Source organism: Bufo bufo, chromosome 5 (assembly GCF_905171765.1).
Source record: "Bufo bufo chromosome 5, aBufBuf1.1, whole genome shotgun sequence".
In the NCBI taxonomy this organism is placed as follows: domain Eukaryota; kingdom Metazoa; phylum Chordata; class Amphibia; order Anura; family Bufonidae; genus Bufo; species Bufo bufo.
This window is the reverse complement of record NC_053393.1, coordinates 159,239,067-159,311,155: the sequence shown is the minus strand read 5'-3', so window position 1 is coordinate 159,311,155 and position 72,089 is coordinate 159,239,067. Positions and strand designations below refer to the sequence as shown.

Below are 72,089 nucleotides of genomic sequence, written 5' to 3'. Positions count from 1 at the left end.
TACAGCAGCAAGGCCACAGTGGGTCCGGGGCAAGTAAGAAAAAGCTGTATCTTTTCCGGGACCAACTTATGTTCCTCCATCCATTAATAGATCTGCGTCTGTAAGTTCATTATAAACAATGACGACTACAGGTCTATCAATACACACTATGTTGACTATGTGACTATGTGGCTAATGTAATTTGTACCAATGTGTAAATTAGAAATGTCATAGTTGACGATAGCAACCAATCCGATTCCTGCTTGTATTTGCATAAGTAGTTGAAAAACATTACAAGTGGAATAGGATTATTTGTAAAGGCCAGCTATGCCACTTCTAATTTCCCTAATGTAGTTATATGAGCACATATGTAATATGTATCTTCTTTAAACAGGACCTTTCACCACTCCTGACATGGCTTTTTTAATAGCTTCATGTATTCCCCATGTAATAACAATTCAGGAGCATCTATTCTTACTCTTTGTAGTGGCATTCCTATATTATTCCTGCCAGAAGTTATAATTGATTTGCTATTAGCCTTCAATGAGGGTACAGAGGGGTGGTAACAAGTTTGGGGTGTGTACCTGCACAGACACACTCTATCCAATCAGTGCTGTCACGTTTAGATATGCATGTACACACCCCCAACTTTTTACCACCCCTCTGTACCCTTATTGACGGCTAATAGCAATTAAATTATCACTTCTAGCAGGGATAATAAAGGAACGCCACTACATAGAGTTATAATAATCAATGCTCCTGAATTGTTACTACATGGGGAATGTATGAAATAATTAAAGAAGACATGTCAGAAGTGGTGAAAGGTCCTCTTTAATGTAGTACTATGTGCTAAATCTATTTTGATGTAATATGTGACTTGACTATTTTTAATTTACAATTTTTTTATTGTGAAGAACAGAGGACAACCTTGAGAAGGAAGCTGACGAGTCCGCTCCCCAGCACTCAAGTACATGTGAGGAGGAGACTTCCTCTGGGCCACCTACAGATAGTGCTGTGAGACCCTCCACCTCAGCAGCCACGCAACCCGCTGCCTCGGGAGCTGATTCCCCCCCTCCCCCTTTGCCCATAGCCAGCCAGGCAAGAGGACGCCCCATGCCTCCTGCCGAGACTCTAGTCAATAGCCAGGTCCTAGACTACTTGGCTAGAGCCCGGCAGAAGGACCACTTCGACCATTTTGCCCGAAGTCTGGCGCATCATTTGAGGAGTGTGCCGCCAGAACGAATGCTGAGAACTAAAGTGTCTCTCGGCATAATTGTGGATGCTGCCACTCCTCCAAATGATTCGTCAGACATTTTTATGACCCTGGAAAATTGGTGCACCTATGGGCACATGTCTTGCCCCCGCCAAATTCCCCAGGTTCCACACGGGCCGCCACAATATCATAGTAGTAGGGAACATCATGGGCCAGCCTGACCCCTCCTCCTCACAAGCTGGTCCCTCTCAGCATTCTGTCCCCCCTTCCCAAACATCCTACCATGGGCCGCAGTTTCAAGATCCACCAGTTTCTCCAAGCCGTTTTTTTATTTTCCTTTATATTATTTGTGTAAAAAAAAACATTCCTACTGTGTGTACTCTGTGGCGAAATGAACAGAGTTTTTTTTCATCCATTTTATTGTTTGATGTCTTTATTATACACATTAAATAATTATATTTATGTAGCACAAACACATGGAACACATTAATAATTGTACACGTTTACTATTAATTAATATAACCTAAATACACATAACTATAAAAACATGATTTATAAATCATTTACAGACATAAATATTAATTTAGTTAAAAACAATATAAACCAATTGAAAAACTTTATTCAACATTTTGTTTTTTATAATACATATCTTCCAAAAAAAAACAACACAATGTAATGTCCATTACGCACACGATACTATAGACAATACACATGGAGTTTAGTGACATGACACATGTCATGATAGTTGTTAGTAATTTATAATGAAGCCAACTACTACTTTATTAATTATGATGGTGATACTGGCATACATTTAATAGTGCTTACATTTAAGCTTTATAGTAATGAGGTATTGGAACATATTTCACATACCGTTTAAAAAAATAAAAAATTTGTCCTGCAAAATAAAAAACAATAACTCAACAAACAAACCAGCCACACAACCAATTTTCCACCCAAAAAAAGGAGATTTCCTTAAAAATAATGTATGCTGGGGGTTTTGATATCTGTTGGCAGTAAAGGGTGAATCAAGAGAATGGTTCAGTTTTTTTCCAAGTGTGTTAAAAACGCATGCAATCTGCATATCACCTGCATGGAAAAAAAACGCAATAACGCAATGCAATCGCATACAAAACAGACAGCACTTGCAAGCAAAATCGTGCGAGTTTCCCTGAACCCACCCGCAACGCATCTGAACCAAATCCGTCACGCTCATGTGAAAGAGGACTTACGGTACGGCCACACAGTCAGCTTTCCTGATGCTATTTTGGAAGTTGAAATCGGGAGTGAATTCAAAAAAAGAGGAGATGTCGTATTTGTAAAAATAAGTGGAATAACTGAACAGAAGAAGAACTGTATGGTAGGTTCAGATCTATCTCATGGCAAAAACCGCTACAATGTGCTGCGGGTTCTGCCATGGGATCTGCTCTAGGTTTAGCTCCATTGAATGCAGCTAAACCACAAGAAGGCCCTCACTGCGTCTTTGTGAAGAGTCCTTGGAGAAACTGTACAAAGAGTGGACCTATACATTCGTGTTGCAGTCTTGAAAGCACAGATTTCTGTGCAGAGCTCTGCGCATTTCTGCACCAAATCTGCACCACAAACCGCATGTGTGACTTGCAGCTTTTGCTGGGGATTTTTTTTTTTTAAACTCGTTTTATTAAAAGAGAATGACACAAGTATGGCATACATGTTGCAATGTGATGGCCCACGCAGGGGCGCCTCAAAAATACCAAGAAAACAGTGATACATTAAGACATTGGCATTTATCAGGACTCTAGCATGTAAAAGGACATGATCTTAACCCTGACGGCATACATTATTCACAGACTAGACAAATCACACACATAAATGCTCCAACATTAACATCAGTGATAACAGTACTGTAAAGTATCTAAATATTGGTTCAAAGATCAATGTGACCCGTCAGCCGTCGAGTGCAGACGCGGTGTATGTAAGGTGAGAGGAGAGGCACACCAGTCGCCCCAGACTTTATCAAATTTTTGTGGACAGCCCCTATGCTTATACACGATGTTCTCCATGGAGACTGCATGATTCACAAGAGTGAGCCATTGTCCCTTCGAGGGGGGGGGGGGAATCTCCCATCCATCTTATGGCAATTGCCTTTCTAGCTAGAAATAGTGTTTCCGCTAAGAAGATTCTGTGGTAGTGTGACCACGACTCTTCATCAATGACTCCCAGAATGCACATCTTGGGGCACAACGGCAGTGTCACAGGAACCATAGTTGCGAGGACCTCCAGAACTGAAATCCAGAACTGACGGATGAACTCACAATCCCACATCATATGCCAAAAATTGGCTCCAACGGCATCGCATCTATGGCACCTGGAGTGGTTAATCCTGCCCATCTTTTAAAGTCTGGTGGGCGTGAGATAACTACAATGAAGGATAAAAAGCTGGATCATCCTATTATTTATAGAGGGTGATACCTTAGTCGGAGCCATTAATGCCTCCTCCCAATCCTCAGAAGACAAAGAGGGTATTAGCTTGCTGGGGATTTAATGCAATTTTGCCTCAGATCTCACCCTTGCTCGCATGCTAAGGTTTTCAAACTCCATACGCCAAGTCAATTTCTGCCTGGAAGAAAAAAACTAAGTGTACATGAGAAAATACTTTTCCTATACTATATTACGCTGCAGTTTGTCCGCATCACAATCCACATGGAAAAACTGTGCATAGATTGATAGATTGTAGATTGATCTTAAATCTACCATTTAACCCTGACACTTTTTTGTTAAAGGGAACCTGTCACCGGGATTTTGTGTATAGAGCTGAGGACATGGGCTGCTAGATGGCCGCTAGCACATCCGCAATACCCAGTCCCCATAGCTCTGTGTGCTTTTATTGTGTATAATTTTTTTTTTATATATACATATGCAAATGAACCTGAGATGAGTCCTGTATGTGCGATGAGTCAGGGACAGGACTCATCTCAGGTTAATTTGCATATGTATCAAATCGGGTTTTTTACACAATAAAAGCACACAGAGCTATGGGGACTGGGTATTGCGGAGGTGCTAGCGGCCATCTAGCAACCCATGTCCTCAGCTCTATACACAAAATCCCGGTGACAGGTTCCCTTTAAGACTTGATATCAATAGGTACTCAGTCCCCCAAAGGACTGTTCTCTGTCATATTTTAACAGATTCTCTCCAATGTATAGCGCAAATTTGGAAATCCTCATCAACTTCTCACGTCTTAAATAATAAGGAAGGTAAATGTCAATTGTAGCTTTGAAAAAATGATTGCCAGAAGCAACAATACACTTAATAAATACAGAAAATATTGGACACCATGGTCTACATCGAGGTACTTCACATTCCTTTGCATAAGGGACATAAATAGGTTCTCTCTTGTTATCTATCTTTTTGTTTATTTCATCTCTATCCTCATCTTCCAGTTTCTTTTTTCTTCTACACTATACATACAGTATACAATACCTTTTTAGCCACACGAAGCAGGCTCCAAGCACCAAATAGAAGGTTTCTTCATTGAAGCACAATAAAGAATAGGATGATGCTTTACATAAAATAAGGAATGTTATCTGAATAATTTTATTATTTTGGAACTTATATTCTCTTTTGATTACCTGATTATAATGGTATTCTGCCTGACACTGTAACAAATCAAACTGTAATGTACTTTCTTTAACCGTTTGAAATGAAAAACTCAATAAAAACTGTGCGTAATCCTCAACGTGTACAGGTAGCCTTAGGGTACGGCCACACAGTCAGGATTCTGGATGCAGTTTCAGAAGCCAAAACCAGGAGTGAATTCAAATAAGAGGAGAAGTTGTATCTGTCCCTTATACGTTCTCTCCTTTTATGATCCATTTCTGAATTTGGCTTCCAAAACTGCGTCAGGAAACCTGACTGTGTGGCCATATGTAACGCCCCTGAGTGGCGTTTCCACTTCTGCACCCAGGTATTGTATTTATTGGTTAACCTCATGTCATTATATGTATTTATTCCAAGTCCTATTTCTTGTTACTGCTATGTTATCATGTAATCTACCTGGTTCACCAGTAGGTGGCAGCAAGCATGGCAGTGCTATATTTACAGAGAATGGAACCCTTTTTCCCATTCTAACGCCCCCTGCTGTGGTGTGGTGGGCGTGTCCCACTTGCTGCAGGAAGGGTGGAGTTCTAGTAAGAGTCAGTTCGAGTTTACCCCTTGCCAAGGGAGGGTGTGCAGCAGGTGCACGTCCCTGCTGGACCTGCCCAGCCAAGCAAATCAAGTGAGCTAGAGCACCCTAAGCTCTGCTGGATATAGAGGCCACGGCTTGGAGCCTCAGGAGCCAGGAGGAAAAGTTCCCTGGACTAAGCTAGAGTCAGACTACAAAGAGAGAAGTTGCAGCATACAGCTAAAACAAAGTTATTCAGTCAGCCTGTCAGCACAGCAGGCCAGAGGGCAACCGATGTACCAGAGTTGAGTTGGTTTGCCTGCGAGAGTTGATGCTAAAGCCTGCTGGAAACCAAGACAAAGTCTGTAAATCTTTTTGAGAAACGTTTATTGAAAATAAAGCTACTTTTCAACTTCATCACAATGTCTGGACTCAATTTATTCTTCATCCCAAAATTCAACTACCCCCTTTTTCTGCTTCAGAGCCAACGTCTGAGGTTGCAGAGTATCCATGTAGGAGCACCGTGACATGTGCACAAAACATTAAGGGACATTATAGGCCACCCTATACCACTCGGCCATTCCTACACCTGGGTACCAACACCATTTCTTAAAGGGACTCTGGCAACTGGCATCACAAAACACTTATGTCATCTTAAAGGGACCCCTTGTTGACACCGCCTCTGTTGCACGTACCTTTAGCATATTTTTGTAGACTACTACAAAGCAAAATTTGCTAGCAGTTCTAGGTTTACAGACAGCTATGCAGTCTGGTAATTTGCTGTTATCAATATACTGACACATGTCTGGTGGGATTAGAAGAGATGGACATTACTGAACAGAAAGCAATACTGCTGACCTTGGTGACTCTCTAGTGATATGGACATGGCTAATTGGGGTGGTGGGACACACCTCAGACAGCAGTATAATAAATAACTCCACAAGTCCTCCAGATACCAGAGTGTGTATTACAAGGAAGTCATGCAGATGACCACAAGGGTGATGACATGGGAAATGCAGACTGGGATAATTCTCTTGTGGGACAATGCACCTTATCCTCCCTCCAATGTCTCACTTGTTTGACATTCTCTGAGTGATTAATTTAATATTTTTAGTGACTTAGTGATAAAGGTGCTCCATGATCTTCAGCTTGAAGCGTTACCTGCACTTTGAAAAACCTTTCATATGCCATTGGCCCTTGCAAATTCACTAATATGTACGCCTGGAAACAGGCGTAAATAATGTCAGAAAGTAGATTTCACTCTAAGCGCATGCACTGCAGGAGGACGCACCTAATTTATGCCTGGTCCTGAATCAGGGAGAGTTCACATCACTATTATTTTTCCATTCTTCTGATCCATCGAAAAAAAAAAAAAAAGCATCCTGTAAAAAAAACGGCGAATACGCCTCTTTGATAGCCTCTACGCTGCCAGAGGAAGCGCCTAAGGGAGAGTTTATATCACCGTTATTTTTGCGTTCTACCGATCCGTCAGAAGCACAGGAAAAAACGGATTTTAAAAAAAATAAATAAAGATCCTGTGCATAAATTATGCACATTTGGCATCCATTTGAGCCATTTCCGACTGAGATCCGTTTTTTTTAGACGGAAAAAAAACTACTGCATCCAGTACTTTTTTCCCCTTCTAAAAAACGGACCTCAGATGGAAATGGCTCAAACGGATGCTAAATGCGCATAATTTATGCACAGGATCTTTTTTTTTTTTTTTACAGAATCCATTTTTATCTGTGCTTCTGATGGATCGGTAGAACGGAAAAATAGCAGTGATATGAACTCTCCCTTAGGCGCTTCCTCTGGCAGTGTAGAGGCTATCAAAGAGGCGTATTCGCCAGTCTTTAATAAATAACCCACATAGATTTCTTTTATATTGAAAAAAGACAACGTTCTATGTGAGAGCTTCTTTCTCCTCATTTTAGCAATCGATGGGGGTTTTATGAGTTGATAGAAGAAGAGGGTCTCCTGTTGAGACAAACATCTTAACCCAGAGTTAGAAAGTGTAACATTGGAGAATACAGCACATGCGCGTAGCCCATCGATAGTAACTGTGCAATGCTTTATTTGCTTGCTACAGGGAAAATGAACACTTGCTCTCAGGTTCCAAACCCTGAATTATCCCATCTGCTGTAGAGGAGGAGGTTCTAGAACTTTACTAAACCACTTTTATGTGGTCAGAATTTTCCCTAGTGTGTTTAGTGAGTGGGTCCAAGACACCGAATAGGCACAATTATTTCCATGAGGCTTCCTTCACACACAAAATTGTTGTGATGTTATTTTACTGTAAAAAGCTGTAAAAACGGCTTGTGTTTTTTCTATACCACATGCGCTTTTGATGTATTTTTTCAAAAACAAATGTGGGGATGACATTTTTTGTCAGCCATTTTATCTCATTAGAGAAGAGAATAAAAAACACCTGAAAAAGTAATATTGCTTTAACATGTCTTTGTATAAAAAACAAAAAAACACCAGAGACACAAGAACCGCCTACCTGCAAAAACACCACTACGAAAAAAACACTTCTATGTCCTGAATTTCATTATTCCCTTAGGCTTTGAGCTAACATCTGAAGCTGGCAAATTATTTTTTTTTAGCAGAAACCCCACTAAAAATGACATGCAAAAAATGTCACAAAAGCTGCTAAGATGCTAAAAAATTACCCTAGGGTGGTTCACACATAAGTTTTTAGTTGAGTTTTTGTGCACTTTTGTGGTTTTTGGTGTGCTTTTTGCTATAATAAGCCAGCTCCAGATGGGTCTTTGGGAATTTTGAAAAGCGTGCCATTTTTTAGAATCAGGTGGCTTTTTGGGGGTTTCTGGCATTTTTTTAAACCCAGAGTGTTGAAGCTTTTACAGTTTTTTCTGCCTTTTTGACATTGCCTTCTCTAAAGGGAAAAAACCCCCAGAAAAATGTGGTTCACACAGTTGTTTAGAAATGGAATGCCACAAAAAAAAAAAGCCAAAATAACCTACATGCGCTATGGATAATAGCCTGAGCTGTGTGCAGGGGCGTAGCTATAGGGGGTGCAGAGGTAGCAGTCGCTACAGGGCCCAGGAGCCTGAGGGGGCCCAAAGACCCTTGTGCCATATAAGAGGACACTGGAATTATAGAAAGTACATGCTGGTGAAGTTACACCTCTGGCTGAAGGGAAGGGGTTAGGTCAAAAATTTGGATTGAGGGGGGGGGGCGTTTAAATTTTTGCAACAGGTGGCATAAAGGCTATGTGTTTCCCTGTCCCTTGCCACAAAGCACTGAGGGAAGGGGGGCCCAAGCTGAACTCTTGCACCAGGGCCCATAAGCCTTTAGCTACCCCCCTGGCTGTGTGTATGGCATTTTTTACTGAGCAAGAAACACCAGAACAAATTTGTGTGGGTCTAATGTTTTTTCCTGTAGGTCCCACTTCCGTTTTTGCCTTCAAGTACTTGCAGACCCACTCCTGGGTTCACAAGTATTAAGTATGGAGCTCTGGTGTATGGGATGAAGTAAACACTGACGAGGCTGCAGCACTGGCATGACCACCACGGCCCCTTCAAACAACTGATGTCCAAGGATGCCAAGAGTTGGTCCCCCACCATCTGAAATTGATGGCCTAAGACGAGGTCTTTAATATCATGATTAGTTGAAGTAAATGACATGCTGTATTCTTAAAGATTGCAAAATTCATTTGAAAAAGACCATAATAAGAGGTCTTAGAACTGACTATGTCTTTGTCACCATTAGTCCATATTAATATAGTGCTTAAAGGCCCCCATACACATTAGAGTATTGTCAGCTGAATCCATTTTTTTTGGATGGGCCGGCCAACAATATAACGTGTAAGGGGAGCTCTTTGCTCTCCCCCAGGGAAGAGAAGGATTGAGTGCATTGAATTTCAGTGCCCGGTTCTTTTGTCCTCTTGGGAGGTGTCTGGCAGCGGCTTTCTCCTCTCTCTTTATTAAAAAATATAACACCCTCAGCTGAACAGTATAGGGAAGTTAGGAGAGACAGCTGTCAGGTGAACTAATGTTTGTTCAACAGATACTGAATGTGTATGGGCAGCTTAAAGGGGTATTCCCATCTCAGACATTGACCCCTTTATATCTCTAGAACAGGCCCCCCCCCCAAAGTGAAGGAGAGTGCGCCGTGCAAGCGTGGCCACCTACATTCACTGCTGTGGGAGTTCCGAAAATAGCTAAGCACTGGATTAGCTATTTCCAGAAGTCCTTTTGTGGTGACTGGAGAGGTAGCCGTGCACGCATTGTGCACTCTTTATTTGCTACCATAGTTCTTCCGAAAATAGCGCTATTTTCGGAACTCCAATAATAGTGAATGGAGAGCATTTCATTGGGCCCCATTCTAGAGAAAGGACTAGGGCCCAGAGGAGTGACCCGCACCTGTCTGACATTGATGGCATAGCTCAGCAATATTCCATCAATGTCTGAGATCGGCCAACCCCTTTAGGGTTTTGATAGTTGATATCATTATATATCAACCTGAGGAAGCGAGACGGCGAAACGCGCGTCGAAGAGCTAGCGGCCACTCCACCAACCACTGCAAAGGTATGATGTGCCTTATTATGTCATTATTTATTATTTGTTACTGAAGGTGGCGCTAGATATTAGATATTTCTACTAATGTTAAAATGGAATATGTACTTATTGTCTAAAAATACTATGTGATTTTATCGGCATTATTTAGTAAACAGTACTTTTATGGGAAATCAGTTTACTCTATTCTTTTGTGGTGTATAGATATGAATTCTTGAGTATCCCAGTCACCACAGTTTAAGTTAATTTAGGAACATAGGAAGACAGGCACTCTATATGAGGTCACCAGCAGATATCAATAAAGGACAAGGGATAGTGTCTATATGATAAAAACTATATTTATTTGGGTAGTAATAGAAACGTTATCATTATAGGTCACTCCCAATGTACAGGGAGAGGAGTGGGTGGTGTAAAATAGAAAAATGGATAAATGAATAAAGAAAAATAATGTGAAAAAGTGATGATAAAACACCCTGTATAGGGCTATAAGTCCAGAACCATGGTATGTAGAACTTTAAATATTAGACAAATATGGTCAATAGTCTGAGATGGATTCAGTTGATTAAAATAAGTAAAAAGTTAGTACAAAGATCTAAATTGTGACAGGTTTAAAAGGATATATCAGCGGCATTCCAGATCCGATGTATGTGTATACACAGCTATGCGAAAGTTATTTTCAGCGAACCAGTGCCTGGTGGCGTCCCACCTAAAATCCGTTTTTGTTTCCGTGTGTCTTCCTTTATTTTTGGAGGATCACCAGACATGAAGGAAAGTAAAAAAAAGTCTAAGTCAAGTTTGCCATGCAAATGATAAGAAAAAAACGGACGCGGACGTGCGGACGCGGATGAAAATCTTGTGTGACTTGAATGGGTCCGCGAACCGTTTTCCGTGAAAAAAATAGGACAGGTTATATTTTTTTGACGGACTGGAACTACGGATCACGGACGCGGATGACAAACGGTGCATTAGCCGAATTTTCAACGAACCCATTGAAAGTCAAAAATCGCAAAAAACGGAACAACGGACACGGAATAAAACAACGGTCATGTGCATGAGGCCTAATATTAACTTTTAAGAAAAAGCCCTAAATCTTCATCAATCATGCTTGCCTGGTCGCTGTTGATCTGGTCCTACGCATGGCTTCCGTTCCTCCATCTTCTGGCCTATGAGTGTTTTCTTCCAACTGGAGCACGTACATGGCCACGCGCACTACTACAGCCAATGACTGGCTTTAGCAGTGATGTGTCCCCAAGTGAGGTAAGTATGAATGTTTTGAAAGTCGGTGCGGACTGGGGATGTAATGACCGACGTCACGCACAGGGAGGAAAACAGGGAAAGCCCTGCCCAAGGGAGAGGGAAAGGTGGTGACCCCTAACTCACCTTGCGGCTGGCACCTGACTGCCCTGACGTCCCTAGACGGGTTCCTCACCCGTGCGGCGATCACGTGCCTAAACCCTGGCTTTCCCTAATATGAGCCCTGGATAGTGAACAGGCCGGTGGGATCGCTAGTCCACACCACTATCACTAAGAGGGAAACACCAGGGAGAGGACAGACAAAACATACAAACACATACACCCAGGTGGGCGACCACAATAAACCAAAAAGGTCCAACAGGGATCTGGAGGGTAGCGTACAGGACCAACTACCAGCGAACGCAGCAACACAGCTCCAGAAGGTCAGAATAGATGTCCAGGCAGGAAGCTCTATCTCTGGCAACCAGAGAAGTGTGAGAGAGAAATATAAGGAGGTCTGGGAGTGCTGGACAAGGAACAGCTGAGGAGAAGGAGCTACGGATCCCTGAGTGAGCCAAAAGGGTTTGCTAAGCAAACCCAGAAAGCTACCATAAGGAAAACAGCCCTATCTTAAATAGAGCGTGCAGCCAACCGCTGCGACTTCCTGACCCCGGGTATAACGGAGTCAGGCGTGGTCCTCGACACCCTCGTGACAGGGGGGTCTTCCCTTAAAAGTTAATATTTCTTGTAAGCCTCTTTAATTAAGGTCATTAGCATTTTCTTTCAGCTTTGTCAACAATGTGATGTCTATAACACCTAGCCAATGATCTTTGGACTCTTCCCATTAGGGTAAGCAAGGATCCAACAGATTGTTTTCCAGGATACTCAAAACTTTTGTTTTCTCAGGATAAACTGAGGATTAAGTTACTAAACTCTGATTTGTACATTCCCCAACATTGAAATTGCAACACCAAAAAGGAAAAGCTGTGGAATTATGGAACTCACAGGATCGATAGAAATGTAGATTATATGCAAATGAAAACGAAATATTTAAAACATTTCAATTTATTCAGTATGGAGTATGAGCGCAACATGCAAAAATACACACACTGACACACCTTGGCATACTATAATGAGATTATTAATGGTTTTCTAAGGAATGTTATTACACTCTGAATGCACTTGGGCATGCAAATCATCAAGATCCACTTCTGGCACCTCCCTTTGCAATTAACGACCATTGACACCCCTGATGTGCTCGCGGTGGGAGACAATTCTGGAGATGCCATGCAGACTACTCACAGTAGAACAAGCAACATACAGCCTCTTGTTGTCCCGTTGAAAAATGGCTCCTGGAACACTTCTCCACTGGAAAAAATGACCGTACCGCTAGTTCCACAACCAAATCAATATAACGCTGTTAGTGTACCTTAAAATTAAGCCTAGAAGGGTCCGGCTATCATATATTATGCCACCCCACACCATAATCCTGGTAGTGGGACCAGTAGGAACACCTCCATACACATTCAATGGTTGTCTAGATGAATGAATGGTGTGTGGGTCACTTCATTATGCGATCACTTCACTGGCATGGAGGGAAGGGGTGCATGCTGTAGAAGGTGGACCAGAATTTCCACCACAGGAGAAACAACAGGGGCCCTACCAGATAAGAAAATGTACATAGAAAGCCTTACAATATTTTTATTGCATGTGTATTACAATAATACTTAATTGAAAATGCCCTGTTCATTGCATAGTGATACTTTTGGCGGCATAACCTTTTTTATTATTACCATTATTATTAGAGAATTATCAACCAGAACTAATATCTGCCAACAGTTGAGTTTTGTCAAGTGCTTTCATCTTGACTCCTAAACATTCTTTTGAAATTCAGATTTGCCTTTTTGGTTATTTTGTGCCCAAAATCAGGTTGCTATATTCTTATTTTCATTAATTGCCCTGCCTTTAGGAAACGATTGGAGGTACCTATAATGGGCAAAAGTGCAGATACACAATGTGTCATACATTTGATAGCAGTGTCTATGGCCACCTTAAACGTATACTGCCCTAGATGTTGAAAGAAGTGGCATGAAGATCTGGCACTGCTTCAGATGTCACGTTGGGACTTCTACTTTGAATAAATGGTTGTTCATTTGTCCATAAAAGTATACAACCCAACAAGGCTCAGGGATGTTCTAGGCACAATGGGGAAAGAGCTCTTTTTAGTTACACAGCGACTGGCTAAGTGATATGCTAGTCTGCATTATCGGGTTGTGAGGGCTATATTACCTAATACTGCATATAAACGTTGGTGAATACAATCATCACTACTGAAGCGAGTTTCACCACTGCTTTTCTAAGAAGAAGAGAATAAATTCCAAAAATCAGCCTGGATGGACACAAATAGGTTGTGTTGGCAAAAGCTGTGGCAATACTTATACACGACATTCATGCTAAACAAGGGTAAAATAAACGACATTTACAAACCAAGTAACTGATATATCTGCATGTGAGATGTGAGAGTCTATAAGTATATTGGCTGTTATCATGGTAAAACAAAAAGTAGTAAAGGAATAGCAATAGAATTTTGCTTCACACCAAATCACTGACTCCCTCCCCCCTGACTACACCACTGAAGGGTTAATTGATAATGTGACTACCACGCTCTGATAACTGGGAAGAATGGGATCATAGCAAGAAATAGCAGGGTTGTCAATCCGATTATTTCTTTTTCTGCAGACAGCTAATATTTTACGAACAAATTAGAAAAGCACAATAAATCCTAAAGATCCTAATCCTAAGTGATATGTGTGTCTATAGCTCAGGATACTGATATGAACATCCGCTACACAAACTACTCCAGCTTTAAAAAATCACAAACGCAACAACACTGGAAAAAAGTTCGCGATTTTTAGGGGGTGGTTGTGCCCCAGGTCTTGTATTTCTTCACATGCTGTCCACCAAGAATAAACTAAAAATATACTAGAAGTATTACTTACCTAACTTGACTTATTTAAAGGGGTTTTATATTAATGACTTATCCCCGGCATCCCTACCGATCAGCTGCTTGAAGAGGTGGCGCTCCAAAACGCCTTCCTCCAGAATCCCTAACCGCCCACAGCGTCTCATCCCTCTCCTCCCCCTCCCTGACGGCCGAGCGATGTCTCGCGCAGACGCAGTACCCACTGAGGGCTGCGCCAGTGCGATTTGCTGGAGACTGAGGGCAGGAGCTTCATCGTCGTCACTGGGCATGCGCCGAGCCCAGTGACGTCCGATGCTCGCGCGAGACTTCGCTCGGCCGTCAGGGAGGGGGAGGAGAGGGATGAGACGCTGTGGGCGGTTAGGAATTCTGGAGGAAGGCGTTTTGGGCACTGTAAGAGGGGCGTTACTGGGCACACAAAGGGGAACATAACGCCCCTCTGGGCACCTTCAGGGTTTTATAAAAGTCGGATTACAATAAAAAAAACAGCACAGCCGATTCAAGGTAAGCTGTGGAGCATGACTGGTTTCAAATCTGAATTTGTGTTATACGAGGTGACAGAATCCCTTTAAGCCTATATTTCAATTAAGATATATTTGGAAAAGTATAAAAAATGGACACACAGACAGACATCTTCACGTATCACTGACCACCTTTTTGCAGATTTGAGCACGCACATGAATGAGGCTTAAATGCTTCTTTTTTATAGGGCTATTTATGAAACACAAAAATGTGCCAAACTTTAAGAAACTGTTGGAAATGGGGTTTTCTGGAACTTAGATATTGATAACATATCCTCCGGCACCCCCACCAATCAGCAGTTTTAGGCAGCTGCTAGCTCCAGGAACTAGACAGTAGACGGAGCTGGAAGCAGAAGATCCATCCACAGGCTTATTTATGAAGCACAAAAATGTATCAAACTTTATGAAACTGTTGGAAATGTGTAACCGAACGGGGTTTTATGGAACTTAGATATTTGTGACATATCCTCCGCCATCGCCACCAATCAGCTGTTTCAGCCAGCTGCCAGCTCCAGGAATTAGAAAGTAGACAGAGCTGGAAGCAGAAGATCCATCCAGTGGATAGTGGCCATGCCAGGTTACTGCAGCTCAGTGGAGTCTTTTGTCCACTGCACAGTTACTGGTGATGAGTGCTGACGACTGCCCAAAACAGCTGATCGGTGGGGTTGTTGGCTGTCAGAATCCCACCAATCTGAGAATAACTCATCAACATCCAAATCCTGGAAAACCCCTTTAAGCCTCTTGCACACGAATGCTGTGCATTTGTTCCGTGCATTGGGGACCGCAAATTGCGGTCCCTAATGCACGGGCACCGTCCGTGCGGGGCGGCCGGCATGGATCGAGACCCATTTAACTTGAATGGGTCTGTGATCCGTCCGCAACGCAAAAAAATAGAACAAGTTAAAAAAAAATTGCGATGCGGAGGCACGGACAGAAACACCAAGGAAGCACTCCGTAGTCCTTCCGTGGGGTTCTGATCCGTGCTTCCGTTCCGCATCTCCGTGATTGCGGACCCATTCAAGGGAATGGGTCCACATCCGTGATGCGGAGTGCACACGGGCCGGTGCCCGTGTATTGCGGACCCACCGCATGCGGGCCGCAATACGGCCACGGGCACACAACGTTCGTGTGCAAGAGGCCTTAACAAGAGACCGTCTATTGGGCAATGCTTTACCTATGCTGGCAAAAGTTGCAAGATTTAGGCTTGTTTCATGGTCCCCTATCTTTTACCCCTATTTGGGATGGTGCACTTTTTCTAGAAATTCTGAAGATTTAAGATGATCACTTGTAGGTAAAGTTTTGATTATATAGAGTAAGTCATTTTTTTTCAAAGAGGGTAACATAAAATAATTTGTTCCAGGGAAGAGTTTGAGAACAAGGAAATTTTTGTACAGATCTACTGTAGTAAAAACCACTGAAAATGATGCAAATACATTTATGGTGCACAATTTTGAATCATTTAACAATTGTATTCTCTTACTGTGAGGGGTTAAGGTTATACTACACATATTTATTTGGTTTTTAGGAATTTAGGTAACAGAATTGGCTTTTGTGGTAAAGTTAAATAGGAACAGGTCTTAGGGCCTAAATCTCAACTACAGTGGAGGTCAGTAATAAAATCTCTGAAGCTCAAGTCTTCCAACAGTTCAGTTTTTTACATAAATAAAAGACATGCACTTCAGGAAATCTTAATAAAATGTTCCTTGTTAAGAAATGTAGATGTAAAAGATGTGGGGACATTATACATATGTTTTGGGCTCGTGCCTTACTAGTGGATTACTAAAATAAATTGCTAAATTGTCTGGATAATGCATATAAAATATTCCAATGAGTCTTTGAATTAGCGTATAAATGTTTATAAGAGATATTTGTGCTAATTAAACAATAAGGATAATAATAATAGCTATAATAAAAAAATATATACATGCATAAAAAAACACGACACTGATACTTCAATTTTTTCCCTGGAAAAAAGTTGCATATTTTTACTGAAAGCCCGGGTTCCGCAGCCCTACTTAAATGGTGAATTGTGTCATTTCTACAACACCTGTGATGCCTGCAAGTTGACAATATGAACATGACATGAGGACTATGTATAAGGCTACTTTCACACTACAGTTTCTATTTTCCGGTATTGAGATCCGTCATAGGGTCTCAAAACCGGAAAAAAACGCTTCCGGTTTGTCCACATTCATTGACAATGGGGACAAAACTGAACTGAACAGAACGGAGTGCTCCAAAATGCATTCTGTTCCGTTTAGTTGGTTCCCATACTGGAGAGCAAACCGCAACATGTTGTAGTTTGCCTTCCGTCCTGGGATGCGGAGCAAGATGGATCTGTCATGACCCCCAATGCAAGTCAATGGGGACAGATCCGTTCTCTCTGCCACAATAGAAAACTGATCCGTCCTTCACTGACTTTCAATGGAGTTCATGCCGGATCCGTCTTGGCTATGTTAAAGATAATACAACCGGATCCGTTTATAACGGATGCAGATGGTTGTATTATCAAGAACGGAAGCGTTTTTGCTGAACCCTGCCGGATCCAGTAAAAACACTAGTGTGAAAGTAGCCTAAGAACTGTGTATAAGGACTTACTTACAGTATTTTTTTTATTTATTTTTTTGCTCTGTGCTAAATGCTAATAAATAAACTGATCAGTTGAACAAACTAAACAGATGCATCAGTTTGACATACGGTAGTTTGATTCCCATTTGAATGAATACAATATGTGAAATTACCAATCGTGATAATTGGAAAATATAGTAAACTTTGTATGACAATTCTAGAACTGGTTTGATTTTTTTTTTTTTTTGGGGGGGGGGGGGGGTTGCATTTTTTACCAACTGAGGGGCACATATATGGTGGGGGATCCATTTCCCTTGCCTGTAAAATAGCCTTCTATATGTTTATAGCAGACCCATATGTTTTTTGCTACCCAGCAGGACAATAGCTGTACAGTCCTGCCTAAGAACTTTATGACACAATGTTTCCTCAGGCAGGACTGCTAGCATTGGGACACTTTTTTGGGGGAAAAATCATGAAACTCTATCAGTTTGTATTACTTTTTCAATATTATTATGTAATCACATTTCCAAAAGACACCACATTTGATTTTGGCATCCTAGCAGACCTGCTCAAAAAAATAATGTACACGAATATCAATTATCAGCCAGAAGAACTGCATGAACTCCACCAAAGGATTGTTTGCCCAATCTATACTCCGGTCACCTGAAATTCACAAAATGAAGGTCTATATAAAAAAAAAAGCATGCTTTTCCTATTTTTTATTTTTTTTTACTGTTATGAAAGTTGTTCTCCATCTTGTTCACATATTTACTCCATTCCTTTGCTGTAGAACTCTAAATACCAAACCTCTAAGGTTAGATTCCTCTACTATATATCAGTTGTGTCCAGCCATTTATTTTATGCCTAAGCCTTCCCTAACTGAATACATTTTTATGAGCTGGATAGAAAAGGGGTAGCACAGGGAGTCATTCTGCATTGCTACTGATGCCCTGGATGCCAGAAAGTATCTCAATGGGATCAATTCTGTTATCAGTTTGCATTTGCCATTTCACTACCAATAGATAACAGACCTCTGGATAAATAGGAACAAGCCCTAAAAGGGGGGCCAACTGGGGCTCGGGAGCATGGGAGCTGTGTTCTATACCGGACCATTGTACACCCCTAAATAGCTCACAAGCAATGGACAAATACAGCTCCTGTAGTTTTTATTTTCATTTTACGCTGTATTAAAACCATCTAAATGAATGATATCATTTATCATTATATAAGATTATTATTATTATTGTTGTTGTTATTATTATTATTATTGTTATTAATATTATTGTTGTTGTTATTATTATTATTGTTGTTATTATTGTTGTTGTTATTATTATTAAAATAATAGCCATATTATATTTTATCCAAGCAATAATAATACACAAAAGAGGTATAAATAATTGTCTATTATGAACTATGTAGTTATTATTACACCTCTGATTTGTGATATCCAGCCTAAGACATGTTAGCATTGTTGCTGCTATTATACATTGTATTAGCAGCAGCAATAGTAGTAATAATAGTAGTAGTAGTAGTGGTGGCCTTTAAAAGGATATCTATCTTCTCCAGGCTGACAATCACCCTACATTAGATGTCCTATCACATGGCAGTATGTGCTCATCAGCCAGGGAACCATGTATTGCTGGGATGGTAACCACAGCATGGCATGTCACTATCTACATCACAGTAACAAGGTCTGCCTAACTGTTACACTGCCACCATTACAGCCAAGCTACTTTTATTACATACATGTTACATACAGCTCATTTATTACCTATGCCTCTGTTACCAGATAGCAAAGTCATTGCTCATTCTGCATACAATCCCAGTGAAAAATGATAAAAAAATAAAAAAAAAAGGAGCAGGAGGAAAAAGAAGAAAAATGTGTGGAGGAGGGGGAGACAGTGTGTGGAGTCAGCTCTTATCAGCCTGGCCGCAGTGTATAAAGTACATGGAGTTACATAAACACAGCATGGAGGGAATGCCATGTACCCCAGTCTCCTGACAGCTCTCCTCATCTCTGCCATTAGTAGCCTCAATCATTTCATACGACTGATGTCATTGGACCGATTTGCACACAGGCAAAACTAGACCTAGATCATATGCAAAAATATATGTGTACCTCCAATAGCCCAGGGCATGTGTGGGCATTACCATTTAGTCAGGTGCATAGTACTACAAATAATAATAATAATAATAATAATAATAATAATAATAATAATAATCTTTATGCAGCTCCAATATATTCAGCAGCGCTTTATAAATCACATTGTGCCAGTGCCTACAAAATCAGACAATAGGAGTGAAGGCCCTGCTCCCAAGAGCTTGCAATCTATGGGGAAATAACCATTCTTTTATTGCCTCAGTATCTGAATGATGATGATGGGATAATAATAATAATAATAATAATAATATATTTCCCATAGGTAAGGATTACATGGATCATTTACCCCTGCTACTGGCTATGCTCATCCATCCCTTAGTGAATAGAGGACACAACACATGATACAAAGAAATCGGACATATATTTATACCTTCTTCTGAATAGTTAAATAATTGTGAGTCCACTGTAGCAATAGGGAACATGTTGAGGGCAGTAGTCCTGTGTGGAGAGGTTTGGCCAGTGTAGCTGATAGATGTGTGTGTGTATTGTGGCATGTGTCAGATGATGGGCAGTGGGGGAGGGGTGCCAGACCTGTATATGGGGGGGTCTGTGATCACAGATAAAGTCCCAGTCCCATCAGGTAGAGACTCCAGCGCCAGGGTGACAATTGCATTAGTCAGGGCTCCTGCTGAGCTCTGGAGAGGGGCAGGCTGGTGACATTGCAGTGACATTTGCCTTTAAACCTGGTATATGGTAATTTCTGGTAAACAGACTGCTAATCAGCCCTGACTGTCCGTGTATGGATGGAGGTGTCTGCAGATAACAGGGGGGTCAGCAGCCAGTCAGACCCTATAGAGCAGGATTTATCACCGGCCTGGAGACACCCAGACGACAGCAACGGGACAATAGTATTTACTTCACATCGTAGCAGATTCCTGACTGTACCGCAAATGAATCAGCCTCAATAATGTAATAATAACTGTATAGATCTGCACACAAAATATGTGTAATATAATAATTATTATTGTTATTATTAATATTATTAAATATGTGTGTGTGTATAATAATAATTACATATATGTGTGTGTATAATAATTACATATGTGTGTGTGTATAATAATAATTATTATTATATGTGTTTCTGTGTGTATATATATTTATTTATTCTTTTAATAGTAAATTCTGAATGACTGAAGCGGCCGTAACTGTAACTTATGGATCTAAATTAAAACTGGAGTAAAATATCCTCCCCTCATTATTCTTGTCACCCGATGCCTGACTATTTCTATCACAATGTATCCTTTTATTATTATTGTTAGTATGATCATTGTTTTTCCCCTGTGCCCCTGTCTGACAAGGTTACAATTACTTCGCCCACGTCTACTACTATCAGCCCGGCATAGATTGTAAGCTCATGTGGACAAGACTATCCTTCCCAATATAACCAGTTTACAATCTTTGCCCTGTTTAACTATGGATGGTGTGTATCATTACTAAAGCACTTGAAATCTGAAAGAATTACAGTTTATTTAAACTACTACTACTACGAAAATAAAAATAAAAAAAGTAATAATAATAATAATAATAATAATAGTAAAACTAATAATCATCATTATAATGATAACATTATTATTATTATTATTATTATTATTAATAATTATTATTATTATAACAGTTTTTTGCATTGTCTTTACCCCATTCTGTGAAATTTTGCAAAGTTGTACAGAAGATATGTCCACAAAGATCATCTAATCTCTGTAATAAAATGGTATTCTAATATTACAGGTTGTGTACATTTCATTGTTTCTTAGTAGAAGGGCCAAGTGTTTTATAAGACGTTATTTCAGCTCCATGAACACAGGAGATCCTGCTCTGCTGATCTCTCAGAAAAGCTCAATAATAAAGGTAAAACCTGCAGCTTGTAGTCTTGTATGGGCAGTGCCTGCTGGAATAACCCTGTCCAATAAATAGGGGGAAGCAAAGGGGTTAAAGCGCCCAGAGCTTCTGCCATATGCCAGATTACCGATTCTCTATGATGTGACAGGTAGTGTACTCTTCCAAAAGCACAGACAGCACTATTACTATTATTAGTAGCAGTAGTAATAGAAGTAGTATTAGTAGTAATAGAAGTAGTCCTATCATTACCATTACTATTAGTAGTCGTATTATTACTAGTATTAGTAGCAATAGAAGTAGTAGTATTATTACTATTATCATTAGTATTATTACTATTATTAATAGTAGTAGTAATAGAAGTATTAGTAGAAGTAGTAGTAGTTTTAGTACTATTTTAATTATTATTATTAGTAGTACTATTAGTACTATTACTATTCTCCTCTATATCACTGTATTTAAAATGTTAGGGCTGAAAGAAGCCTGCCTTGTCTGCCTCACCTTCTATGAGGCTTGTAGTTTTAGGTTACTTCTAGAAATGACAACTGCAGTAATCCAATTGTTTAGCAGTCGGTGTCACAATGCCATTAGTGTATTATTCCCCATGTGAGTGAATTAGCTGCCTATCTCCAGTCTAGATACAAATGGCTAATTCCATGTGGACAGTCTGCAAATCAACAATACAAGTGATTAATGAAATTATAGGATCGGCCATCGACTAGACACATCCACATATCATATATATATATAGAGAGAGAGAGAGAGAGAATTTGAATTCAGAAATTATTATGGACAAACGAATCATACTGTAATCCGTATATGCAAATGAGAGGTTTACCTATTTGTGTATTGTCCTTCCCATTGTACTAATTTTATAGCATATAAAAATATCACACTGACTCTCCGATTTCATATCTCTCCTGTCACCTTGGTAACCATGAAACAAACCATATTAGTAATCAATTAATAGGGGTATCACAATAGCATTATGGACATTTGTGGATTAAATTGCTGCTTTCCTTCAACTTTTCTTTTTATTTCACAGAATGACAACTGTTTATTCATTTATTTTATTCATTTAAGTTTTTATTTTGTTTATTCATTTTTTTTATTTATATATTTTATTTAGTCATTCCTTTATTTTATTCAATCATTTTTATTTTCTTTTATGGAATTATGTTATTTATTTATTTTATTTTTGTTTTATTGATTTATTTTCCTTTGCTGCCTCAACAAACCCTGAATCCACATGAAATGAGCTTCACAATAATTAGATCGAACCTTCAAAAATACAAAAGGTACAATACACATAAACAAGACAAATGCCAAACATCAAAAGATCAAAAAGTGTCAGCGATATTTGCATTAATCCCATAGGAAGAAATGTAAAGCAATTTACGGTGAGATACTACACATGAATTACAAATACAGCAGACATGAACGATGACATTTATATTAGAAGGTGTGTACAGAGGTGTGCTGTATACTGCATATACCTGCCTGTGATCTTGTGCTCCTTATACTCACCCCTCATTTATGTATCATCGTAATATCAGCCTGTGATTTATGTAGAGACCATGTCCTAACAGACCTATCCTCCTGTGCTAGTGACAGATCTACTATGATAACCTCAGTCACTTTATATGCAACCACTTTCCTGGTGTGCATGGTATCAGTGTCCACATGAGAGATAACTAGTAGCTCCTCCAGGTGTCAGGGGAGCAGCAGTCTATAATGGTGACCTCCCTGTGACTTACCTGTACACAGTCACTGGGAGGAGCTCATATTCCACTGCACACCACTTGTAATAGGAACCATTTTTCCCCAAATTTTCCTCTAAAAATAAGTTTGCAGTTCTGGTGGTATAGAATTTATGAATGTCTGCAGCTATAGTAGTGTGCCACATGTGTATTTGTAGGTATATAAATATTTAGAACAGCAGTAAGTGGGCAGTAAAGCTATTATAATAGCTTTGATCATTAGTCATTAATGTGTTTGAGGAGAGGCTGGTGTTTGTGTAGCCCCTTGTTGGTTTAGATACACACAGTGTCCAGCAGTCAGTCTGCATGTGGCATGTGAAGAGCTCAGACTGGCACCCTGGGGAGAGCAGTGTTTGCTCAGAGCTGCAGGAGTCCAGCCCTGAGTGGCTGCAGTGCTCAGGCAGATCTGGGAGAGGCGCCTCCTCCTCACATTGGAGCTCAGATAGCTCTATCCAGACACATCTCCTCTGTCACACTGAAGCTCTGGCTGCACTCACAAGACCCATGGACACAGCTCTGCTTTAGGTTTGCCGTTTTCCTTGCATTGTCTCCTGCGGGGTGGATATTTACGTTGAGGACTACAGGTTATTACAATGAGAGAGGTGCCAATGACTCAGGCGTCCTGGTTTGTCTATATAGATGCATGGGATCTGGGTTCTGGTTGGTGTAAAGACCAGGTGACTGCTGTGTTGGAGGTTAGGGGTTAAAGTATAGTGAGATAAAGCTGCCTGTGACTTGCACACTTATCTCACTTCCTTCTTCTGCTTGTTCCTTTCTCTCAGGTGAGACCTCACCTCACACCAGAGCCCTAACCCATGGGTGATCTAGGAGAGCTGCCCTCTCATTGAGACTCATACTGTTGACAGTGGAGAGCTGCCATCCGTAAGGTGTGTTGGAACATGTAACCAAATGTAAACGTTGGGAGGCCCTAAGTAAATGGTGCTGACTGGCACGGACCTTCTCCTGAAGATTGGCTTTCCCTGCCTCCCTCCTCCCATAGGACTGAGTCAGTGTGTGGATGAAAGCTGAGCACCCAGCTTCTCTCCTACACAAGGGGAGAAGAGCCAAGCTGTCTACAGGGACTACATATGGTAAAGACTGTGGTGGGAAGATGTGGTGGCCCCTGGATGGGTTCTAGGTTATTGTAGAATTGACAATGATCATTCAGGACTTCGCGTGTTAACATAATCATTTCACTTCCAGAAGTTCCTCATTGTTCATGGTTAATGAGTCTTATCCTGTTATTTAACCCTTCTTTTGCATAGTACACGTCTGACTTTTGTCTAGAAGCAGCCTGATTAATTTAATTAAAGGGATTTAATTGTCCTTTTTTTCTTTTTTTGTTCTCTAACCTTGTGCTTATGTTTCCCTTTTTATATATCCTCCTTACGGGCTGTGCTTAAAGGACTCCAGGTTCCAAGTCCCCATTTCTTACCAGATTCCGACCTGGATGGACCTTCCTGAGGACACCTGGTCCGATGTCAAGAGACTCAGTGTGGGGAGCTCTTTCTATCCCATCAAAGTCGAAGGAACTGACAGCTCGTCTTCATCTCCATCTTCCAGCTCTCAAGCTGGAGAACTGAGTTCCAACAAACCCCACCACCAGCCTCACACGGAAAGGAACCAACCTGTACAGGAGGGCAGGTCGTCCACCTCTGCCCACCACTTTGGGGTCACTCATCTTTCCAGCTTGCCCGGTCCGGAAGATATTATACTTTTTAGGGATTTAGATCACATCAACAAACTGATCCTACCCAACAGAGACTCCAGGTTTAGCGTTTTGCCTGAACCACAAGGGGATATGTACCAAACTTTGGCCATCACTGCGGCTCAGGGACCGGTCAGCTACGATGGATCTCCAGGAAGTTTCATGCACTCCGCTGCCAGTTCTCCAGTTTATGTGCCCACCACCAGAGTTGGACCCATGCTTACAAGCATCTCCTATATTCAAGGGAGCGGACACTCCCAGGCCTCCCACTCTGTGAACAGTCACCCAGTGTGGTCCCAGGCAGCCTCGGAGAACTCATCATACAGCAGCAACAGTCCACACACGTCCAGCAGATACCACTACTCTCCTAGTCCTCCCATGGCCAATGGAAGCAATAGGGACTCTGGCTACAACAATGCTATCAACGTGAATGGCAGAGATCAATACGCACCTCTTGCTAGATCGCTCAGTGGATCTTACCCTAACCCCTACACATCTTACATGACACCACCTCTGACTACAGCCTGGCCTGCTGGACCTTTTGACAACTCCATGCTCCACAGTCTTCAAGGCAGAACAACACCTCTCCAGATGAGAGGACATCCTGGAGGTAAGGCCACATTGCCCTTCTACTAAAATATTTTGCTCCTATGATCATATCATGAACCTTATCTTCAAATATAATCAGTGTGGCTAAACAGACTATGGCTGTCTAATGTTGATTTGTATAGAGCATTTGCAACATGGCCTGTTAAAGTGTTTTATGTTAATAGTTAAGCCAGTTGCATAATGGGCACCTAGCTGCTTAGGCAAATTATACTGCACAATGGTCAAAGGAAATTGCCCAATGTTATAACTGTAAAAAGGGGAGGATGCAAAGTTTTAGAGATGAAAGTGAACTGAGATGTGTTGTAGGGGATTACCAGTGGATTCCATGACCTGCACATATATTTTATCAGCTGCAGTACAAAGTTATTATTTTTAATAATAAATTTCAATTCATTTAAATGTTATTGAACTGCAAATTGCAAAACAGTAGGTTGGTTCCTGTAGGTTCTTGACAGCCCTGAAATCACATGTTGCCTACAAAAGTATTAAATATATTGAAAATAGAGTGAAATGTGTACCCAGGGTTGTAAAGTAAGTGGAGCCAGGAGCAATATAAACTTCCAGTGACAGTCAGGGCATTCTTCATCTGCTCTGTTATCATGTGGTGTTGTCTAATCAGACTGATAAGACCACTCTGCTAGAAGATCCTATAGAATAACAGAAGGGATAAAGACTTGCATCACCACCTAGTGATGTTACTTCTCCAGGACCTGGGTATGCTGCTTCTCCAATGTGCCATGTGTCACATGGCTGAGTGCACTCAGTTCCAGCTGTCACCTGTTAACAGACCATGGTATCACTGTGGAATAGTAAAAGACATACAAAGTTGTAATAGGTAATATTCATCTTAACAACACAATCACTATTTAAAAATAATTGTTCATATTACTATTCTTCTAATTGCCATTAGAAGTAATATTACTGGTAGTATTGGAAAAACCATGCCACATTAGGAAAGCCCAGACTTTGCTTTGCTCTGGGCAGCAATTTATCTAAAAGCGAAATAGTAACTCAATTTAACTAGGTGAAAGTCTAAAACCAGCATAGACAATTTATTATCCCCCTCTTACCCAGTAATACGTTTGGCCGAACTGAACCTGCATGTTATTTCAATGGGGCAAAAGAAAGAAGCGGCATCGCAGACACCGCTTATCTCAAAGGAGAAAATTAAATTGTACAAGTTAAAAAAAAAAAAAAAACTCTCCCCCTTTCCCATCAACAGTAGTCACCAGTGACCTGTCCACTAAGGCCACAAAATCATTTATCGAGCAAGGTTGAATTCGATGGACCTGTGCCTTTTTTCAGCCTATGTAACTATATAGTTATTATACCACCTGAATCTGTGGATTCCACCAGAGATCGGCTGTCTATGGCCACCTTTGGACAAGAGAATTATTTTGCATTACAGATAACTGACCAATATCTGTCAATTTAAAATGGTTTGTATAAAACTGATCTTGCATCTGTGAAGTGTCTGTTTCTCATTCCTCCAGGTCATGGTATATCAGTAGTAATAAGTCAGAAAAACTCAACTTGCTGTATTTTCTTTTCTTGAAGACTTTTCGCCAGTTATCCCACTGGCTTTCTTCTCAGTTAAAGTAATATCAGATCCATAATACTTGTCTGACAACCATAATGATTATATTGTAGCGTGCAATACAAATTGCACTGTAGTGTGTAATAGAAAGATCTTATTTTAGGAAATCGTAATGGGTGAGAGTGGTAGCTGTGCGTGTGTACATGGACCGCTCAGGCCAATTTCATGATTGGTCAGAAATCTGTAGGTTAATACCTTACTCCATTATATAGCGCTACTATATTCCGCAGACATTAGCATCACGCTGTCCCCAATAGGGCTCACAATCTAAGGTCCCTATCAGTATGTCTTTGGAGTGTGAGAAGAAACCCGCGCAAACACGGGGAGATCATACAAACTCCCTGCAGATGTTGTCCTTGGTCAGAATTGAACCTAGGACCCCAGCGCTGCAAGGTATCAGATAACCACTGAACCACCGTGCTCTCCGGTGGTTGATTGTTACAGGTAACATCTAAGTACGGCCAAGAAATGCAAAGTGAAAATAACGCCATTGATTCCTAACATATGTCATAGGGTAACAATGTCATACAACAATTTTCCTCTATTTCTTAGAGGGCAAATTGTTCCTAATATGTTGACATTCATTCCCCCCAGCATGACAGTAGTATACCAAATGCATGCAAATACAGCAAACTTCACCTGTGCCATAGACTATACCATAGTGAATGATGCAACAGATTTCTGACGTGGCATGCAGACATTTTGCTGAATCAAGGGGACTGCCATATAAAAAAAAAGAGTGGAGCACAAATGTCACTGTGATATATTCAGCCCCTTCAATGTACATAACAAAAGGTTCTTGATGGGATATATTTTTTACTGAAACGCATTAGTTGGCTGATTTATGACTGTTCCCTGAAAGGCAATGTTTAGGGAAACAAGGACTGGGCATGTTGGATTTCAAAGCGTCTGGAAGTGGCTTGTCTTCCTTTTCCCTATTGAAATAAACCTGCATTCTAGTCTCAATCAAGTGTGTCGTTTATAGGGAGGTCAATGGAGATAGCCGTCTCATGCCTATGGCTGGATGACTGTACATATGTCTTTGTGTTCCGGCCTGTGAATTCGCGAGGTAACTAATACACCTCTAAGTGCATTGTTTATGTGCCCAACAGTAAATGATTATTTTAAAAACACTAATTTAGCATTTTTATATCAATTCGAAAGATTCCAGTTGATTCTATAGTTATAGGTTATTATCAGGCTCGGACTGGCCCACAGGGGTACAGGTGAATCCCCTGGTGGGCCCCTGAGCTAGGTGAGCCCCTAGTCTCCCACCCCCCCTGCACAAGTGGCACATAACACATTAGATTTACTGCACTACATACGTATATTAAATGTACAGCACCTCCACCGGTCTATGTTCATATAAAAAGCCTGTTCAATTATTTATTATATTTGAATGTATCCATACGGAGGGCCCCCAAAATACATTTTACAGGTGGGCCCTAGGTACCCCAGTCTGACACTGGTTATTATGATATATCCTATTTATTCTTAAAGGGCAAAATGCCGCCTTCCCTTTGCAATTCTCATAAGACATACTGCAATAAAGTGCTAGTGCAGACATGTCCTAACCGTCGCATAAAATAGTCCAGCATCTCGGAATCCATAAATCAGGGCTTTATTAAAAAAAAATCTATACATAACATGTGACTGGAAAAAGATCTAAACAAAGCCTACACGGTTCGGACAACTTCCGCGGCCTTACTCATGGCATTGCCTTTAAGGACACAGAAGTTGTCCGAAACGCGTAAGAATTGTTTGGATCTTTTTGCAACCATGTGTCATGTATGAATTTTCTTGAATAAAGCCCCGTTTTATTGATAATAATAATAATAAAAAAATATATATTTCTATAACGCCACCATATTCCGCAGCGCTTTACAAATTCATAGGGTTCATGTACAAAACAAAAGTAACTGGCTAATATGCGACTGAAACACTAGGAGTCAGGGCCCTGCCCGCAAGAGCTTACAATCTATAAATTGTATTGTGTACCTTTTGATTCAGAGATGCTGGACTATTTTATACTTTAGTTTTCCACGTTTACAAGTGGAGTCAGAAAACATGTGGCCCCTTCATAAAACCATATTTTTGTAACACGTTTGTAGATTAAGGGGGCTTCACAATAAAGGTTTCCATCCATTGCCATGTACTTTAATGGAGGGTGACTACACATGAACAGCCAGCCTGTGCTAGGAAATGGGACCTGGCGCCTTGGTTAGCAAAGTTGGCAAATTCTGGATTCACGCACATCGTTTGGTAGCTTTTTTGTTATAATTTTTAACAACATTTTTGGTCTGTGGCTTTTTTGCCACCTGTCCTGGGGACAGTATTATTTTCTTCAATTATCCCCATGGGAGCATTTCACAAAAAATAAAAAAATATAAAATCACATAAAATGCTTGAAAAAAAAAAAACACACGCTATGAAAAATGCAATTTTTTGCCAAGCATTTGCAAAATACTGAAAGTAAATATAATGTAAAAAAAAAAAAAGGCCTAAAGTCTATATAATCCTCTGGACTGATATTTAACCACATATCTGTTCCACTGAACGGTAGGGGAAGTATCCAGTATTACAGTGACTTTAGGCATGTAGAAGCATTTGCTGCAGTATTTTTTAGGGTTTAGGATTTTCAACAAATCTTAATTTCAACTCCTAAAAAAGAGCCTACAAAAAAAAACTATTATTTAAAAAATGTAACAGAACACAATAAAAATGCCAGAAAAAAATGTGCTAGAAAATGCAGGTGTTTTTTTAAGCCCTTAACCCAGTCTTAAAGGCATATTTTTTCAGAGCCGTTTGGCTATATAATAAATATATAACTGTAATATAACAGTTTTCCCAACTGTGTAGCATTTTCTTTCCAGTTCAGTAAAATATGTTGGCAATGTAAAAAAAACTTTTTTTATCCCAGTTGTCATGATTCCATCCAGGGTCATATAGTATCACCACTAATTATATCTGTGTATGTATATTTTATAGTAAAAAACTGAATTAAGGTATATTCACACACTGCAGATTTGTTCCAAAGAATCCTACAATGTAATCCTTTTTAAATATGTGATGGGTAGTGGTGATCGCGAATATTCTAATCGTGAATTTTTATCATGAATATTGGCACTTTGGGAATTCGCGAATATCTAGAATATATCTTCGTAATCACGAATATTCTAGAATTTTTTTTTCATCAGTGCCCATGATCCCTGCTTCTTGCTTGTGGGCCAATTTTAAGGCTGCAATATCTTTGACTTTAGGAGTAGTGTTGATTGCTAATTTTTATCGCTAATTTTCCGATTGCCGATTTTCACAATCAAGAAAATAATGACTGGAGATCATGAATTCTCAAATTTGTGAATATATGACGAATAATCGCCCAAATATTCGCAAAATATTGCAAATTCGAATATTGCCCCTGCCGCTCATCACTAGTGAAGGGTTAGTTTTTGCAGCGTGCACCTGGATTTCTTAAAGCCCGGTTTAGATGTAGAGGTTTCTGCGGTCACAAGTCAGTTCTGTCACCTGTGAACTTACCCTCATATGCGTACATAGTCCATAGACATAACCATGGCAATTGGATTAAATACACCAATATCTTACATGGCTTGCTACATAAAACAGCTTTATATAATAGCGGGGCTTATTTCTTAGCAGCTTAAAATAAATGTTTTACAAGCTTTATCAACAGATGGGTCACAAGGCTCTTTTTCTATTGTCTTTGTATGCAGAGCATTAATCAATCTGACTGAATCACCCATGTAGGTATGAACACTGGGAATTATCCTTCCATTCAGTAGAGCTGGAGAAGTCACCAGGTTGTCTGAGGATACCCTTGACTGTATGATTATAACACTCCGCCATCACAATAAGAATGATGAATGATATATGATATCTTATCTATGAAGGGATATGTGTGTGTGTGTGTATATACATATATATATATATATATATATATATATATAGTCCAGAGAATGAACGGCACTCCAATAGATCATGGACAAATAACTCCTTTATTCACCCGTGCGGTGCAACGTTTCGGCTCAATACCAGAGCCTTGGGCTTGAAAAAGGCTCTTGTATTGAGCCAAAACGTTGCACCGCATGGGTGAATAAAGGAGTTATTTGTCCATGATCTATTGGAGTGCCGTTCATTCTCTGGACTACTATTGGGGTAAGAAGCCTAATCCCTCAAGGACGTGCACCCAGATTTATCCAAATTGCCATTGCCGCCATTTTTCATTGATTATATATATATATATATATATATATAAAACAAATCTCTATAAACACACACCTATTGATACCTTCTATATGATTTCAAAATTCTTTGGACAGTCTACCAAGAGGGATTGGATAGGTTGGCTTTATGTTCTCTGAACCTTTGTTTCACCTTGCACTAGTAATCATTGTGAAGAACTTACCTCCCTCATTCCAAAAAATGATATCCCCATTTGGCCTAGGTGTCTGGGCATGCCTATGGGGACGTGGAAATGATAGCTGACTCATCATATAACAAGGGCCCTGTACTAGAGGTTGCCACCTACTGGTAGCTTTTATATACCCCAATGTTAAAGTAAAAAATAATATATTTCTACTGTGTTAGCCAGTAAATATAAGATGAAAACAGATTGAGATTCTTCAATGTTTGAGATTTTCTTTTTATCCAAGTGCAAGAAAGAGAATTTAATTCCCTAAAGGACTCAGACTTCTAATCACCTTCAATACTCGCTATTAGGGATGATCCAAGATCCGAGTCTCTTTACTCCAAAACTCATTTTAATGCTTTATAGAGATCCGTCTCCGTATAGCATTAAATTGTATGCGAGGCGAAGTCAGTTTCATCAAAGTCTCGCGGGACTTCTGTGAATAACTTTGGGATTTTTGAACTTGGAAACCATTTTAAAACTTGGTTCTGAAGTCGTCTTCAGTACCGAGGTACCAGTTGGTGCCGAAGCCGCCTTCGGATACCTGTTTCAAAATAGTTTTCAAGTTTAATAAAATGAAATATTGAAGATATTCAACTTACAAGACTTCGATGATAACTCATACATTTTATGGCACACAAATGTTTTTTTTTCTTTTTACGTTTCTTTTTTTGCGTTTCGTATACGGACCTTATACAGAACCATTCATATCAATGGATCCGCAAAAAAATTAAGGTACTCTGTATGCCTTCCATTTCCGTATTTTTCTGTTTTTCAGTTCCGTTCAAAGATAGAACATGTCCTATTATTGTCCGCATAACGGACAAGGATAGTACTGTTCTATCAGGGGCCAGCTGTTCCGTTCCGCAAAAAACGGAATGCACACTGAAAAAGCCGTACGGTCGATTGCAAGAGGCTTAATTCTCTACGGAGACTGATCCCCATATAGTATTATTTATTTATTTCATGCACTTATATAGCGCTACTATATTCCGCAGCACTTTACAGACATTAGCACCCAACTGTCCCCAGTGGGGCTCACAATCTAAGGTCCCTATCAGTATGTAGGTCTTTGGAGTGTGGGAGGAAACCGGAGTACCCGGAGGAAACCCACACAAACACATACAAACTCCATGCAGTTGTTGTCCTTGATCAGATTTGAACTTAGGACCCCAGCGCTGCAAGGCACCAGTCCTAACCACTGAGCCACCCCAAACAGAGAAAAGGGACTTTGGATCTTGGCTTCGCTCATCCCCATTCGCTATGCACAGAGCCTGTACTACAGGACATCACTTGCCTCATCTACCTCATTATTCCTATGTACTTTGGTTTATAAATGTGTGAATCTTCAGATACTATTTTAAGAGACTCCCAAGTGCCAAGTAGCCTCCAAAGATTGCAATGTAGTCATCTTTTCAGTCATTAAAAGGGATCGACCAGTGAGGAATCTCAGTCTTTTTTCATCTTCTACCCTCCTGTACTTTTGGGACTTCACCACAATGTGCTAGGAAGGAGGGTGCCCAGTGATAGAGTCTACAGGATGAAGGAGCACACTGCAGAGTCTAGTGCCACTTCCAGAGATTTATTAATGTGGAGCACACTGACAGCATGTTTATCATAAAATTCCTCCGAGATTCTCCTTACAGTCAGGCAGGATCAAGGGAGCAGACAATTTAAAAGAAAACATTTTCCTTCTGTTACAGATTAGAGATTAAGATCACAGGAAATCTTGTATTCCCTTTAGTTCAGATAATATTATTTTAAATAACTCACCTGTAGTTCTCAAGCACTGGACATACAGCCCTCATCTACACAGCTCAGTCACACCATGATATCCCATTTCATTTCATTTTATTTTTTATTGCATTTAACATAATAGTTTCTAATAAAATAATAACTACAGATTATAAAATTCATATTTTGCTTTACTAATAAGTGTATTGCTCTTAAAATGTTCTGTGTGATTTATATCACAATATTGTGTTTTGAGCATGATTATTTGGAATAGTATAATATAACAAATACTTATAGTTAAAATGAATAATAATAAATAAATAAATAATAATGACATACTGGTAATTTATTACTAATATGAGGTAGATGAATAGAGGTAGATAGCATTAGATAGATGAATAGATAGATGTTTAAGTATGAATTACATGAATTTTGAAGAATAAACTATGGAGAACGGTGTGAAGTCATATTTTGGATTATGTTTCATTGAACAATGAATATAACTTTTTCTTTACTGCTCAAAAGGTCAACTTCTTGTAGCTCCTCGGAGGTTAATTAACCCCAACTGGTTCTATGTTATTACTTGGTCTTTGCATTGTGCAACACAGCAGGGATTCACCCAGACCGCGGCAGTTAACTGGTTAATCCCAGTGTCCTTGGAGTCTGCCATGTTCTAGATAGTAAAAGCTCAAACGAAGTTGTATTATTTGATGAAAAACAAAAACTATTTCCTTCCCCCCTTAGGATATAGTAAATGGCTGGAATCATAAGAGCGAACCTATATGATCTAAATCCTCAGGATACTGTGTTACCAGAATATAATGTCCCATAATAACAGAAATAACCAGAGAGAAGTAAAAAAATAGAAAGAAACCAGGAAAGGAAAGATAGAAAGAAAGAAAAAGAGAAAGGAAAGAGAAGAGAGATATAAAGAAAAACAAATAAAGATTGAAAGAAAGAACTAAGAATAAGAACCCTAATTGTAGGACCCTGTAGAGCGGTTTCTTCCTATGGTTTATGTTGTACTGATCCCGCCTAATAGAAGGGGATAAATATTATTTCACAGAATTATTAGACATGTTTTATGCGGGAAATACTGTAACATCCCAATGTATGTCCTGAATGTCACCAGGACTAGAAGGACGCTCCTAGAGTGAATTGTAGATCGGTTTCTTCACTGATTGCGGCTGTTTTCTGTGGTGTGAACTGTGCCATCTGCCTGCCTGCTGATGGCTGTGAGGAGCGCTGTGCATACTGACGTCTTCCCTCCCCGCAGACGTGCTGGACGAGCTGCCGGAAAGCCGCGAGTGTGTGAACTGCGGCTCAGTGCAGACCCCGCTGTGGAGACGGGACGGGACCGGCCACTACCTGTGTAATGCCTGCGGCCTGTACAGCAAGATGAACGGCCTGAGCCGGCCCCTCATCAAACCGCAGAAGAGAGTGGTAAGTCCTCATACTGTGCTGCCATATCTGTGTCAGGGGGCACTTACTGTACTGCCATATCTATGTCAGGGGGCACTTACTGTACTGTCATATCTATGTCAGGGGGCACTTACTGTACTGTCATATTTATACCAGGGGGCACTTACTGTGCTGCCATATTTATACCAGGGGGCACTTACTGTGCTGCCATATCTATATCAAGGGGCACTTACTATACTGCCATATCTATACCAGGCGGCACTTACTATACTGCCATATCTATGCCAGAGGGTACTTACTGTACTGCCATATCTATACCAGAGGGCACTTACTATACTGTCATATCTATATCAAGGTGCACTTACTGTACTGCCTTATCTATGCCAGAGGGCACTTACTGTACTGCCATATCTATACCAGAGGGCACTTACTATACTGTCATATCTATATCAAGGTGCACTTACTGTACTGCCTTATCTATGCCAGAGGGCACTTACTGTACCGCCATATCTATACCAGGCGGCACTTACTATACTGCCATATGGCCCATATCTATGCCAGAGGGTACTTACTGTACTGCCATATCTATACCAGAGGGCACTTACTATACTGTCATATCTATATCAAGGTGCACTTACTGTACTGCCTTATCTATGCCAGAGGGCACTTACTGTACCGCCATATCTATACCAGGCGGCACTTACTATACTGCCATATGGCCCATATCTATGCCAGAGGGTACTTACTGTACTGCCATATCTATACCAGAGGGCACTTACTATACTGTCATATCTATATCAAGGTGCACTTACTGTACTGCCTTATCTATGCCAGAGGGCACTTACTGTACCGTCATATCGATGCCAGAGGGCACTTACTGTACTGCCTTATCTATATCAAGGTGCACTTACTGTACTGTCATATCTAATATCAGCCATGCACTTCCCATATTCCTGCCTCCTCTTCTCTATGAAGGATACAGGTATGCTCTTTCATGCAGGTTTATATATTCTGTCCTTTTTGCTTATATTTTTCTGATAGGCGGCAGTCATTTTTCTGGGACCCTTTTCATTTTGCGCTCATTATATACATTGGATAAACAGCAGTTACACAGAGATAGAAATGACTGTATTTCTGATACAAAGTATCTCCTTAGGGCTCATGCACACAACTGTGTTTTTTGTCTGCATTTTTTGCAGGTTGGATGCGGACCCATTGACTTTAATGGGGCTGCAAAAGATGTGGACAACAGTCCATGTGCTGTCCTCATCCGTATGTCCGTTCCATGGCCCAACAAAAAATAGAACATGTCCTATTCTTGTCTGCATTACGGACAAGGATAGGACCCTTCTATAGAGGGCAGGACGTTCTGTTTATGCAAAATGCGGAACGCACACGGTCGGTATCCATGTTTTGTGGGTCCACAATTTGCAGACTGCTAAACAGGCTACGGTGGGGTGCATGAGCCCCTAGGGTACGACCACACCAGCAGGGAACGAAAAAAAAAATTAATATCTGTCCCTTAGGATACATGCACACGACTGTATGTGTTTTGCGGTCCGCACAGATGACGTTCCGTATTTTTTTTGCGGATCCATTGTAATAATGCCTATCCTTGTCCGCAAACTAGAAAAAAATAGGACATGCACTATTTTATTTGCGGAGCAACGGAACGGACATACTCATGCGGACAGCACACGGTGTGCTGTCCGCGTTTTTTGCGGACCCATTGAAATGAATGGGTCCGCATCCTATCCGCAAAAAAAACGGATCGGACACGGAAACAAAATATGGTCGTGTGCATGAGGCCTTATACTTTTTCTATTTTATGCTTCCAAAACTGCGTGAGGAATCCTTACGGTGTGGTCCTACCTCCGTTGTCATGTATCAGTAGCCATTGTGCTTTGTCCCGCTAATGGGAATATTGTCTCCAGGTCATCGTGCCCCACAGTGTATGAACAGTGGCCGGTCGCCTCCTCTCCTGACAGCTGGACTAGACCTGTCCCTGTGTTCGGATGAGGATGAATACTGGAGGGCGCGCTATTGTGAAATATTTGGGGCTGAGCTTAAACTTTTAGAATATGGGATTCAGTTCAGAGATGAGCAAATCCATCTGGGATTCGTGCTAACAATCCGACAAGACTGCAGAAGGAAATAGGATTCCGATTGTTCAATCAATCATCTGTGTAAGGGTGCAGCCATACCTTCAGTTTTGGAAGCCAGATACAGGATTGAATAAAAAAATAGAAGTTGTATCGGTCCTTTAAACTTTCTCTCCTTTTATGATCTACTCCTAATTTTGGCTTCTAAAACGGCAGCGGGATTCAGGAAACCTGAGCGTGTGAACGCAGCCTAACACATTTGCTTTAAGGGCTCATGCACACGACCGTTGTTGTTTTGCGGTCCGTTTTTTACAGATCCGTTGTTCCGTATCTGAGGTTTTTTTTCTCTCTGCTTTTAGTCCTCTTCTGTTCCGTTATTCCACAAAAGATATCCGTATGGTTTCCGTATGCGATCCGTTTTTTTGCGGATTGGAAACGGAAACAGTAACTTATTGATCACCAAACACATGAGCAATATTGGCTGGGCATAGCAGTTCTACAGTATGGATGACATTCGGATGTGTTCCGCGTGCGTTCCGTATTTTTTGCGGACCCGTTGACTTGAATGGGGCCTTGGACCGAGATTTGCGGACAATAATAGGACATGCACTACCTTTTTGCGGAACAGAAATACAGAAACGGAATGCACACTGAGTACCTTCCGTTGTTTTTGCGGACCCATTGAAGTAAAGCGGAAAGAAAATACGTTCGTGTGCATGAGCCCTTATTGTAAGACTGTAGAATCTGCAACGTGTTCCTGTCTTAGTGTACATATATCAGTCGCGTCCGGCCAGTTAAAGTCGCGTCCGGCCAGTTATTTTTTTGCAGAGCCGGACATGATATGTGTAAGTACACTTAGTGCACAGAAAAACGTAAGATGCAGCATTTTTCTGTCTGGAGCTATTTGCCATCTGGCATCATAACTGATGTTCTGGATGTATGTGAACATCTCCTAGAAAACTACAGGTGAAACTCGAAAAATTAGAATATCGCGCAAAGTTCATTTATTTCAGTAATGCAACTTAAAAGGTGAAACTAACATATGAGATGGACTCATTACATGCAAAGCAAGACATTTCAAGCCTTTATTTGGTATAATTTGGATGATTATGGCTTACAGCTTATGAAACCCCAAAGTCACAATCTCGGGTCCCCTTTGCTCAGAGGATATGGATTAGTTAGCTGACTAGAGTGTGACACTTTGAGCCTAGAATAATAAACCTTTTCACAAAATTCTAATTTTAAGCTGTATTACCGTAATGCAATTCCTTTTAATTTCCATAAGGGTCCATTCACACGTCCGTTTTTTCTTTCCTGATCTGTTCCGTTTTTTGCAGAACAGATCTGGACCAGATCTGGACCCATTCATTTTCAATGGGTCCTGGAAAAAATCGGACAGCACAATGTGTGCTGTCCGTTTCCGTTGTTCCGTTCCGCATGTCCGTTTAAATATAAAACATGTCCTATTCTTTTCCGCAAAATTCGGATCCTGGTACAATACAAAGTCAATGGATCCGCAAAAAACGGAAGACATTCGGATGTCATTACGTATGTCATCCGTTTTATGCGGATTCCGTTCCTGGAAATTGCATTTAAATTATTATTTTTTTTTTTTTCAAAGAAATCCAAACAACTTTATTTGCTTATTGAAATTTATACATGTTTCCATTTTTTGTGGATCCGCAAAAAACGGATGACATGCGGAAACATTTTCAGGAACAACGGATCCGCAAAAAACGGACCGAAAATCGGGATATAGAAAAATACTGACGTGTGAATGTAGCCTTACTGAAATAAATGGAGTTTTGCAAGATATTTTAATTTTTCGAGTTTCACCTGTATGGAATTGACCCTATTTTCAGTACCACGCCAGAGGGCACTTACAATGTTTCACAGAGTTCCCAGAGTCAGACCATTTTATTCTGGTAGTCAGTGGTTATGTGAATAATGGAAACTATGAAGCAATGGCGTTTCCATCACATGATAGACACCTATGACACCAGAAGGAACCCTTCGGCATTGTATGCTGAATGCATGCAAAAATGAAGCATGAGGCTGCATTCCCACATACTGTAGATATTTTGTGGCAGTTTTTTTGTGTGTTTTTTTTTTTAATCTGCATTTTTTCTTGCAAAAACACCAGCTCCACATGTTAGGCTGAGTTCACACTTCAGTTATTTGGACATTTATATCCATCAGATATTGTGAGCCAAAACCAGGTGGGGGTCAAAAACACAAAATACTTACAAATCTTCTTCCCCTATACAGGCCTCACTACTATACAGGTTTTGGCTCACAATAACTGAAGTGTGAACTTGGCCTTAGTTGACTGTGGAAAATATGAAAGGCAGGAGACACAAGCTTTTTTTTTTTTTTTTTGCTACTGCTATGTTATTTATTTATTTTTTTCAAATGTGTGGCTTTTTTGTGTCTATGGCATTTTTTTTCATGCATCATCTTGAAGCAATGATGTTTTTTTCAGGCGTTTCTCTATATGGAAAATAATGTGTGAAAAAAAACTCATATTTCGAAAAATTGTTAAAAAACACAGCAAAAACGCATGCGGTATGGAAAAAACATAAGGGGTTTCTATGGATGTTTTTTTTTTTTGTGGTCAAATAAGGTCAGAGTAAATTTGTGTGTGAAAGAAGCCTACACACAGGCATTGTCTGGCCATTAAAAAATGCCCTAGAAAACACTTGAATTGTGTTTTCCACACTGCCTGAGCTTTTTTTTTTTTTTTTCAAACAAATGTGTGAACTGCATGTCTTTCAAAATGCCAGAGGCACAAACAACGTCACCAACTACAAAAACAATGGCACTAGCAAAGAAATGCTTGTGTGTCCTTCATAGACATTCAGCTAACATCTAGAGGGGGTGTTTTTATCAGAAAAAAAAATGCAAGTGAAAAAAAGCCAAAAATGCTGAAAAATTCCACAAAATACCCCTGTTTCAACCGAGCCTTAAGATGTACATTATGTACTTTTTTATTCTGATTAGGTCTATAAAGCCATCATTTTTAGATGGCATTATAAAAGTTCTGCCACCTCTGGGAGTATCTTAGTCCTGTGCTCCTGCCGACATCTGTATAACGTGCAATCGTTAAAGAGGCTCTTAAAGCAAGTGCCGCAGGGTGCTCCATACTGCTCCGGTCCTTTGTGCTGCCTCCATCTTCTGTTGCCCACTTGTGGCCACATCACTGCTGAAGCCATTCATTGGCTGGAGCGGCGCAGGTGACCATGCCCATGCACTGCTGGAGGTAAACAGTGCGGGCACCAGAAGATGGAGGCAGCGAGAAGAACTAGAACAGTATGAATCTTCTATTTCAGGGGGCAGGCTGCGGGCGCTTGCTTAAAAATCTATGTTATCGGAAAACCTCTTTAAAGGGGTTATATGAGTTAAATACTTGGCAAAAGTCTCCAAATGTCCTAAAATAAAAAAAATCTGCTTATACCTACCTGTCACTCTCTCAATATTTGTGGTGCCACAGCTCTGGTCCTTGTCACCTGTGCTTGTGTACAAGGCTTCAGCGGTGACATAGCTGTATATGACATTATATATGATCAGCCAGTCACTGGCCTCAGAGGTACATGGCACAAGACCGCTGAGGACAGTGGTTGGTTGCAGCGGTCATGTGCCATATACGGGTACCTCAGTGCTGCAGCCTTGCACATGACCGGTGGTGCTGCAGGGGGAGTAACAGTTGAGTATAGGCTCAATTTTTTGTTTTATAACCTTTAATTGCTTTTAATTAACTCGGAGAACCCCTTTATGATTCACAGAGTATGTGCAATATTGAGCAAAGTGTAAAATATGTGGTGATATCAGCAATGTCTGTTTGATCAGAGGTGATCTCAGATGTCGGCCTGCATTTTCATGAACCAAAACTGACATATAAAGACAGCCATGTTCACCTTTGGCATACTCCTCTGCCAGAGATACAGCGGGCAATCCCCATGGAGGAATGTTGTCAAATACAGGTCAAATGGAGCAGCACATAGTGGAGGCTGAACCAACACCCAAAGTACTTCAAGGGGTGGATATTAGTTTTAGGATCAATGTCTTGACATGATGAGTTGACTGGAAAAGACAACTGACAACGATTAGAGTTTTCATCTCTTTATGTAGACAAGCAGTTACAACCAATCAGAATCTGTGCCCTCAGTCACAACAGGATATGGAAATATAAAAAAAAATTTTTTGTGTTTGTTCCAATTAAATTCTACAATCTCCATTTATAATCTGATATTGTACAAAAAAAAAAAGACATTGAAATAAATGATAGAGAAACGCATTTTAGCCATACAGACAGCTTGCATGTGTGCATGCCCATTTACCAGAATGCTACCATTACGCTAGCTGAATTGGGGGCAAATTGTATTGTGTGTATCCGTTTCACGACATGCAGCTAAATGATGAAATGTACAAGCTAAAAGTAGCATGAATTGTATCATTAGTAACATTTGTTTCTAACTTGTTCACATACCTTTAATAATAATTTTATTTATTGTAAAAAAAAACATTTCCTTTATTATTATTTTATGTATTAATTCTGAAGCAACAAGAAACATAAACTAAATTAAGGACAGCCTAGCACAGAAGGAGAGAGGACGGCACCTGCGGGGCTTGCAATCTATAAGGGGAGGGGGACAGATGGTTACTGGGGTTTTTTAACTTTTCGGAAGACTTGGGTTTTCTGGTTGTTAGTGAAGGGTTCGGTGGTGGAAGACATGTTAGACGTGTGGGGCAGCCACAGTTCAGGGCATGCATGAAAAAAACCCTGGAGACAATCATGTGATGTAAGAAATAAACAAGAAGGCGCTCTGTGAGGACCAGAGATTACATGGGGGAGATGTACGCAGGGGACATACAATTCGTAGAATTCTGAATAGGAGAGTATAAAAGAAAACACTGTCCATATCTCCTGCAGCCACAGTTCCACAGAATGGTGCTTTGGGGCAGATCTGTGACACAAAATATTGAAGTTATCACATACAGTGGTCCCTCAAGTTAGGCTACTTTCACACTGGTGTTTTGGCTTTCCGTTTGTGAGATCTGTTCAGGGCTCTCACAAGCGGTCCAAAACTGATCAGTTTTGCCCCAATACATTCTGAATGGAAAAGGATCCGCTCAGAATTCATCAGTTTGCCTCCGATCAGTCTCCATTCCGCTCTGGAGGCGGACACCAAAACACTGCTTGCAGCGTTTTGCTGTCCGCCTGACGAAGCGGAGCCAAACGGAATCGTCCTGACACACAATGTAAGTCAATGGGGACGGATCTGTTTTCGCTGACACAACAGAAAACGGATCCGTCCCCCATTGACCTTCAATGGTGTTCATGACAGATCCGTCATGGCTATAGAAGACGTAATACAACCGAATACGTTCATGACGGATGCATGCGGTTGTATTACTGTAACAGAAGCGTTTTTGCAGATCCATGACGTATCCGCAAAAAACGCTAAAGTGAAAGTAGCCTTACAATATTAATTGGTTCTAGGACGACCATTGTAAGTTGAGTAATCGATTCCAAAGCCCCAAAATGTCACACAAGATAATAGAAAATGAAGATTTAAGAAAAATAAGACAGATAAAACAAGCCCTTACATATAACAGTCAGTAATAGCTGCTAACCAGCAACTAATCCATCTATTTTACCAGAGAAGTGGCCTTGATTGGTTGGGTCTGAGTCTGAGGCATTGTATGTGGAGCCAACTTAAGATGGGTCAGGAAACACCATTGTATGTTGAAAATATTGTATCCTGAGGCAATTGTATCTTGAGGGACCACTGTATATGTATCATAAAGGGGCTATATTAAGCCCCCTAGAGTAGCTTAAAAAAAAAAGGGAGTGACCTGTTTCTCCAGTTTTCGGTAACACTGGTCTGGAATTCATCATGCTGTTTGTTGGCAAGCAGCAGCAAGTTATGTTCCTGAATAAGTCACGTGACCGCTGCAGCCAATCATTGTCAACAGCAGAGGACAGTAATTGGCTGCAGTGGTAATGTGCCAAATCCTGTGATGTGTACAGCGATGTGCCAGAACACAGTACGTGACCACTGCAGTCAATCTCCTCAGCTCTAGACTGCCGAGGACATTGATTGGCTGCAGTGGTGATGTGCCAAATCCTGTGATGTGTACAGCGATGTGCCAGAACACAGTACGTGACCACTGCAGTCAATCTCCTCAGCTCTAGACTGCCGAGGACAGTGATTGGCTGCAGTGGTGATGTGCCAAATCCTGTGATGTGTGCAGCGATGTGCCAGAACACAGTACGTGACCACTGCAGTCAATCTCCTCAGCTCTAGACTGCCGAGGACAGTGATTGGCTGCAGCGGTCATGTGACTTATCCAGTCACATCACCACTGCTGTTTATCGACAAACAGAGCAAGGAGTACCGGACCAGCGCCTCAGAGAACTGCACTGGAGAAACAGATGAGTATCACTTTAATTTTAAGCTATTTTCTGGGTTGTCTGAGATTTTGAATTACGGTATCTCAGACAACCCCTTTAACCCTAGGATAGGCCAATCAATCAATGTCTGATCAGTGGAGGACCAACCTGCGAGACGCCGTCTTTTAGTATAATGAAAGCTTCAGATCCCTTTGGACAGATCTGTACCAATCAAACACCGATGACCTATCTATACTAAGATAAGCTATCAGTGACAAAGTCCCAGAAAATCCCTTGGTCTATTAGTCGTATTCATGAGGACAAATGCCACGCTGCCTATGTATATGATATGATCCCATTATTCAACGAGTAAGCAGTGGATGGTAATTAAATAACTCCATAGTAGAGCATATGAAGAGAAAATGATGAATTGTTCATGTTATTTCCCAATTGTTTTTAATATGTCCCTTTGTACCTTTGCCATCGTTATTACACCCGTTTGCTTTTATGTCTGCGAGAGAGTCATTGTCCATTGTACACACTGGCACTAATAAAGCTGTGTTTAGTTTTGTTATATGGCTGCTTTTAATATGAGACTGCTCTACCTTGGCTTCAAAGTGCGGGATATAGAGTCATAAAGGGCTTATTTGCAACGTGGACCTTGCTGCCAAAAGTTCATTTGTAGTTTGAGAACAGATTAAGAAGTGATCATGCATTGTCCATATGGCATTTATTATTCTTTGCTTCATAACAAGCTGTCTACTTTTTGTAAAATGCAACATAGTTATTAATGTGTAACACACTTCCTATAGTAATGTTCTAGCAGCAAACAAGAGGTCGGTTGCTACTTACATTGCTATTCCTTTATGACACCTAAGGCCAGCAGTCACCATCTATGATCTTTAGACTAGGTGCCCCTTCAGTTATATCCAGTGATCCATATTAGTTTCCTACTAGGGTGGTGCAGAAAATACCAGAGGCAAACTGAAGCTAGAACTGATCTCGTAGTTTTCTATGGGATTGTTCATGAATCTGGTACATTACCTGTGATCGTGGTCGGAGACAACTGATATATGTACACCCAGCCTAAGGCTAGGTTCACATCTCTGGTTTGGTATTCTAGTGGTCTGTTCCAGCAAAGGAGCAGACTACCGGAATTACCATATCTGCCATAGTTGGAAAATACCGGCCACCGCCAGATCCCTATTTACTATAAAGGGATCCAGCAGGTATCTGGTGGGTTTCCAGTATCAATGCCAACTTTCTTTCAGAAAGTATTTTTTCTAGAATTTATGCCAGTTCCCTGCCAAATCCCATTATATTGAATGAGGGTGTGGTGGTGCCCACAGGTGTCCAACTGTGCCACATACGGTAATTTCGGTAGTCTGCTCCTCTACCAAACAAAGATGTGAACCTAGCCTAACACTGGTAAGGTTTATAAGCCTGGACTACAGATTACCAAAAATAAGGGGTCAAAGGACTAAATGTTGTATTATCAGGAGGTCTGTCTGGAGATCTTCTCATTATAAAGAGGTGCATTGGCCCTGTGATCACCCGTGGTGCCATTATTTGCTTTCTTTCTTGGTAACCTATTGCATAAGATCAATCCTTGTTTGTTCTTTATTGCATTACAAGGACCTTTATCTCTGTTTTTTTAAAACAACCATTAATTTTACAGACAGCGATAACATATCTTAATACATTATTACTCACAGGTCCATTGATCTTTATACTGCTGTTAATTAGATTTATGGGAAATATTTAAGACCCTGGCAGCAAATGTTATAGTCCAATGATTGTCTCTTTAATCAGTTGAAATCTGACATTTACGGAAGTTCTTTTATTTCTTACCTGTTTATGCAGCCTTCTTCAAGGAGGATTGGGCTGTCTTGTGCCAACTGTCACACATCAACTACGACATTATGGCGCAGGAATACAGAGGGTGAGCCTGTATGCAATGCCTGTGGCCTGTACATGAAGTTACATGGGGTATGTTTTACTTTTTCTTGCTACATTTCTTTTGCTATAAGTCCTAATTTTCAATATATATCATATTATAGCTGTTGGAGCCTGTTAAAGGGTTTTTTGAACATTTTTTTTAACTGATGATCACCCGTCGATCAGCTATTTGAGAAGGCCGCAGCACTGGCAGTAGCATCGGGGCCTTCTCCAGCTTTTCCTAGACCAGTGATGTCACGTTCAGCAGTCACATGGCCTAGGCACAGCTCAGCCCCTATTGAAGTGAATGGGGCTGACCTGCAATACCAAGCACAACCAGTATACAATGTACTATGCTATGCTTGGTGAGCTGAGAGAAGGCAGTGGCCCGACTGTGAGCGGTGCCTTCTCAAACAGCTGATTGGCAGGGGTCCTGGGTGTTGGAGCCTCACCAATCCGATACTGATGACCTATTCTAAGGAGAGATCATCAGTATAAAAGTTTCAGAAAACCCCTTTTACTCCCAATTTTTTTGAAAGATATTAGTGATCACTTGTTCAACAGAATTTTTTCAATATTGTCAATTATGGGATTCTTCTACATTTACTAGGTATTGCACATGGACACTTGGGGTCTGTGCTTCATGTTCTGTAGGAAGTCATTAAAAATCTAAGCAGTGCCTCCCTCCTATATTTAATATCTACCTCTGTATATAAGCAACTATTGATGCAAATACGCTCTGTATAAATGTAGAGATTTAAGACATATAAGCAATGTTGCCCCCCTGGAGTAGAAGTCCAAATGATCCATAACAAATACCATGTTAAAAATTAGGGCACATTTAATATAATCTTTTTATAGTGATTTTTATGGAAAAATAGAGCCCTTCCAGGGTGTAAGCTTTGCAAAGGTGAATTGACAGGTTACAAGTCCATTTGTGGAAAACAGGACATTTTATATATTTAGGAAGCGGAATGTATTGTAGATTTATATTCCCTTTTATATATTTAGGAAGAATAATCTTGTATTCCTGTTCTTGCAGGTTCCTCGACCACTGGCTATGAAGAAAGAAGGGATCCAAACTAGAAAGCGAAAGCCAAAGAATCTAAATAAGTCAAAGTCCTCTTCTAGTAATGGTAGGTTGTACGTGTGTGTGTATATATATATATATATATATATATGTTTGAAAATGAAGACATTGAATCCATCTTCCAATAAAAGCAGTGTCATGAGTAAGGGTCTTTAATCCATGATCTGAAATGCGTAGACGTTGTTTGTGCTTATCTTGGATTTTACTGCTAGGAGGAATAAAGGTCATCGCTTTTATTGGAAGTTGGATTCAATCTCTTCATTTTCAAGTTGCCTTGTATGCCCTATTCTAGGCATTTCCATGCTTCCTAAATGAAGCAGGGGAGCGCTGCTGAGCTTTTTTTTTTAGACTATATATATATATATATATATATATATATATATATATATATAATTTTTTATATATATATACTGTATATATAATTTTTTTTCCGTTTATTGAATTTTTTCGTTTATATATATATAATGAATGGAATTTAAAAAAAGTTCACAAATAATTACATAAAGTGTGTTATTGAAGTGAAATATCTTACATTGTTGTCAGAGAGTAATGCCCCAGTAGACGTCTGCTTTCCTCTGCATGGTAAAACATAAACTGTGAATTTAGTTTATGACCTCTTGTGGGGAATATTTTATGTAAAGAAATACAAAATATGTAAAAACAATTTGCAGAAAAAATTAAATGCAAATACAACGAAGAGAAAAAAAAACGAACCAAAATAATACTGAAACCAACATTGATCCAGCAAAACATTACATATCACGTCAAAGCAAACTAATGAAATTAGGGAACCTTTTGAAACATTTTTTAAAATAATTTACTCCTGCTAAATTGTTGAAGCTTGCAGTTCCATTCCTTTGTTAAAGAACTGTGACATCCTATGCTTCAGTTTGCATAATGATGCTGCTGCCACCAGAGAAAGATCTCGGTCTTCACTTTGTATTGTTATGGATGGTTTGCAGATGCCTTCATATCCTCCAGCTGAGCCCTCTAGTGCTAAACCTATGCAAATAGAAGGATAGGGTATCGGGGCAGAATAGCTGGAGAAAATAAATACATACAAAAATGTCAGAAACCATGTAAATCATATCTATTATTCTGCACTCAAGTTCAAAGCTATTGGCCACATTTTCTCTGAAAGGGGCTTTCTGGTATTTTCATATTGATGGCATATCCTCAGGATAGGTTCTCAAGATGATCGGTGGGGGTCCTACTCCCGGTAACCCTACCGATCAGCTGTTCAAAGAGGCCGTAGAGCTCACGTTAATCAGTCACATGGCAGGTGCTACTCAGTCCCATTGAAGTGAATGGCGCTCAGCTGCGATATCAAGCACAGCTGCTATCAAATGGACGTCGCTGTTCTTGGTAAGCGGGAAGGATGCAGCAACACTCACTAGAGGATTCAGCAGGGGTGCCGGGAGTCAGACCCCTTTCATTCTCATATTGATGACCTATCCTGAGGGTAGGCAATCAATATCAAAATCCTGGAAAACCCTTTTAAGCCATGTACAGTGGCGACAAAATAAAAAAAAAATGAATTTCCTGTAGCTCCTGTGATATATCTATAAACCACCACGTACATCAAAATCTTATTATAGCGTATATGTCATTTCTAGGTACTGGTAACCACCAAATCCCTATGACTCCGACTTCCACAACGTCATCCACAAACTCTGACGACTGTGTAAAGAACGGTTCTCCTAACAATCAGAGCACAGCTTCTGGGGTAAGTGTCATACGATAACATAAGAATACAACACAACGTCTTATCTTTCCCACTATCTTATCTTGAGGAAGTTATCTCGGCAAACATTTAGCTTTCAATGTCTGATAGCATGTATGCAAGAAAATCATAAGTCATAACCAAGCCAATATAAAAAGTAGGATTCTGTTTCAATTTGGTTAAGTTGTATCTAAAAGATAAGTGCCTAATTGCTAGTCATACACACAATGACTTTTTATTTCTATATTTTATTTTAAAACAGTCATGGTTTTTGTGACCTTTGACACAATCCTTTTCATTGGTTTTTACTTCTTTTAAAATTGTTTTATCATGGAGGAAACCCTATTCCAAATGTAACATTTATTACTGCTCCTGTCTTCTGAGGAACCCCTAAGCAGGTTCCAGGGCTAGCTGAATTCCAACCTTAAAGGGAACTAACGGTCCAGTCCCCTACTGAGTAGATGAATGCTCTATGTTTATAATCAATTAAAACAGACCGGATTCAAGAATCTGAACCTCTTTAAGAAATCTTTACTACAGTATAACCAATGAGAACTAAGAAAAACATTTCATTGCAAGTTTAGGGTGCATTCACACAACCACATGTATTTTGCGGTCTGCAAAAATATGGATGACATCCATGTGACGTTCATGTTGCATCAGTTTTTTTTTGTCTGTGGATCCATTTTAACAATGCCTATTGACAAGAATAGGACATGTTCTATATTTTTTGTGGGACTACAGACATATGGATGTAGACAGCACACTGTGCGCTGTCAGTATCTTTTGCGGACTCATTGATATGAATGGGACTGCATCCAATCAGCAAAAAATGTGGATCGGATGCGGACCAAAAATACGGGACCTTAGATAGATATGATTCTTATATGAGGTCATCAGCAAACCGAATCACGTACTAGGAAGCAAATATTTTGAGATGAACCGCCATAACACTATAAGGGTATGATGCAGTGGATTCTCCTTTTTTTTTTTTTATCCCCCTCTGATTTTGGTTTCCAAAACTTCAGAAATTCTGACTATGTGGATGCAACCTGGGGCACCCTGGTCCTGTGGGATCCAGAATGTTGTATAAGGAATCTCACAAGTAGACAATGAGAGAAACAGAAAAATGATTCATCATTACATTTACAACGTGCATATTGGCTAGTTATATTAAGTGTGATGCTTCCATGTTTTATTCCATTCTGTAACGCTTTTTATTCATACATATAGAGACTCTCAGGATTATGGACATATACAAATAACAGAGCTCAGTAAAAGTAAAGGAATGCTAAAAGAATTCAGTGTTTAGGGCACTAAATGGATTTATTGCAAAACAGTTCCAAGTACTGAAGGACTCTGGCTTAGATCTATTCACTAGAAAGTTGTGTCAGCAATTTTATCTTCATACCACAGATATTTTATCTACACGCCCAAACCATATTCACTATGACGCTTCGCTGTGTATCAAAGGCAAAAATATAGATTTTTGCTGTATGTTGATCCATATTAAAACAGCAGGAGATCATCATCACAATAATTAAAAGAATTCATTGAATTATTTACATTAAAACCTAGATGGTTACATTATCAAGATTATTGATAATTCTTTCTGTCTCTCGAGGTGGAAAATAAAATGCACCAACCCTCCTAAAGGGCACACTAAGGCCACTTTCACACAGTCAGTGTTTGATCCATGATTTCCATCAAAGGTTGTGAGCCAAAACCAGGAATGGAGGCTACACAGAGATAAGGTATAATGGAAATATTTGCTCCTGTTTTTAGTTTTTTACCTGTACCTGGTTTTGGTTCACAATCACTGCTGGAAATCACTTATCACACACTGACCATTGACTGTGTGCCTATAGTCTCAGTATTATAGTAACGCATAGTAGAGTAAAGCAGGGTATATAGGCACCTGAATAGCGTCACTGTGCCAAAAATTGGTGCACTTTATTTTGAACATTTTGTACCAAAGGAAGCCGACCAGTAGGTGGCATAAAGTTAGACAAAAATGTCTTGCCATGCACCAACTTTATTCACGTTGTTCCAGCAGGCTGTTCGAGCAGAGAACAGCCTACCGGAGCTATCTGTGTCTGGCATTGGCAGATGTTACGGGAATGCCGCCGACCCTATTGACTATAATGTGTCCTTCTTTTGATGCAACCCATAATTTTATTGGCCTTGGCAGCAGCTGCCTGATACTAGTTGCTAGAAACCGGGGGCGCTATACTTGTATAACGTGGGATTATTTAACGGTTACCCGGCTGTCAGTGTTAGTTTATTACCACTTCTGTATATTCCTTCAGTTGGTGCATAGTGCTTAATGAGCTCTAAGCAATGATTAGATGAGTCGGCTAAGCCGCTTCCTTTACTGTACCCAGTGATCATGTTATTGCTGGATGTCTCAGGCACAGCAGAGCTGCTGGGTCTTAGCAGACCCTGATCAGCTCTGCCTGTGTCAAATGCTCCCACAGGGAGGGCTGTTTTCTCTGTAACCAGGGCTCCTTTGGATGACCTTATCTCTGGGTAGGCTTCACTACAGGTTTTGGCTCACAATAACTGATGGAAATAACTGATCAAATAACTGGTGTGACCTCAGCGTTAGGGCTCATGCACACGATCATATGTATTTAGCAGTCCGCAAAAAACAGATCTGCAAAAAATACGGATTACGTCCATGTGCATTCCATATTTTGCGGGACAGAACAGCTGGACCCTAATAGAACAATTCTATCCTTGTCCGTAATGCGGACAATAATAGGGCATGTTCTATTTTTTTTGCAGAACGGAAATACAGACATACGGAAACTGAATGGACATGTAGTAAGTTCAGTTTTTTTTGCGGTTCCATTGAAATAAATGGTTCTGCATACGGTCTTAAAAAAAACCCCGGAATGAACATGGAAAGAAAATACGTTCGTGTGCATGAGCCCTTAAACGAGAAAAAAAAATGCCCACAACGACTAAAACAGTCACCATTATCACCCTATTCATGTGAAAATATATTATGTAGCAAAACGACCAACAGAATTTATTTTGTTTGATACATCAGACACCCGCGGCTAATGTCCACAACTGGTGGTAATGCTAGTAGTGGACTTTTAAACCTTCAGATGCTGTGGTCAAACGTGACCACAACATCTGGACACACTAAAACCTAGAAGTGTGCACTTCCAGGTTGCTATGGCTCCCCCCGGCGTGGTTTAGGGGAAGCCGGAGTGTGTGTGCGGCAGCCCCTGTCCTCCTGTGTGACAGGAGGTTACAGCACATTAGTTCCTATGGAGCCCCTGTCTGTTGCAGGGCTCCATAGGAACATAGTATAATTCCCATAGAAATAATGCATTAGAATCTATGAAAGAAGCAATCTAATGTTTGCTTTTTAGAAAAAAAATGTGTAAAAATAAATAAATGTTTTTTTTTTTATATAAAAATTTTATTCACCCCCCTTTCCCCAAAATAAAAAAATAAATAAAAAAAACGCCTGTACTATTAAATATTTATCCCATACAGAAAATGGCAAAACGTCAATATGGCTGATTTGCAGTTTTTTGATTGCTTCTCCTCCCACAAAAAAATTAAATGAAAAGTGATCAAAAAGTAGTACACCATAGTGCTAGGGGGCTCGAGCCAAACACCTCGGGATGCACAATGGAAGTCAATGAGAGAACCCGAGCATTAAACCAGGCACCCCCTGCTCTGAAGAGGGGAGGGTGTATGGTTCATACGAAAAGTTCCTAAATTGATGGAAACACCACTGAAATGGTTCGGGAACAGCATGGGGTGGATGTCTGGCTGCATCTTGGACTCCCAGGTCGCTGCTGGGAACGATGTTGTCCGAGTAGTACGCCACTTTTACAGGCTGGTGATGGATCATGTGATGGACCATGTGATGAGCGCAGTGACGTCACCAAAGGCCCTTTTCTCCCAGGTCCTCAAAGAATAAGAAAGAAGACAAGCCAGGCTGCGCCGAAAAAGGGGATGAGGTAAGTTTAATTATTATTTTTTTTTTTAACCCCTCTATCCCTAATTTACTTAGCATTCTGTATGAAGAATGCTATTATTTTCCCTTATAACCATGTTATAAGGAAAAATAGTAAAGATCAGGTCCCCATCCCGATTGTCACCTAGCAAACATGCGTGAAAATCGCGCCTCATCCGCAGCCCCCCGTTCACTTCTATGGGGCCTGCATTGCGTGAAAAACGCACAATATAGAGCATGCTGCCATTTTCACCGAACGCACAAGTGATGCGTGAAAATCACAGCTCATGTGCACAGCCCCATAGTAATAAATGGGTCCGGATTCAGTGCGGGTGCAATGCGTTCACCCCACGCATTGCACCCGCGTGGAAAACTCGCCCGTATGAAAGAGGCCTTAGGAAACATTCTTTCCTGTATATTTACTTGTATATAAAGTGCAAGTGCTGCCAAAAATTACAAGGAAGAGGCACTCCGATACAACCTGTATATCACATAAAGGAGGGCCTCATTCACATTGTGGTACAATTGTTCAGGTAGTGGGACTCCTACACTCATAAAGCCTATGCACTAAGTGAAAGGGCTGCCAAAAATTACAAGGAACCAACGTTTCATTACACCCTTTATTACACATAAAGGAGGGCATCATACACCATTAAAAAATTATGATTGATGGCCTGCTGGTGAGCTGACAATCTAAAAAATTATATGCGAGGGCCTGCAGGTGAGCTGACCCTGTAAAAGATTTTAGGTGCGGGCCTGCTGATGAGCTGACCCTGTAAAACATTATATGCAAGAGCCTGCAGGTGAGCTGACCTTGTAAAAGATTGTAGGTGAGGGCCTGCTGGTGAACTGACCCTCTAAAAAATTATATGCGTGGGCCTGCACCTGAGCTGACCCTATAAAAGATTTTAGGTGCGGGCCTGCTGGTGAGCTGACCCTGTAAAACATTATATGAGGGCATGCAGGTAAGCTGACCCTGTAAAAGATTGTAGGTGAGGGGCTGCTGGTGAGCTGACCCTGTAATAGATTATATGCGAGGGCCTGCAGCTGAGCTGACTCTCTAAAAAATTATATACGAGGGCCTGCAGGTGAGCTGACCCTGTAAAATTTTATATGCGAGGGCATTATATGCAATGAATAAGCATGTTGATATGATGGAAGAGGAGGAGGAGGATGAGAAAAGGAACATTCAACCATATACCCTTGTTTGTGGTGGAAGGGGTGCATGGGAATACAGTGTATTCAGTACATTATAAACAACACATTTAAAGTGCCTTTATGTTCAGCCGCTTTCCTCTGGTGGAGTCGAGAAGTCGTGGTCAATCAATCCTTGTTCATTTTTATAAGAGTTAACCTGTCAGCATTTTCAATTGACAGGCGGATATGCTTATCTGTTATAATGCCACCAGCAGCACTAGATACCCACTCAGACAAAACGCTGGCAGCAGGGCAGGCCAGCACCTCCAAGGCGTAGAGCGCCAGTTCGTGCCACGTGTCCAGCTTGGATACCCAGTAGTTGTAAGGCACTGAGGGATCATTTAGGATGCTGTGTACTCCCTTCCCCATCTTCCAAAATGTTTCCCTCCTTGTCACAGTAGGCCGTGGATCAGGGTGAGGGTGCTGGTGGGGTGTCATGAAACTGTCCTAGGCTTTAAAGTGTGTTGCCCTGCCTCTGTTGGAACTGCTGTGTGTTCTCCTGGTCTCCCCTCCTAAGTTTCCCAAGGAACTACGGACTCTGCCGCCAGCGTTGTCAGATGGAAATTTTTTGGAGCAATTTTTCAACAAGGTCCTTCTGGTATTACACCGGTTTGCTCGTCCTCTCCACCAGAAGAATGAGAGATGAGAAGTTCTCTTTGTAGCGGGGGTCGATAAGGGTGAACAACTAGTAATCCGTATTGTTAAAATGCGTATAACGCGCGGGTCGCTGGAAAGGCAGCCTAACATGAAGTCAGCCATGTATGCCAGAGTACCAACAGGCAAGACTTCGTTGTCCTCCTCAGGAGGATGACTCTCAATCTCCTCATCACTTTCCTCCTCTTCTGCCTACCCACGCAGAACAGATGGAATTAAACTTCCATTTGTACTACCATCTGTAGCGGAGGCAACCGTCTCCTGCTTCTCCTCCTCCTCTTAATCGTCCAATTCGCGCTGAGAAGACGAACTGAGGGTGGTCTGGCTATCACCCTGCATATCGTCCTCCCCCATTACCACCTCTTCCACATGCAAAGTGTTGTCCTTAAAGAGGACCTTTCACCGATTATTACAATGTGAACTAAGTATACAGACATGGAGAGCGGCGCCCGGGGATCTCACTGCACTTACTATTATCCCTGGGCGCCGCTCCGTTCTCCCGCTATGCCCTCCGGTATCTTCGGTCACTAAGTTATTGTAGGCGGAGTCTGCCCTTGTTCTGCTGTAGCGCTGGCCAATCGCATTGCAGAGCTCACAGCCTGGGAGAAAAGAACCTCCCAGGCTGTGAGCTCTGCGCTGCGATTGGCCAGCGCTACAGCAGAACAAGGGCAGACTCCGCCTACAATAACTTAGTGACCGAAGATACCGGAGGGCATAGCGGGAGAACGGAGGGCATTGCAGAGCTCACAGCCTGGGAGAAAAGAACCTCCCAGGCTGTGAGCTCTGCGCTGCGATTGGCCAGCGCTACAGCAGAACAAGGGCTGACTCCGCCTACCATAACTTAGTGACTGAAATCTCCAAATCTCGCCTACCATAACTTAGTGACCGAAGATACCGGAGGGCATAGCGGGAGAACGGAGCGGCGCCCAGGGATAATAGTAAGTGCAGTGAGATCCCCGGGCGCCGCTCTCCATGTCTGTATACTTAGTTCACATTGTCATAATCGGTGAAAGGTCCTCTTTAATTGTGAGCAGCGAGCGTTTGAGTAGACACAGAAGTGGGATGGTTACGCTGATAATAGCATTATCGCCGCTCACCATCTGTGTTGATTCTTCAAAGTTTCTTAAAACCTCACAGAGGTCAGACATCCATGCCCACTCCTCACTTGTGAATAGCGGAAGCTGACTGGAAAGGCGATGACCATGTTGCAGCTGGTATTCCACTACTGCCCTCTGCTGCTCACAAAGCATGGCCAACATGTGGAACGTGGAGTTCCAGAGCATGCTCACGTCGCACAACAGCCGGTGAGCTGGCAATTTCCAGCGCTGCTGCAGCGTTGACAAACCGACTGAAGCTGTCGATGACTTGCGGAAAAAATGCACACACGCGGTGCACCTTCACCAGTAGCTCAGGCAAATTGGGGTAGGTCTTGAGAAACCGCTGAAGTTTAAGATGTGGGCTAGGCATAGGATGTGTGTGAGCTTGCCGAGCTCCAAAGCGGCCACCAAATTACGGTCATTATCAGACACATCCATCCGTGGTCCTAGGTTGAGTGGCGAGAGCCACAGCTTAGTCTGGTCTCTTATCCCCTGCCACAGCTCTGTGGCGGTGTGCTGTTTGTCACCTAAGCAGATCAGCTTCAGCACGGCATGTTGATGCTTCCCCACTGCAGTGCTACCGACTGATGGCTGAGTGGTGGCGCACGCGGATTATTTAGAGGTGGAAGTGGAGAAGGAGGCGGAGGAGGAGAATTGGGGGGTTGGAGCCGCGGAAACCCTGTGGCAGCGGAAACCCTGATGGAATTAGGGCCCGCAATCCTTGGTGTCGGTAGCACCTGTGCCATCCCAGGGTACGACTCGTTCCCCCGGCCTCCACAATGTTCACCCAGTGTGCGGTCAGGGAAATGTAGCATCCCTGGCCGAATGAACTTGTCCATGTATCCGTGGTTAAGTGGACCTTCCCTGTAACTGCGTTGGTCAGGGCACGTGTGATGTTACGGGACACATGTTGGTGTAAGGTGGGCATGGCACACCTTGAAAAATAGTGGCGGTTGGGGACTGCGACATCAGGCCACGGAAGGCCTCAGTGTCCACAAGCCTAAATGGCAACATTTCCAGGGCCAGTAATTTTGAAAGTTGTGCATTTAGTACTATGGCCTGTGGGTGGGTGGATGGGGATTTGCGCTTGCGTTCAAATTCCTAGGGTAAGGACATTTGTACGCTCCGTTGGGACACGGAAGTGGATGTGGTCGCTGATGGTGCTTGCGAAGGTCCAGGTGCAGGGCGGGATGCATCCGGGCCTGCGCCTTTGACAGAGGACTGGCCAGCACGTAACACAGGGGAAGAGGAGGCAGTGGTGTGACCCGCAGACACAGACTGTGGACCCAGGCGTTCGGCCCACTTATTACAGTGTTTAGATGCCATGTGGCGGATCATGCTGGTGGTGGTGAGGTTGCTAGTGTTCACGCCCCGACTCATTTTGGTATGGCACAGGTTGCAAAGTACTATTCTTTTGTCGTCCGCACTTTCCTCAAAAAAGCGCCATACTACAGAACACCTACCCCTTGGCAAGGGAGATTTCTGCAAGGGGGTGCTCCGTGGAACAGTTGCGGGCCTGTTTGGTGTGGACCGCGCCTTCTCCCTTTTGCCACCCCACTGCCTCTTCCAGCCTGTTGCGGTGCAGCAGATCCCTCCCCCTCTGTACTGCTGTCATCGCTCGGCTTTCCACCTTCCCAGGTTGGGTCAGTGACTTCATCGTCCACCACCTTCTCTTCCACTTCCTCACTCTGCTCATCCTCGTGACTTGTTGACCTATCCACAACCTCAGTGATTGACAACTGTGTCTCATCCTCTTCATCACCCTCTTGACAGTAATTGACTTATTGGCAACTGTGTCTCATCATCATCATCCACCTCATTAAACACTAATTGCTGTTCCCCACCGTCATCTTCTTGTGACTGGAGATGCTCAAGAGTTTGGGAATCAGGGCACAAGATCTGTCCCTCTTCAAGCGTGCTTGGCGAGAGGGCCAAATCAAGGAATGGCGCAGAAAATAGCTCCTCAGAATATCCGAGTGTGGAATCACTTGTTTTCCCAGGACTCTCCATGGTGGGAGGAAGGAGGATCAGGGTCAGGATTGTGTTGACCAGACTACCGAGACTGGACTTGGTGGAAGACAGGGTGGTGCTTAAGCGACTGGAAGCATTATCTGCTGCAATCCAACCGACCACCTGGTTGCACTGGTTTGACTTCAAAAGTGGTGTTTGCGCCGTCCTGCAAACTGGGACATGAAGCTAGGTATCGTGGATTATTGTTTTTCTTGTGCTCTGGCAGCAGGCAAAGTTTAAACGCGCCCAGGGCCACGGCCTCTACGTGCACCATCAGCATCACGGCCACTTCCCCGTCTCTTACTGCTCGCCTTCTTCATATTAAATGTTATATATGCTTGAAAGTATGTCACACGTACAGTAGCGTAGGATTTGGAAGTGTATGCGCAAATTTTTTTAAAAAGGTATTTGGGATGTGGAAACGTCACACAGGAGATATGCCACAGATAATGTCAATGCTGTCACCAGCGACTAATAACAAATTACAGGGAATGTCACAGGTATTTGGGATGAGGAAACGTTATACAGGAGAGGTACTACCGGTAATCTCACTGTCCAAAGCGTCTACGTAAAAAGTACACTATATGTCACAGATACATTTTTTAAGTGCACACTTTACACTGGAGATGTGGCATTTGTAATGTCACTGTCAGAAGCGGACACCGTCTATTGAAAAAGTTCACTGGATGTCACAGATATTTTTGGGATGTGCACACTTTACACTGGAGATGTGGCGCAGCTAATGGCACTGTCAGAAGCGGACACCGTCTACGGAAAAAGTACACTGGATGTCACAGAGATTTTTGGGATGTGCACACTTTACATAGGAGATGTGGCGCAGCTAATGTCACTGTCCGCAGCAAACACCAGTTACGGGAAAAGTACACTAGATGTCACAGATTCTTTTTGGATGCGCACACTTTACACTGGAGATGTGGCACAGCTAATGCCGCTGTCTGCAGCGGCCTAACTATTGTATGCTATTTAGCACAGGATGCGCTAAAAATAGATATTGCTGCCACACACAACAGTCCTTTGAAGGACTTTTGATTCTGTAAAGTTTTAGCTATTTAGCACAGGTTGCGCTAAGGATATAGATTGCTGCTGCCACACACAATAATCCGGAAAAGGACTTTTGGGTCCCTGAAGTTTTAAAAATATTAGGTAAAAATATTCTTAAATCACTCCCTACACTGTCTGTCCCTTCCTCAGCACAGCACTCCCTGACTAATAATGAGCCGAACATGCGTCATCGGGTGCTATATAGCACAGGATGACGCGTTCCGGCCAGCCAATCACTGTAATGGCAGCAGCCAACATGGCTACGACATTACAGTGAGGGCAGTACCTACCTGCACGTCTATTGGCTGCGTAGCAGCCAAGAAACTTGCGGGGCGGAGACTTGAGCATTGCGCTCGCGCACATGCGGTATTCGGCCGAATACCGCCATGTGCCAAACATCGAAAGGCTCGAGCCAAACTGGTGTTCAGCCGAGCATGCTCGATCATCACTAGTACACACCCCAAATTGGTAAAGTACAGATCACCCCACGAAAAATGAGCCCCACACAGCTCCATAAACATAACAAAAAAAAAGTCTGAATATGGAGACGAAACTAATTATTTTTTTTTCAAGGTTTTCTTTTTTTTTTTCTAGTATAAAAACCCAAGAAAAACTATGCATATGTGGTATTTCCGTAATCAAACCTACTTGGAGAATGAAAGTAACTGGTCAGTTTTACTGTAAAGAGAATGCTGTAAAAGAAAAACCCATGCGTTTTTTTTCCCTATCTCACCTCCTTTGGGATTTTTTTTCAGCTTCGTGCTATATTGTATGTAATATTAAATGGTGGAATTGGAAATTGCAATTTGTCCCCCAAACAACAAGCCCTCATATGGCTATGTGAACGGAAAAATAAAAAAAGTTATGGCACTAGAAAGGCAGGGAGTAAAAAACGTAAATGCAAAAATGAAAAAAAAAAAACAACTCCAGGGCTGAAAGAATAAAGAGCTATAGTTTGACTTTTAGATTTAGTATACATTTTACTGCAAATAAAGCTAAAAAAAACTCCGAAAACTAAATAAAATTTTTGGTAGTCACACAATAAAAAAGTAAGGGCCGTTAAACCACCACATGTGCTAAATCATGAAAAAGCATTTTCAGGCCTGGTCATTAGGGAACAACCGCAAGGAATGGCCGCACTGTGGTAGAATTCCATCTTGTTAACCAATGAAGACCGTGCTGTTTAGTTGGTCTGCATTGTTAATGGCTGCGTGGTATTGAAGGTGCAGCGGGTCCATTAACAATGCAGACTGACAAAACAGTGCACTCATTGGTTTTAACAAGAGCCAGCTGCATCCCGTACGGGCACTTGATACTCAACCTCAGCCATGACTGCGACGTGTGGTTGTACCCTAAAAGGATTAATTTAGTGCTGTAATGCATTATAGGCATCTGAATATCTTTATATGAAGATTATATATCATCCCCAACATGACTGAGTCGTTTGGTTGTACCCTAAAAGGATTAATTCAGTGCTGTAATGCATTATAGGCATCTGAATATCTTTATATGAAGATTATATATCATCCCCAACATGACTGAGTCGTTTGGTTGTACCCTAAAAGGATTAATTCAGTGCTGTAATGCATTATAGGCATCTGAATATCTTTATATGAAGTTTTTCCTTTAAGATTACTATATGACACTTACTAACATAGCCTATGTTGAAATTCTGCACCATTTTCTAAATTTTATAATGTATGCCCCCTTGTTTACACAGTCTTTTGTGCTGCCCACTCAGAGGTCCTGTCCATAAAATGGCCGTTGATGGTGGGTCATGTGACCAGGCAGATCACCTCTATGTGATGCTTCCTCCAGTCCAATACACTGCACCTGCCATGTTGGAAGTTTAATGCAGGTGCACTGTGTTTGAATGAAGGAGACATCACATGTTGGTGATTTGTCTGGTCACATGACCCACCATCAGCAGCCATTTTATGGACAGGACCTCTGTATGGACGGCACAGAAGGAGGATTTCTTGTGAAATATAGAAAATGGTGCAGAATTTTAACAAAGGCTATATTAGTAAGTGCCGTATAATCATCTCACATATACATTGGTTAATAGTAACTAGAAAGTGGCCAACCCCTTTAAGTAACTATTTTACCTTTTGAACTTGGGTGGGGGAATACAGTTAATCAATGACCTATAAATGGCACTATGTGACTTCATATCATTGGCCGATGGCTGCAATTCCATAGTTAGTAGATCCTTCTTTCAAATCTTGATGCCATAATTTACAGTGACAACTTAAGTATAGCCGCATTGAATTCCTAGCAGAGAGCGCCTGATATGTCTGGCTCTGTGAACTCCTCAGAGAAAAAAGAAAACACGTCTATCTTGAAGTTCTGAGTTTGGAATCCTTTGCTTGAAGTATCAGATATTGTTGAGCAACTTAACAACTATATTTCTAGAGGAACATAAATAGAAATAAATGTAGATAATAGGTCATATTCTAACTCGCACATATATTTACCCCTCACAATACGTTATTTGATGCAATATAACCTTAGGGAAATCCTGTGTGTCAGTCTAGGCGGTCATATTGTGGTCTAAATAACGGAGGATGTATTGTGTCTATTTCAAACAAACCTTTTAAAAAAAAAGAAAGAAAAGAGAAAACTGTTGATTGTTGGCACAATGGGGCAGATTTATTAATCTGGGCATGCCATACAAACAGGGTGCAGGCACATATCCTGTTGATGAATGTGGCATAGGCTAGAAAGAATATCAGATTGGGCCTGGCACTGTTTTATAGCGAAGTGATAAATCTGTCCCTATGTGTAAATATATGGCAGATGTTTGCGCACCATATTTTATGACATATTTGCACCATTATAATCCAGTGTCTTTATAAAGTAATTAACAATTTTTTTTTTCTGTAGACTATAATCAATGATTTTCAGTCCACAACCTATTTTTTCCCCACTTTTTTGCAACCTTCAAAGTAAATAATTTTATTACTATGACTGTTTTTATTATAAAATGTATATATTCTTATGAAATAGCAGCAAACAGTTTTTGCATTCACCCAGGAAGAAACTTGTTCCTACGTTGTTACCACTATTTTACAAAATGAATATGATATAGACTTTAGGATCTGTTGAGTCATTCAGCTGTTTATAAGACAGAAAGCTGCTTAAGGCTACTTTCACACCTGCGTTTAGGTCGGATCCGTCTGGTATGTGCCCAGACGGATCCGCACCTATAATGCAAACGCTTAGATCCATTCAGAACGGATCCGTTTGCATTACCATGAACAAAAAAAAAAAAAAAATTTTTTTTTTTTGTTCATGATAATGCAAACGGATCCGTTTTGACTTTACATTGAAAGTCAATGGGAGACGGATCAGTTTGAAAATTGAGCCATACTGTGTCAACTTCAAACGGGTCCGTCCCCATTGACTTACATTGTAAGTCTGGACGGATCCGTTTGCCTCCGCACGGCCAGGCGGACACCTGAACGCTGCAAGCTGCGTTCAGGTGTCCGCCTGCTGAGCGGAACGGAGGACAAACGGAGCCAGACTGATGCATTCTGAGCGGATCCGCATCCATTCAGAATGCATTAGGGCTGGACGGATCCGTTCGGGGCCGCTTGTGAGCCCCTTCAAACGGAACTCACAAGCGGAGCCCCGAACGCTAGTGTGAAAGTAGCCTAACTCATTGACTTAAGAAATCACATTAGAAATGCAAATACTTACATCTGTTTAGATTGTAGGTATCTTTTTCTATTTTCACTTTTCTACACATTTTACCCTTATATTATCATAGTTGACAGCATAGATAAAACATCTATACCACACACAGCCTGTGAATGTCGTGTCTTAACCAAGTTAACATATTTACTGCTTACTGTCTTACCACCGATTTTTAATTTGTGTCCTTTTTATGTTCTTTTTGAAGGTTGGGTCATTGTTAATGTCTTCTCAGCAAAGTGGGAGCACAAGCCCAGCTAACAATGCACTAAAGTACACAGGGCAAGATGGGCTGTACTCAGCTGTCAGTTTGGGATCCCCCTCTGAAGTTGGCGGTTCTGTCCGACAAGATTCTTGGTGTGCCCTGGCCTTGGCTTGATAACTGTTGGAATGTTTTTTTGCTTCAGTAAACCTCCTCCTTGTACTTTTTAAAGCCAAGTCTGCAGATTTCCATGAAGACTACTTTATAATCCTTAGTGCCTTGGTTTATGTGGAGATTTATGGAGAACATTGTAAAACATCTATGCAAGAGGATTGAGACCAATATCTTTCGAGATCATGTTCTAAGAAGCCACTATTGAATGAACTTCCTAAACTGGATGATGCATTTACTCCTCATTAGAAGAAGGCCTTTATACTCCATCACACATGCTGCCTTGTGAAAAGACACTTGACCATGTTTTACTTTACAGGCTTCCAGTTGGTGAATCTCACTTTATTCCCTCATTTATCTTAAATGGCTAAATCCACTATTTCAACTTTTCTAATCATCTCAAGAAGTTTTTGCTTCTGTCACTCCTGTCCTACTCTATCCAGTAGAAGGAGATCACATTCTATTTTCTACAATTCAAGCCTGATTCTCCTTGTAGCAACATTAAACACAGCTTTACTTGACTTTGGCAGATTGTTGAAACCAGATATCATTCACTGGTTGCCAAACTAGGCTAGCTATGAGAATGCCAAATGGTCTTGAGGATAAATAGCTGCATATCCTCCTGGTTGTTGGGTTGTCTATTGTGTATGCACACATACAAAACTGAACCACAATAAAAAAATGTATTCATGTGTTTAGGGCTGATGAGAGTCGTGTGAGCAGGAATGGTGTTGGGTCGGTTTTCCATCAGATTTGGCTTCTCCCAAATGTAGATTATACATTTTTTTTAGAGAGGAAAGTAGCTTTCATAAATATAATGAAGAAAGTAGTACATGTGTTAATTACACTCTTACTTAAGACTTATACCCCACTAAACTCAACATCTGCCAACATTTGCACCAAGATTGCCACCAATCATGTGGGTCATCCTTATTTACTTTCTTCATCATTTGTCACAATTCATCTCCTCTTTATTTTCTCACGAAGAACCAAAACAAATGTTTCAACCACCCCTTATGTGTAAAGTCAAAGTTATAGTAACTATCTCATAGTAGCAGCTATTAAGGACAATATATACTATTTCTTGAGACATGACGATATCACATCAGTTCTGTTAGTATCGCAACACCAACGTCAATTAGGTTCAGGTCTATGACAAGGAGACTAAGTTACCATTCTGTACATTGTCACAGCAGATGAGAATGGCTTCCTCGATAGTGGACAATACAAAACATTAAGAAGGGTTCTGGAGGAGAGTTTACCTTGTTTCCTTTTCTAGGGCCTGTTCTCATTTATGATTACAAAGATGGAAAGAAGAGCGGATCTTCCTAACCAAGCCTAAGGGATATCAAGCACCAAGATCTAGGGTTCTTCAGTGTACCAATTACCAAAAACAACATTCGGGTGGAGGGTTTATCATTATTTGAGGTTTATGTATGTGACTGGATTGTTCAGTCCCTATGTGCATACAGGGTAGCAAATGATACTTTTTCTTCCACAATACAATATTTTTGTAAAGAGAAAAGTGCAATTGCCATTGCAGCAATCAGTGTTAAATCATTTACGTCAGATTTAACAACTTTTTGTATGGAATGTATACATTTTAACTTAATGGTACTTTAATAATTTAATAATAATGTTAAGCTGGCATTTTTATAACTTTCCCCCAATTTTGACAGGCGCCCCCTACTCCCCCAATCCCATTTCCTCAACAAGATTTAAATGAACATTTTGTGTTTATTTTTTTTAATTGTAATTTTCTTTCAAGAACAAATATTCTCAGGAAAATGGTCTTTATTATTGAACTTTATAGAGAATGCAAATAACCCCACTACCTATTTGCTGTTGAATGTGTGCAAAGTGCAACACATGTTAAATTTTAAATGTTTATGTGTTAAATATGTACATAAGTTAAAGAACCACACTTGTGTGACTGGCACATTGCTAAGTTGGTTTTATGTTATTTTTTCGCCTTTTTTATGGGATGTTGTTTGAAACGTTGCCATAATAGAGCTTTAAAAATAATAAAAAAGCCTATTGTTTTTATCATTCTTTGTGCTTTTCTTGAATCCTTGAACTATGCTACTGTCATGCAATGAAAGCTTGCACAGCTGGAAAAACCCTTTCCCATTCCAACCTGTAGTTTATCTGCTACAGTAAACCACAGGAAAACCACAACAAAAATGACAAGTGTGAATACAGGACTCATGCACAATAACAGAGTCATGTATGGGGTCATGTAAGCACTCATTGTGCTGCTGTATAATGGTCTGGATAGCACCATCTTATGGAATTGTTTCATTTCCCTAATTTAAAAAAATCACCAATGAGCAGAATGTGCAGAAGAATAGATAAAACTGCAGCTTTTAAAATTTGCAGCATGCTGTCAAACCTACAGTACCGTATATAGTTTTTTTCACTGCATGGGGAAAAACTAGCTTTCTAAGGCATTATACTGGACTTTGGAATTAATTTTTGCAATGGAAATTGCTCCAAAAATCCAGAACAAATATTGCATGTATGTGAACATGGCCTGGGTTTCATGCACTCAACCATAAGTATTTTTCTATTGGATTTTCTATCGCTCAATCCTGATAATCCTTGTACCAGTGCCAGAGATCACCTGATGAACAAGCAAAACCCTTGCTCAATGGGTGAAATCATAATTTATGCAGACACCTAAATTATTGTTTCTGGGCACCAGATCCTACTGTGTAAACAGAGATCTGCTGCCCATAAACCATGAATCTGTATGAGGACGAGTAATTGTATATAATGGAGGTGATTGCTGCATGTAAATGCAGAATAGTCCCATACGATAATTGCCTACACAGTTGGCACATCTTTAACCAATAATCATTCAGATTATCAGATTATCGAGAATGACTGTTCATGAAAACGCCCGTTCCCGATAATCTGGCCATCTAATTGTGCCGCCGATCACCGATGAATGAGCAAAATGCTTGTTCATCGGGTGATCCTGTCGTTCGTGCAGGCACCACCAATCATCATTTCTGGCCAGCAGATTGTGCTGTCTAAACAGCGATCTGCCCAGAAACCATGATTCTGTATGAGGACGAGGGATTGCTATAGTGACCCCTCGTCCTCATACTGTGAAGGAGATCACTGCATATAAATGCTGCTTTCTCCTTCACCGAGCGAGCAGCCGACTGTCAGAGGAATGCTTCCTTCCCGACAATCGGCTGTTACATCAGGACCTGTAAACCTGCCTTTAGTCAAGACCTAAAGTTTTTTTTAGGAGCATTTTCCAAACAATTGGAAGGGCTATGTGCATTTGTACAAGAAATTCTATGCAAATATGAGAAGGTCCAATTATCTCCCAGAGTTGAACAAAATTTGGTCCAAAATGTTCAGCTCAACCCCAATAAAAAAAAAGGGAACTGAACGAGTTCTGTGGCATCAGGTCCCAAAAAAGTGTAATTCACCGAAAAGGAAATCAAAATTACAACATATCACTGTAAAAAAGGAAATTCGTGAAGGAGGTAGATAGCATAGGTCATCAACATCAGATCGGCGGGGGTCTGAAACCGATCAGCTCTACGAAGAGAAGAAAATGCGCCATGCGTGAGTGCTGTCTCCTGTCTCTCTTCCTGCTCGCTGTAGACATAGCAGGGCGAGTAGGAAGAGAGATCTGATATTGATGACCTATCCTGAGGATAGGTCATCAATATTAAAAGCATGGAAAACCCCTTTAAGAGAGTCCTACAGTACATCACTATGGACTGAAAAGGCTGACATGCAAGGCAGAAGTTGCTACTTCAAGACTGGCAAAAAAGCCTGAATTTTTATTTATCAAAAAAGCCTTTTGGGAATGTGTTCTCTGGTCATGTTGATCAGCTATGTATGGAGGAAGCAAAATGAGGTTTTTAACAATTGTGTTTTTTAACAGTCTTCAATGGTGACATTGTGAAGCATGGGGTTGGCAGCATCATGTTGTGGAGGATCTGTGGGAAGGGGGTGGGGGGGTTGGGTTTGCTGGAAAAGGGATTGGTGCATTTCAGAAAATAGAGGGCATCATAAAGAAGCAGTATTATTAATACTGAAGCAAAACACAAAGTTAAAACATTGTTGCTACAAGTAGCACAAAGATTCTAGGCATACCTCCAAAGTAATGACAGAATTAGTAGAGTGGCCAGTATCAGAATCCAAAAAGAAATTTGTGGATTGAAATGAAAAACAAACAAACTGCCAGATCAATTAGATTCACAAATCTGACAGACACCAGTTCTGTCCGAAGGAATGGCAAAAAAATCCAGAAAAGTATTGCGAGGAGCTTTTAGAAGATGCCCCAAGTGTTAGATTCAAGTTAAAGGGGTTATCCAGGAATTAAGAAAATGAAAATACTTAAATATTACTTTATGATAAAAATATCCCGAAATACTTCATTAGTTATAATGGCTCCTTTTGTCCAGGGAGCAATTATTAAGAGAAATAAAATGGCCGCTGTCCTATTAGTACACACAAAACCTGTCCTAATCACACAGCAGGACAAGTTACTTCACAGCACTGAGATAAAGAACTGCCTCATCCTCCTCTCTACTCTGCCTGTCAGGGATTATGATCCTGAATACAGGTGAATCTCTGTGGGAATGGAGATGATGAAGAATAGGTGAGAGGAGGGTGGGGATGTGGCTAATGAGCAGCAGCACTTGTATGCAGTCTCACATTACCACAGTCTGTCTATCCGCTCTGTATTAAATTTCCCAAAGATTCGGCTAAAGTTCTAATCCGCTTTATTCAGGATCATAATCCCTGACAAGCAGAGCAGAGAGGAGGATGAGGCAGCTCTTTACCTCAGTGTTCTGAAGTAACTTGTCCTACTGTGTGATTATTAGGATAGGTTTTGTGTATACTAATAGGATGGCAGCCATTTTGTTTCCCCTGATCAATGCTCCCCAGACAAAACAAGCCATTGCTCCCCAGACAAAACTGCTACAAGAGGGCATAGTTTTAAATTAGAGGGGCAAAGGTTTAAAAGTACAAACCGGATTCCAAAAAAGTTGGGACACTATACAAATCGTGAATAAAAACTGAATGCAATGATGTGGAGGTGCCAACTTCTAATATTTTATTCAGAATAGAACATAAATCACGGAACAAAAGTTTAAACTGAGAAAATGTACCATTTTAAGGGAAAAATATGTTGAATCAGAATTTCATGGTGTCAACAAATCCCCAAAAAGTTGGGACAAGGCCATTTTCACCACTGTGTGGCATCTCCCCTTCTTATTACAACACTCAACAGACGTCTGAGGACCGAGGAGACCAGTTTCTCAAGTTTAGAAATAGGAATGCTCTCCCATTCTTGTCTAATACAGGCCTCTAACTGTTCAATCGTCTTGGGCCTTCTTTGTTGCACCTTCCTCTTTATGATGCGCCAAATGTTCTCTATAGGTGAAAGATCTGGACTGCAGACTGGCCATTTCAGTACCCGGATCCTTCTCCTACGCAGCCATGATGTTGTGATTGATGCAGAATGTGGTCTGACATTATCTTGTTGAAAAATGCAGGGTCTTCCCTGAAAGAGATGACGTCTGGATGGGAGCATATGTTGTTCTAGAACCTGAATATATTTTTCTGCATTGATGGTGCCTTTCCAGACATGCAAGCTGCCCATGCCACACGCACTCATGCAACCCCATACCATCAGAGATGCAGGCTTCTGAACTGAGCGTTGATAACAACTTGGGTTGTCCTTGTCCTCTTTGGTCCGGATGACATGGCGTCTCAGATTTCCAAAAAGAACTTTGAATTGTGACTCGTCTGACCACAGAACAGTCTTCCATTTTGCCACACTCCATTTTAAATGATCCCTGGCCCAGTGAAAACGCCGGAGCTTGTGGATCTTGCTTAGAAATGGCTTCTTCTTTGCACTGTAGAGTTTCAGCTGGCAACGGCGCATGGCACGGTGGATTGTGTTCACTGACAATGGTTTCTGGAAGTATTCCTGAACCCATTCTGTGATTTCCTTTACAGTAGCATTCCTGTTTGTGGTGCAGTGTCGTTTAAGGGCCCGGAGATCATGGGCATCCAGTATGGTTTTACGGCCTCGACCCTTACGCAGAGATTGTTCCAGATTCTCTGAATCTTCGGATGATGTTATGCACAGTTGATGATGATAGATGCAAAGTCTTTGCAATTTTTCGCTGGGTAACACCTTTCTGATATTGCTCCACTATCTTTCTGCGCAACATTGTGGGAATTGGTGATCCTCTACCCATCTTGGCTTCTGAGAGACACTGCCACTCTGAGAAGCTCTTTTTATACCCAATCATGTTGCCAATTGACCTAATTAGTGTTAATTGGTCTTCCAGCTCTTCGTTATGCTCAAATTTACTTTTTCCAGCCTCTTATTGCTACTTGTCCCAACTTTTTTTGGATTTGTTGACACCGTGAAAATTGGAATCAACGTATTTTTCCTTTAAAATGATACATTTACTCGGATTAAACCTTTGATCTGTCATCTACGTTCTATTACAAATAAAATATTGACATTTGCCATCTCCACATCATTGCATTCAGTTTTTATTCACAATTTGTTTAGTGTTCCAACTTTTTTGGAATCCGGTTTGTAATATCAGGAAGTATTCCTTTACTAAGAGAGTAGTGGATGCATATAATAGCCTTCCTGCAGAAGTGGTAGCTGCAAATACAGTGAAGGAGTTTAAGACTGCATGGTGTAGGCATAAGGCCATCCTTCATATAAGATAGGGCCAGGGGCTATTCATAGTATTCAGTATATTGGACAGACTAGATGGGCCAAATGGTTCTTATCTGCCGACACATTCTATGTTTTTGGTTTTGCTCCCATTTTGCATGAGCTGAACTCAAAGATCTAAAACATTTTCTACATACACAAAAGACCCATTACTCTCAAATATTGTTCACAAATCTGTCTAAATCTGTGTTAGTGGACACTTCTCCTTTGCCAAGATAATCCATCCCACCTCACAGGTGTGGCTTATCAAGGTGCTGATTAGACAGCATGAATATTGCACAGGTGTGCCTTAGACTGCCCACAATAAAAGGCCCAAGTCATGTGAAATGATGGAGTACAAAAAATTAACATCTATTGTGATAAAACTATAATTGGGGTGGTGGAGCAAGAGATTTAATTTCTTTAATTAGTTATGCAGAATTTTAAATACGCAGGTAGGGTAAAAACATATTCTTGTGAATAAAGATCTAGTGACAAAATCTTTCCCAGAGATAATGGGTCTCTCCAGGGTTTAGTTAGACATTTATGTATTTTAGGAACATAATAAAAAATTACTAGTTATGGCTCAGAAATTGTAAGAAAATTATTTTATATTTTTGTTTAGTAACTGGTGAGAAGAAGCAAAGGAAATGAATTTATTACATTCACTCATTATTTGGTAAAGAGGGTTAGAGAATAAACGTGAATAGTACTCCATCTCAAATAATATCCGATATGCTTCTTCGATATATGAGCTCAGGTGCAAGACTACCACTCCACCCCCTTTATCAGAGGAGCGGATAACAATATGGTTATTGGACTGCAGGGACACCAAAGCTGATTGCTCAGCCCAAGAATGAACCTGAGGTAACAAATAGAGTATCATCCAGAAAGCAGAAATCATCCAAAACTAATTGGAAGGATTCCACAAAATGTCCTCTATGGGATAAATGCTGGTATCACTAGAACTAGGCAAGGACGTCTCACTGGAAGCTGATTTCAATTTCTTCTTGGCAAGTATAGAAAAATGACTTTTTGAGGTGAGTTTTCTACCATTGTTCTATTAAGAGCAAAAGGATGAATCACAGCGGCTCTTGTCATTTTACACTTGTACATCATAAAGATGTCTCTTGTGTATGACTTTTTATCATTGAACAAATCCTTGTAACTGCCATGAATCCGTTCACCTTTCATGTTCACATTTGATCAATAGGAAATCCTTTTGGATTTATAAACTTCATACTTTGACCCCACATGGATTAAATGAAATGACTGAGCATGTTAAAAGGGACTAGTCGGTTATTATTGTATATTGTGTATGCTTTTCCTTATATATTTTTTTTTTATCTATCTATCTATCTATCTATCTATCTATCTATCTATCTATCTATCTAATTAATTGTTTAAATACATTTATTATGTTACTTACTATTAATATATATATTAGGGATCTGCCCCAATAGTAGCCTTCAGATAAGAACACAGCAGCAGCTTTTTAGCAGTGAAAGCAAAGCAACAGTTGTCTTTTATTCTTGACAAAACAAGGCAGTAAACGGCAGCGACCGGCTTGCTCCAGCCGGCCTTAAAGAAACAATAAAGTCCCGTATCTATAGAATCACACGGGTATGCTTTTGCACAGTACTGTAACCCCACGGGGTGTATGTGGACCTTGCTTTGTCCTCAGTCTTTCAGGCACTGCAACTCCAGCTCAGACTCTGATCCCACACAGCACTCCACAGAGCTTCACTGTCATAGAGGTAATCACTCCCACCTGACACTGCTGGCTCTTTTTTTTGTAGGCCAGTCAAGACCCGGCCTGGAACGTGGGGAGTAGTCGCCCACCCAGCACTATGACTACTCCCAGTAAGAGCGGTCCCGGATCAGCTATTCACAGTTATACTAAATAAACAAAATGTCAACCACCTATTGCCGCTGACACCTGAAATACTGGCTCCATATGTATATATATTGCACCAGTGCTGAACCTAATTGACCCAGTGTCCCTGGTCATTGATAGGTCAACCAGCCATAGCAACACAGCCTATGGCACCGACACCATAGTGCAACCAGACTCGCCGCAGGAGCACAAACAGCTAAGTATGTGACACTATCATTAATTAATTTAGTAAATTTAGAGGTTTTATTTATTACAACTAACAGGCCTGAGCATTGTCTCCACTATTCATTGATCCTGACTAGCAAATCGTCCAATATTAAGGGCACCCCAACTACCAATACTAGGGTGTGCCCCGAGGAAAGAAAGGGTGATCCCTCCAGTCACTGCACTACCCTAGGGACTGCCAGAGTGGAGATAGCTACCGTGGTCTATGAGTACTACCATCCTCAGAGCCAAAACCACTATTCCCATCCTCCACTCACTTCTAAGCTGTTGCAAGCACTCATACTGGACACAGGCTCTTTCAATTAAATGGGTATCTTCACATGGATGATTTTTCTACATGGACCATCAGTTCATACAGAGAAAAGAGCAGAATTTTCTATATTTGTCTGTTTTCCCAACAAGACTCATTCATTCAAATGGACTCCATATCATGTGCGGCCCATTTTAAATCTCGCCTGGTGTTCACAATTCAAAACACAGACAAGCTTGCTATTGGGCATATGAAAGAGGTCTAAAAGTCTAAAATAGGCCTAAAGAGGAAAATAACAAACCTGAAAATAAAGATGATCTATGTTATTGTCTAAAACAAAATACATTAACATGAGACTCTGGTATTTCAGTTTTCATGTGAAATTTTTTTTCTGTAAGCAATGAGCTCACATATTTTGTCTTGAATTCTGCCACTTCTGTGGTGTGGTTATTAGCCACGGAGTTTCACAGGTGAAACATGTTTAAAAAAACAACGTACAACCAAAAATGAATCCAGTCTCAGAATAGAAACCTGGGGAGGTATCACCAGTATGTATTTTTATTTACTGTTACTACTCATACAGTCATAATAGTTGCCAGTATTTTTGTCTCTAAATAAAGTCATCTTCTATGATGTCTGCAGATAAACATTCTTATGCCAAGTGGTGAGAGAGGTGGTTGTTGTGTACACACAGCTACCTTTGTACCAGGTTTGAAGCACATGAAAGCAAACACTTGCCTTTTCCCAGTGGTTGGAAGCACTTTGTTTAGTTTGATATGATCAATGAGTGTTGAAGCCTCCTTAACCACATTCTTCATAGTTCCTGAAAAAGTGATCCTGAGTTCAGGTCATGGGGACACTTCTGAGCATTCATTGTATGCAGAATATGACACATAGTTAATATTAGACTGTCCTATTAGAGTATTATCTTTTTATCCATCTACCATCAAGCAATCTATAAATATGTCCTACAAAGAACCTGATGCCTGTGTTCAAAATGGTCAAGGCTACAGTGGCCACACTGGCCAGGTAATAATAATCTGAACACGTCTGTCTGAGAGCTTCACCATGCCCTCTGCATATACACTCATTGATAAAAAATATATATGTAAGTGATTACAATATTAGAACAAAAGGGGATGTTTATTGGGAAAAACTGTACAATTGAAAGGAGGCTATAGTATCCATTTGGGCCGCCTCTAGCCTGAATATAAGATAGGATATGGTTGGGCATAGAAGCATACAGGTTCAAATGGGA

At 40.9% G+C, this 72,089-nt stretch overlaps 1 protein-coding gene across 3 annotated transcripts; it reads left to right on the top strand.

Annotated features, from left to right (window-relative positions):
• The first annotated feature begins 23,270 nt into the window (after positions 1 to 23,270).
• GATA6 (GATA binding protein 6) lies at positions 23,271 to 62,729 on the top strand. Of its 3 annotated transcripts, XM_040431916.1 has the most exons (8): positions 23,271 to 23,452; positions 23,710 to 23,814; positions 24,333 to 25,245; positions 34,278 to 34,444; positions 44,783 to 44,908; positions 45,900 to 45,993; positions 47,564 to 47,673; positions 61,577 to 62,729. In XM_040431916.1, exons 3-8 carry the CDS (start codon positions 24,378 to 24,380, stop codon positions 61,745 to 61,747), a joined length of 1,536 nt encoding a protein of 511 aa, XP_040287850.1. In that variant the 5' UTR covers positions 23,271 to 23,452; positions 23,710 to 23,814; positions 24,333 to 24,377; the 3' UTR covers positions 61,748 to 62,729. The 3 variants fall into 3 exon arrangements, with proteins under 3 accessions (XP_040287850.1, XP_040287851.1, XP_040287849.1); XM_040431917.1 differs by lacking the exon at positions 23,710 to 23,814; XM_040431915.1 differs by lacking the exons at positions 23,271 to 23,452; positions 23,710 to 23,814 and adding an exon at positions 23,835 to 24,018.
• Positions 62,730 to 72,089: the final 9,360 nt, after the last annotated feature.

What these genes read in the sequence shown, in the direction of transcription:
- GATA6 (XM_040431915.1), top strand. An exon ending in TGTACATGAAGTTACATGGG is followed by an intron (nt 44,909 to 45,899) that starts GTATGTTTTACT and finishes CTGTTCTTGCAG; the next exon opens with GTTCCTCGACCACTGGCTAT. An exon ending in AAAGTCCTCTTCTAGTAATG is followed by an intron (nt 45,994 to 47,563) that starts GTAGGTTGTACG and finishes TGTCATTTCTAG; the next exon opens with GTACTGGTAACCACCAAATC.